Source organism: Anoplophora glabripennis, unplaced genomic scaffold (genome assembly GCF_000390285.2).
Source record: "Anoplophora glabripennis isolate ALB-LARVAE unplaced genomic scaffold, Agla_2.0 scaffold28, whole genome shotgun sequence".
NCBI lineage: Eukaryota > Metazoa > Arthropoda > Insecta > Coleoptera > Cerambycidae > Anoplophora > Anoplophora glabripennis.
In genome coordinates, this window is record NW_019416423.1 from 1,124,403 (window position 1) to 1,194,414 (window position 70,012).

Below are 70,012 nucleotides of genomic sequence, written 5' to 3' on the forward strand. Positions count from 1 at the left end.
GACGACTTTAGGGATTAGCAAAATCATTATAAGCGTGATTTTATTAAAAGATTCTAGTTTTTGCAATCTGTATTTTCCATTTTATATTAGGAAACAATAACGAATTAACAAATAATGAATAATAAAAAAACTAATTAAACTAAATACCATCTATTTGTATACTATACAGGTTGTTCCCTTTCTAAACGTACAAACAATTTATCAGTTGATATAGAGAGACGAGATTTACGACCTATGTTCCAAATCAAGTCATTTATTACTGTTAAAATTAGTGCTCTTTTGAAAATAGAACACCCTGTGTACATATAATACAGAAATTATTTGGACAATTTATGAGAGTGGGTATGTGAATACAAAATATCGTGAAGATCCATATTTTTGAAGAAAACACGTGTCATTAACTTGGAAGAGAGAAAAGAATCTTAGAGCAACAATCCCTTCGGCGTGGATTGAGTTCCTGGCCTTATTCCGTACAAAGACGTTTTAAAAAGACATAGTCGGGGGCAAATTATCTGGTTTATTTTCAGGAAGTCTAATTTGTCCGAAATAGTAAGTATAGGATTTTCTTTTGAAACCTGTCTGGCGAGTGTATTTCGCAAATAATATCTATTAATAAAACGAACGGAGTTATTAAGTCACTGGATTTCCGCGAATCTGACAATCTATCAAAAAAATTAGTCCACCGTTGATAAAGGAGGGCCCATTATTTTGCATAAAAACTCATTGTACCCGCCCGTATTGTAACTTAAAAGTAAAATTAATGAAAACCTCATTGTCGATTGTTAAACTTGCAACTGAATCGAAGCAATTTGAATAGAGTGGATGAACGTATTATGTTTTTTATATACCTAAGCTGTGAACTACCTATTCTACTTTTATGTGAACGTTCTATGAATTCGAAAACTTAGTAATAAAGTTAGGTATAAATATATTATTTGGTGTATAATGTAAGGCTGACTCTAAATTTAAGCTATTCATTCAATCGTCGCTCTCTGACAGATTTATTTAATATCACTTTATTTATTCACTAGGTTACTTAAAAATACCTTAAGTTACTCTACATTCACTATTGCTTCAAAATTCCTTAGCTTCGCATGCGGATCTGCTTGAATGGACGGTGCAACAGTTTTTTGTAACATCATTTTAACTATATTAGTATTTTATATTTACTAATGATGTATAAATGTTCTAAATTCAACCCGTCCAAAGGGTTATTTTGGTAAACATAAGAACAATCGATAGTTAGCTGGAGTATTTGATAATTTGCAATTCAATTATCTCATTAGTGTTGACTTCTATGTTAAAAAAAGATATATCGGGTTGCGTCAACGGCGTAGAAACGATGTGACATAATAGTAAGAGTAAATGATATATTACTGGACAGCTAATGTCCTGACCTGCCATATAAAATCACGCAAATGTCCCTTGTGTCATGTATAAATTTTCTATATCTGTAAAGTAAAGATAGATACCTCGGTTACGTGTGCTGATACTTGTCTTTACGTCTTCTATAAATAAAGGGCTGATATGTGCAAATTCGTAGTAATGTCAATGAATTCTCATAATGGAAATACAATAATATGAATTTTGTGCAATATTTAGATGCAGAACTTTGTATTTTATAATTGCGTCTTAAGGGAGCTACAGTCCTTTAAGGTGAGCTTCTGTAATTTTTTCTGTAAATATATGTTCGAAAACGTAACGAAATTTGGAACGATATTATGTTGCGAATTTAATAATTTCTTAATTTTAGTCAGCTGCTTCTCAAGATGGTGGGATTTTGAATAAATATTACTCAAATTCCAATTCTTTCAGCAGTTTGAGAAAAAATTAGAATCTTTAGACAATTTTTAAAAGGTTTGTTTACAGTTATACATCATTAGTAAAAAATACTTATTGCACCGTGTACCTAGCTGCATTTCATGCAAACAAAACCGCATCGCTCATCAAAATGGTTGGCCTTATCTACCATAAAAACTCTATATCACTCATTCGCGCTATAGCTATTAAAATTCCTACTTGAACTTTTTTGATTTTCTCATGCAAATGTATCCGGGTTTGGTCTTTTCCCATAACTTCACGATTTAAACAGAGGATGAAATATTATTTCCAATACAATAAGATCGAATGTATTCCGGAGGATTCGAACGATATCACACTGGCTGACATTTTATTCTATTGGTTTCTCCCCAGCTATCCGAATATATGAAACTGTCAAAATGATTGGGTGACCGGTTCTGGAACTTTATTAAAATCTCTCAGGTCCCCATTTTTAAGGATAGCGGGATTATATTATTTTTGGGGCTGCTGGCAAAATCATTTATGGAACATAAGAGGGGACCATCGCATAAACTTTATTTATGCAGGTTGATTTTTCTACAACCCCTTCCATAAGATTCGAGTGAGAGCTTAGCTGAAAAATTTCCGGAGCAAACGCGAAAATCAGGATTTCCTTCAAGGTTTTATACGCATTACAATTTTGTTCAGTAAAGTATGTGGATTCGTTTTTATTTCTAGAAAAATTTCATCGCATTTAATAAGTTTATTAAAGAACCCCGCACAGTCTTTATGAAAATGTGGGATCGGTCCTAAGTACTGTGGAGACTTTTGGTCAGCAACACAAAACCAACAACTTACCACAAGCCAATTTGACCGAGCCACAATAAGTTTAAACTCAGTAAAATTATTTTTTTCCTCTTTAAAGTAGATACAAGGTGAGCGGTAAACGCATGTTCACCCTGTATATACAGACACGTTTCTATTTAATGAATTTTGATTTATTTCATTTTGATTTAGTTTTGATTGATATGGATGGCTTGATGGTTCCTTCATGAAATTGCTGAAAGTGAATTTAAAGTGAATTAATCTAGTCTTAAAATTTAGTAAACTATTTTCTCATTTTTGATTTCCCGTGAACACGGTTTTCATATCTAAAATCAATAAATTATTATTCATATGTCAAAATGGAAATAATCATTTGTCTTCAGCTAGCTTTTGCTCGTAAAATTGTCTGTACTATTCAAGACAATTTTGAATTGTAATTTGATTTTGAGTTGAATTTTGTGTTTTAACTGTGTCGCCAGTGTCTGTCGTTTATCTTTGCTGTTGCTCCAATAGAGTATGCATGTCTTATAAATAATAATCTTTCAACATTTGGGAATTAAGTATACCTATGTGTAGATATATAAAACACGGTTTCAAATAATACATCATACAGTTAACACATACAACAAATGACTAGTCCACTATTGAGAAAACGGACTAAAAATGTGAAGTGTTCAGTAATTAAAAATATATTCGAGTGTACCGGGGTTTGTTTTTGTTGTTACAGCTAGTTATCTAAAGCAGTTCGTGTGAACTTATTTCTTTACCGATAGATTTTTGTACTTTTAGAAAGATATGTTAAGAATATTGTCTTTTGTTAATATTTTAATCGATGACTTAGCTTTCTTGTTTGTTTGCCGAGTACTTCTATTAAGGCAAATTTTTTAACTTAGCTGCAAATCAGTAAGCTACGTCTTTGGTCCCCTAAATTTTTATCAATAGTTCTGTTTTTTTTTTAAATTATTAATACAGTATATCTGTAAGTAACAGGACTTGGGAGACGTAGGGATGATTTTTTTTATAAATAAGTTTTATAAAATACGGAGAAAAATGCTACAATAAAAATTATTTTTTAAAGACGGCTTTGGAGTTTGTCTTTATATGTTGCTTAAATAATGAAATTTGAACAAAAACACAACTACGTAATAGTTGTAAAAATAATTCAATTTTATGCATCATAAAGTAAGTTTACGTATAAAGAGTGGGTATATCGTTACAAAAACGCGAAATTTTTTTTTTCTTTCTGATTTCACTTGTAGGTGTATACTTAATTTTACTTTTGCATGAACTGGAAAAAAACGTAACGTTACAGTATATGCATAGCACTGTATATATTTAAGGAATCAGTAAATAATTAGGAATTTGATTACGTATTTTCTTGTGCTTTATATACGTATTTTTCTCATTATACCTGCTTTTATTAAATGGACTTTTTCTTGAGGTTACAATTCAAGTAGATTATGTTTAAATAATAAACAGTATTAGAGCATTTATTTACATTGACTAATCTGTTTCATTTTATCATTAATTTTGATCAACTATTAGTCTGAGAATATTTTTATTTACAGTAACAATAGAAAAAATTGAATATTAAGAAATCAACTATAAATAAATAAAATTGTGTTGTTCACACATGCATTTTGCAGTGTTTTAATATAATCCAGAAAGCGAAAGTATTTATTTTTTATATCAAACCCCGTTGAATTAATTTTTTAAAATAGTCCACCTTTTAATCCGATTTCTCTCTTCCAACAAAAAATCATTAAATGCTATTTTGCCACAACATGAATAATATTCGTAACAAAATAATCGGTATGCAAAAATATATCTATTAATTTGCCTAAAGCAACATTTAATGATCTTTGTGTCTTTTCAAACGCAACGAAACAAGCAGAATTCGTTGTACACTGTTGATTAAAAAGAATAAATATGTAAATAAATTAATAAATAAGTAAATAAGTTAATAAGTTAATAAATAAATAAATAGAACCTACAATTGTTTTAATAAATAGACGATTCAATAAAACGTTTGGTAATAATAATTTCGAGCTAGGGCTACTAATTATCTCACTTGATTTTTAAGGTCATAACGAATAAGGATCTAATTATATAATAATTTCTATACGAATTGACATCTACAACTATGAATTCGTTGCTTCTCTTAAATTCTCAGTAATTTTCTTTATTTTACGTACGAGTATAAGCGTTTTTCAGTATTCTTATATTGCTTTTTATTGCCTAGCAGTAGGACTCTGGAGCCCTTTGCTGCCAATTTAAATAATAAATTTTGGAATATTGGAGTTATTTATATGTACAGGGGGGTATTAATTTAGCACATTTTAGATATACGGTTTTATCTCCTCTGTTAATCAGCATCAACATATTTAGTTAATACATATTATAAAAGAATTAGTATATAAATACTATAAAGGAATTTTACTTTACAAGAAAATTTCCCTTTTTTAAATAATTGGGTTTAATATATAATTTGGATTTCAGTTGTACGTACTTAGAGCGGGTATTTATAAATTCAATTTTTAATTTGTCGACAAAGTTGTTCAGTTCTAGATATTTTGTCAAAAATCTAATTCCATCGACAAAGTTCTGCAGATGATTCAGGATAAGAAAAAAAAATAACTTGATCTTTGAGAAATAATGTGGTTTGAATTTTTTTAGTTCATCTTATGTGTGTTACATTCAGCATTATTTTTTAGCAATAATGACGTACGAATTACGGTTTAAAATGATATACAGAGTGATAAATTTTGGAAAATACAATCCTTCTAGTTCTTATTGCATTATATTATTACTTTTGAGAAAAAAACTTTTCTGTTTTATCTCCTAACTTACATTTGTTCTGAATTTATTAAATTACCTAGTCGGTATGCAAGAATAACTAAAAAAATAACTAGTGTTGGCAGCATTGCGTTGCGCATAACCTCCTTTGTTGACAATTCCTTGAACAATAACGATGAATCATTCATTCGGTTATTTGCTGAACAGACGTCGTATATCTAATTATTGAGAGTTACTTACAAATTAATATTATTAATAATAAAACCTTTATTTGTAGGAATTTCTTCGTATAGTTAATAGAATATTCAGAGTAAGTTTTCGTTTTCTTTCAAATATATGTCTACTGCATTATTTATTAAAAATATTCTTTATAATTGTCGTCAGATAAATTTATGATACCTAACGGATCGTTTTTATAAACTCATTATAGACAGTACAAACACAATTATCAATGTAGAAAACAAATTTGTAAAAAATCTGCATTGTCGGTCACTGTAGGGACCACAACGGTCCGCTGGAAAAGTACACCAGATGTGCCGAACGAGACCCGCTCTAGGCATAATTCAAACGTAACCTCCATGTCGGCCGTTTCGTAATTTCTGCATGGAAAAATTATTGTTTGTTAATTTGAATTTTATGGAGCGAAATCCGAATGAAAACGTCCTGGAAACGTTTTGGGAAACTATTTAAATTTGTACAAAAGTCCGGTTTGCCGGAACCGTAAAGTATGGCGTCAACCTAAATGCGCCCGCTGTAATAACAGAGGAGATGTGTTTATATTTTATGTATCTAGGTTGGTGCTAATGCAATTCCGCGGAATTATGCATTTAAATGTGGCAGATAAAACATAAACATTTTCAAATGACGGCTTTCATAACATTATATTTATTTTAAAGGCTTGCGGGTAGCGCAGTGCGGAGCATTTGTTTTTTTATTTTTGCGACAAATGAGTTGCATACATGTTACCTTTTCACCACTTAAAATTCCGGAAAATACTTTGTTTTTCCCAGGAAACATTTCTAGTTTAATGATATTTATACCAGTATTTTTTTATTGTTAATAAAACAACGTTAGGATAATTATTTTTCTTCTCTAAATAAGTTCCTTATTAAGTAAGATCCGAAAACGTTACAGAGCACGCACCACATGTAAAAAGTTAGAGCACCAAGTGCTGAGAACGAAACATGTATGCAACATTTACATTAGCGTATGAATATGCTGGAAGGCCCTTCCACATGGTAAACCATGGTTCACTCAACGAAACTAGTAGAGTTTGTTGGTTATAAATATATATGTCACCCCACCTTAGCTAACTTGAGTTTATAACCAATCGTACAGTCTTTCCGATCTCAATTGAAGAACCAAGAGGTTGGCAGTATGTACCAGATTCGGTCGCTGACGCAGCAACTCGGCATTGAAATATTTGAAACACTCCCAAATTTATTTGGTTATAGTTATACAGTTTTGTTCGAACTAAACATGGAGGTGGTAGAAATATATTCGCTCGCAATCAGTAAAAGAATGCGCCCGGAGGCAAAGGGCGTATAACACAGCTGCACTGGGCGACTGGGCAATAAATTTCAGTTGTTGACAAATGGTTGACAAATTGCTTAGCAGTGCAGTGCAGCTATGCGGAATTTGGTGTGATTCAGGTAATTTTAATTTATTATATGCGCCTTCTATTAATCATTCGTATTACAATTAAGAAAGGGAGAAATAAGAGGGATATATTATAGGGGTATATTTTCACTTATCTAATATACCTTTAGCTTCAGAATATATCAATGAAGATTTAAATTCAATAACAATGGTCACACGAGCACATAATCTATTATTGAATGAAAATAAAACCGAAATGATAATGTTTGGAAATAAATCTGAAAGTATTATAAATGACCTCAATTTCAATATTATTTTGTGTAATAAATTATTAACGTTTGTAAAACAAGTTAAGAGTTTAGGCTTACGAATTGATGATAGACTGCGGTTTGATAATCATGAGACTTATTTAACAAAAAAGTCATACTGTATCCTAAAAATGCTTTATCTAAGTAAAGATGTGTTAGATACATCTATTAAAATTAAATTATGTGACTCCCTCATTCTCTCACATTTAGCATATTGTGATGTAGTATATTGGCCAGCTTTGTTATCAAGAGATAAAGCTACTCTTCAAATAATTCAAAATTGTTGTGTTCGATTCTCTTGCGGATTAAGAAAATATATATCATATATCTAGTTCTTTCTCTACAGTAAAATGGTTAACCTTGGATCAAAGATTTACCTCACATTTAGCAACTTTAGTTTACAAGATTAATACATTTAAAACTCCAAAATATTTATTTGATAAATTGAAAAAGGGTACCGACATTCATTCTCGTTCAACTCGACATTGTGGCTGATATGAAGTCCCTAAACATACTACTGCGCAATATGAACGCTCTTTTCTATACAATGCGGTCAAAATTTACAACTCCTTGCCTACTTACATAAAAAATGCGTCCTCCGTATTTTCTTTCAAAAAACAGATCAAAACCCTCTCATTTTCATCTCGTTCTATTACTTCTTAATTTATAATGTGTATTTGTCATATTACGTTCTATTATATTAATTCCACTTTTTGTATGATCTTTATGCACTATGTATGCAAGTGTTCGATTTGTGTACTCGCCTATATGGTTTATATAGACACTACATTTGTTCTTATTTGTTCATGGTTGGTTACGTGGAAGAGAGGGTAGCTGAACGGCGCCAACCACAATGCCTAATTGTTAATTTTATTTTTTTCTGTATTAAATAAAGACATTTATTATTATATTTTGTTTACTAATATTATTACAACATGGCAATTTGGAGGCCTTTTGAAATGAAACAAAATGAAATTTACCATCAATATAATAAAATTGTTTGAGGACATAAATAATTAAATTATGTTGTTGGCCAAATGAACATATAATAGAAATTTTCTACACATTATTATAATTTTTTACCTTTAGCAGAAAACTTTTTATGAAACTTTTATTGCTAGGCGTTTTTATACATGTTCAACTGACTTCGAAAAGACTATACCATCGAACGTTGCTTGAAGCATGGAGCGACGATCCAGCATGTTTGTGCTCTAAAACAGTGATGCCATATTTACTAATTTTTCCCTAGTGCTAGGGGTAGTTCAAATTTGCGGAATTAAAGAAATAAAGTATTTTATAAGACGTCACAAATTTTGTGCAAAATAAGGAATTACAGATTTTTCATAGATGCAAATATTGTAAATGGGTACAATAGATTTTGTTATTTTTTTTTAGTTCAACTATATATTTAATATTATAATTTACCTTAAATATGCTTACTTTATAGCGCTATGAAGCTGGTCATTTGAAAAGGTTACGCCTATTCTCCCACCTTCCAAAGTAGAGACAAACTTTATAAAAACTCCTAATATAACGTTATAACCTTGAGCATATCGAACACATACGAAAACAAAAAAAAAACAACGAAAAATTAATCAACAGTAATGGTCTGTGTTTCTGCGTGAACCGTCAGCCTTTTATAACCCTTCATCTTAGAATCCCACACCATGCAAGCCGACTCCTGGTGTTTGTTGAGGTACGACTTCAGCGCGAACGTTTTGTTACACTTCGGGCAGCTGAAGTTCTTGTCGCCCGAGTGGGTCTGCATGTGCGCCCTCAGATTAGACCTGTCCGCAAAGGCCTTACCGCAGTGAGCGCACCCGTAAGGCTTCTCACCCGTATGCGACCTAAGGTGGCCCTGGAGCAGCCACGGCCTTGAGAATTGCTTACCGCAGATACCGCAGCTATGCGCTAGCTTGTGGGTGAGCAGGTGCATCGCTAGGGCCGGCATGCTGACGTACGCTTTGCCGCAGGTCATGCACTTTTTCGCGGACTGGGAGTCAAGGCTGCGATGCGTTTGCTTGTGTCGGCTGAGGTTGCTTGATGTGGCGTACTGCTTGCCGCACTCTCCGCAAACGTACCGGCTCTTCGTGGACTCCGATTCGGTGGTGGTCTCGACGTCGACCTCCTCGTCGACGTCCTCCTCGACGACTTTGTAGAATTTCTGGAACAAGAGTGAACTGCCAGTCACATTTGCAGGAAAGTAAACTAAGTAAATGTTCTGACGTAGCGTATTTTAATGCTAGGGTTACACAGAGAGCGCTGCGTTCGCTTCGTCTGAAGGCAGTGAATCATGGCCTACTTAAAAATAAGCTGACCGCCCAGTTAAGGAAAATATGACGCAATATACTTAATGTGTGTAACTATTTGCTATGTAATTTGTGTGGGAAGTTTATTTATTTATTTATTTTTGTTTTGGAGATCAATATTACAGAACAGGGTGGTACCTATGTTCATTTCTGTGAGTTTTTTTTTAAGTTAATTTTATAGAACATGCTAAAACAATTTTCTAAAACAATATTTTTTTCAATTTTTTAAAATAATCGCCAGTTCTAAAAACATTTCTGTAACACTCGTTTATTTTTAAAGTATTATAGTAATGGGAATCAATATATATTTTATTATGATATGAAAACTATCGTGGTAGCTTTGAATCAAACCTCAGCCGTTCACACGGAATGCGCCAGCCAAATGTTTATTTGCCCTTGAGATAATGTAATTTAAGAGTGCCAAAATGTGGCCCGGTATGCCGAAACTAAGAGAGGGTGTTCTTTGTGACAGTGGTGCCTGGTCAGCGCCCGAATAAGGTCGATTATTAAATGTGTGTGCTAGCTTGAATACATTTGTTCAATGAATTGTGAATTTGTGAGTAATATGCCATACTCGTTTACGTTTTTGAGAACCCCAGGGCGCGCCACGTGTTTCCGGTCTTAATGGCTGTGGTTCCTTCGAAGTGTGCCTTGTAAGTTCTACGAGATCTTACCTGACACATACTGGGTGGTGTTGAGGTAGGTGGCATAATAATAGTATGACTCACACACCCGGTTGGCGTCCGTGGGAGCCTCGACTTATTTCAGGTGACACTAGCTAGTTGTTGAAGAAAGAATGATACATATTTGCTAATTAATATAAACGTATGGAAGGATATGCTAAAGTTAAGGGTAGTGTAACTTCCCGGTGAGTTACCTATTTTTTTGTTTTTTTATTGACAAAACAGTAACTTTGATAATTGTTTCATATGTCCTCTTGATTTCTGGCGAATGACCCGGCTGTTGTCGAGATAAACTGCTTTGTGATGACCCATATATAAAAGGTAACAATACCAACAATAACATTTATTTTACATTTCATTGAAATTTGACGTTGGATAGCCGAGTTTAAACATAAGCAATTTTTTTTTCATAGAGGTCCCCAAGAACACCTTAAACAATATTTTGTTTTTTGTCATATTTATTATGGTGGTTTTGAGAAAACGCAATGTTTTTATTTGGATACTTTTTAGAACGGTAATTTTTACATTTCTAAGAAAAACAATTATACACACATACATTTCTGTATTAGATTATTAGGGCACGCTTTAGGAAAATATGTAATTAAATTAATTATTAAAATATATTTATGAGTCATTGAATGTGACCAGTTACATAGTTAGTGTAGTCTTGCAACCACTGACAAGAACCGAAATGGACATCACGACAGGTTTAGTTGTTCTGATAGCCACAGAGCCTAGACCGAGAACAACAAGGGCAGGTCAAAGATCGCTAGTTAACGCTACGGGAATGCGATGTAAATCATACCACGTCATAACAACCCGATAAATCATCGTATTTTGAACATTAACTACTTTTTTATCGTGTTATTATTTTTACTACTGTCATTAAGTTTTTTCTACGACCCGTTTTATTGTTCGTCACCCGGTATTTCGTACCAAATTACTTTTACGACATAATTTGGTACGTAGATTAACACTCTTTATTTCTAATCGGTCTTCGTATTGATTGGCGTACACCTACCGAGCATGATTGATTACAGTTAATATCTAAGTGTTCGGGATAATCGCAGGAAGCCCAGGAGATGATTATCATAAAACATTTAATCTTAATCCTGATATAGATTATATCTCAATGGGATTATAATTTTCCTTTCGTTATTGATTCAACAGCCCAAATTGATATGAATTTTTCAGTAGATACATTAGTAATGGGGGTATATTTTTTCCTTAATCTGAGAATCGATTAAATGAAAAGCAAAGGTAATGTTACTAGAAGGTGGAGTGTTGCTTTTCGAAAATAAATTTTTTATGATCTAAATTTTACGTGTGTTTTGAAATTAGGGTGTAATGTTTTTCCATCGCGTTCTATAATGAAAAATAAGAGGAAAAGTTTATATGAGCTCAGATAAAACAATGGAACTTAAAACTGAATATTTCTGTTAAGTTTTGCTTCAAATGGTCAAAATATTAGTTTTACATTTTTAATCGGGGATATTCCAAACTGAAGTAGCTGCTAAATTTAATCTAGCTTGTTTGTACGAGGTCTTTTCCAATTTTCATTAAAACATTGAATTTTCAGGCAATTCATTAGTTTTCCTCAGTATAAGTAAATAAGACTGTCCGTGGATGAAAAGTGCTGTTATATTTCTAAGTTTTAAAAAGTGCCACTTTTAATCCTCAAAGGATTGAATTTACTTTTGATCCTTCCTACAAAGCGTAAAAAAATTGTGTAGGTACTTATTCATTGAAATATCACAATATTTTTTCTGAAAATATTTTGCGTTTGTCGATAAACCCATTTAAATCGGTACAAATTTTATTGCAGAGCAGATAATAAAGCAGCTCAATCGCGTTTTTGTAAGCGCGACTTTATTAAATCAAAATAACTTCGCAGCGGCGATATTCCCGTCGCGGGAGTAAATAAAATAAAAGCAAACAGCGGCGCGAAGTCCCACGTAAAAGGTAAATCAGCTGCTTTAAATTCAAGCTGCACAAACCTACTGGAGAACTTACCGTTTTAGATGTGGTAGTAATTTCGCTGCCGGAGGAATCAATATTGTTATCGCTCGTACAGCTATCATTGTTGTTTTTGGAAGTCTTGTTAGTTTTATTGGTCCTTTTATTCTTCCTCTTCCGCCTGTCGGGAATGTTGAGATGGGAAGATGCTATCACGGTTTCCAGTTTTTGCCCGGCGACATCAGAATTCGCCACTTCTTGTCCGCTCTGGCTGTCTGGTTCCGGAGACAGCGGCAAAATCAGGATGTCCTCGCTCTGCTCCGACAAAACCTGCAACAAAGATGCGTCCAAGGTTAATTGATAAACATATACGGGGCGTTTTCCTATACTACGCGCGTTCGCTTGCAGCTCTTACTTTTGGAGATAGAAAAAAGAAAATAAAAATCGCGGAATGTTGAATCAGATTAATTAGGGTGACTCGACCAGAGAATGAACAGTACCCAGTAACTTAACAGAAGAGGCATTTTATTTAAATATTAAGGTTACTTTAGGATTGCCGAAATTCGTATTTCCCTCAATTTTTCTTCGCAACTGCCCTTTAGAATGTTCATTCGCTGGAATATATTTCAGTATGCTTTAAACTGCTCAGTAGTTCATTGAGTGTAGACAAGTCAGAGTGTGTTGTTGTGGCGGCCATTTTAGCTAAGATCAGTCAAAGAACATAACAACTTTTAAAACTGTTTGTGTTGTGTAAAACGCGAAAAATAATAAATATTCTCTACTAAAGCTGTAGTTAATTTAATTATAAAGCAAATTTTAGAAAAAGTAATCCAATTGTCATACCCATTTTCATAACATACCACCTGTTTTATAACTAGCAATCAAACTTATGTCAAATCCAATAAATGAACAGGCCGTTCATTTACTGGGTTGGGCGCGATTATTAGAAATAAGCAAAAATGATTCTTAAGACCTGCTATATTAAAGTAAAATTTTTCAGGGTCACATAAGATTACTATGGCATGTAGAAATCCAGTAAATGAACACTAAGAACTAGCGTTCATTCACTGGCCATTTTACTGTTCATTTACTAGATTTATTATAAAATTATTAAAAGTAGTACCTACAAATGGTTATCTTTTTGTAAATTGTTCTTATTATTTTTTATATATAAATATATTAATAACAACAATATTAAGGTGGCCATATCCCTGGCCGAGAAATAGTCAAATTTGTGGCGTCCTTAGGTACTGAAATCTTGAAAAATAAAACGTGTGCAACAAAAGTAAGCACAAAAATAAAATCCTTGATGTTCAGTTTATTCATTGTGACTATTTAAATTTACTTAAATAAAATAATAACTTTAAAAAAGCGTTTGTAAATCATGCACTTACTGTTATCATAAACCTTACAATTTAAATATTATTTTCACATACTAATAAATAAAAGTAATGTAGGGCTAAGCAAGTATATGTTATAAGAATATTTACATGTAGAAAGTATTTGAAACACTAACAGTTAAATTTGATAACGAAGCATCCATTCAAAATAAATTGGACTGTGAGAAACTTCTCAATCTAATCCTAGAAAATGTTTTTAATATTATAGAATATATAAATACTACATTATGTAAAATACAAAATATGTTGAACAAGATAAACGATAAAAATAATAACAATAACGAGAAGGGTATCCATGTTGTCTCGAATATTTTAATAGAGACGAACCAAAATGATACAGAACCTGAGGATATTTGGTAAAAGCATTTACACTGGCCTAAACCAGAAGACTACAAAAAAAACAAGCTCCAGTCGTTCGCGTACACTAATGCCATATGCAATTACTTAAAATAAATGGATCGAGTTTCATAATGATCAACAGAGAGAAAAACACGAAAAGAGGACGATATAAGAGAGAGAAAATTAGAGAAAAAAGAAAAAAAAAACAAAATAAAAATAAGGACAAGAGGAAAGAGGGTCCAGAAAAGATCAAAAAACAAAGAAAAGGAGGAATGAGGAGACATTACACTCATTAGACAAAACTGAGAGTATTATTAAAAAGAGAAAATTGGAGATAGGTTGAGAAGAAAAAGACATAAAGCAGAAGGAAGAAGAAAATAAGAAAGGGCAAGAATCAAAGAAACATATAGAACTACGCGGAAAATAAGGAGTTTTCAGACGAAACATTCACTGTAGGTAACGTAACGTTATTGTGAAGTACTGGAATAGGAATTATCCAGGTATTGTAAAAAACGTTGAAGATGAAGACTACGAAATAAGTGTAATGGATAAAGTAAAGAAACATTGGAAGTGGCCAGATATTTCCGACCAAATTTGGTACATCAGAAGTCAAATTGTTAAGAACATTTCAGAACCCACCACGTGGTGGGTTCTGAATTTTAATTTTTAATAACTTTACTTACTGTAGGTAGTTTTGTAGGCGTTAGTTTCATGTTTTGTTACTTTTTGTAGAAAAATAAATAATATGTTCATTCACTGGTTTATCTTTGTTCATCAACTGGGTACGTATGTTCATTTACTGGTGATTTGGCATTTCTGTCAAAATTAATTAAAAAATAAATACAAGAATTAACTTTATATTGTTGTGTCTGGTTTTTTTTAAAATTTAAAATAACAGGGCTTACTAATCGTATTGAAATATTTGAATTTACTACTTATCTGTAATCTAAATTCAAAGTGATAATATGTCTTATTTGTTCATTCATTGGTCGATTGACCCTAAATCAATACTGCATATCTGTTAAAACAAACCGACCTCTTTTTTAACGGAACATCCTGTCTATACTCAAGTATTCAGGGTGTATGTTTATAGGTACGACAACCGATGAATGATTTAGCTATTTGGATTTATCTCACCAATGTTTTAAGTATTGGTGAGATATAACCTATAAAGCATATCTCATTGTTATATGTTGTCATTGTTGCTCTACTGACAAAAAATGACCTACTAATTTAAGTTAGTGTGTTTAATAATATATACAGGGTGTCAAATGAAAACGAAACAGAGCCATTTTCAAGAACTGCGTCAAGATTGTAGAAAGACGCTCAAACACGTCGATTTTAGATTAAAGGGGGACATTCTTTGCTTTGCTGTATTTTTGACTCCGCCACTTTCACCCCTAAGCAAGGGTAAGCATCACCCCAAAATATTTATATGGCATTGGGGATTGAGTAATATTTCTTTTGGAAGCTCTTACAATTCTCTTTGCAACAGATTTTAAATTTTATAATTCCGCCCAATACTATGGAAAAAATTTACATTTCAAAATTTAAATTATGTTTAGTTGCTTACTTACTACTTAGTTGATTAAATGTTCAAACTGATGACCGCCCGCTTCCATACAAAAATAAAGATTTTGTTCGAAACGTTCGCGCACATTCCGAAGCATTTCCGGAATGATTTGACGGCATTCGTCGACTATTCTTTGACGCAAATCTTCCAGCGACTGTGTTTTATAGATTTTTACTTTTAAATCAAGGGGCGATAAATCCGGTGATCGTGGAGGCCACTCAATGCTGCCTCTTCTCCCAATCCAATTCCGTTGAAAACGTTGGTCCAAATACTGACGGAAAATTAACGCATAATGCGGAGGAGCACCGTCCTGTTGAAAAATCAAATGATCTTCATCATACTCTGGAACATTTTCAATCCAGTCAATGCAGGGTCAATAGCGTCTTCCAGTAATTGCAAATACATTTGGCCAGTCAAATTACCAGGTAGAAAAAAGGACCCACCAGCCGGTCACCGAAAATTCCAGCCCATACATTTAATTTTTCCGGTTGCTGTGTATGCACCTCGTGAAAAACTCTTGGGTTTAAATAGGACCAATAGCGGCAATTCTGACGATTTACTGTCCCGTTCAAGAAAAAACTGCATTCATCAGAAAAACAGATGTTAAAAGGGAACTGTGGTTCGTTCCCTGCTCGCTCACTCATTATTTCGCAAAGTTGCAAACGGCGGTCATAATCATCCTCATGAAGTTCCTCCTGGACTAAATGTATTTTGTATGGATGGAATTTATTCTTCTTCAAAATGGTTTGTATGCTAGTTCGATTGATCCCAGACACAGATGCCAGCTGCCTCGTACTTAATGTAGGATCAAAATGAACTTGTCCCAAAACTGAAACTAAACTAGCTTCATTAACTATGGGTTTTTGAATTTCTCGTTTTTTATTGGCTGCGTTCCCTGCCTCTTGAAATTTTTTTACTAACTCTAGAACATACTTCCTCCTGACGTGTCGATCTTGATGTCGTTCATTAAATAGCTGAGATGTTCTATTCGCACATATATTGTTCATAAAGTAAAACAAAATGATATCTACCCTTTCCGCAATCGAATAAACCATAGTGTTTAATTTTCAAAAACACAATTAAATAAACTACCAACCAACGCTTCCAAATAATAACTAGAAAATAATTTGGAATCCACTAATTTTACGTTCATTGTGTGTATATAGCATTCATTTCTGTTTTTTACAATTGTGTTTTTTTTTACGTGAGTGATAACAAATCGCCAAAAGCCAATGTAACGCAAGAAACACTAAATTTATACCATTCGCGTAGTTAACTCGAATGACTGACATTTTTACCGTTACTAATTGTTTGTACATAAGTTTCAACTTTAAAATAAAAATTCTTAATAAGTATTGAGCGGAATTGTAAAATTTAAAGTCTGTTGTAAAGAGAATTGTAAGTTTTCAAAAGAAATATTACTCAACCCCCAATGCCATTTAAATATTTTGGGGTGATGCTTACCCTTTGTTGTGGGTGAAAGTGGCGGAGTCAAAAATACCAGCAAAAAATGTCCCCTTTAATCTAAAATCGACGGGTTTGAGCGTTTTTCTACAATCTTGACGCAGTTCCTGAAAATGGCTCTGTTTCGTTTTCATTTGGCCACCCTGTATATTAAATTGCATTAGTTTCTTCCAATTCTTGTTTCTGAGGAATAACACTACGAGCCGGGGGCAATGGGAAAGGGCTGTACCAAGTGGCTTGTGGTTCGACGAGTTAGGATTACCGAATCACGCGCCATGTAACCGAGCCTTTAGAATTAATATTCCAAAAACGTTCAACTCGTGTATGAAATGTATTTAGTGGAATGTTACGACACAAAGCAACAGCTAATTACTAACCTGCATCCCTGGTTGGCCGAGGCGCTCGACGGAACAAATCTGGAGGTTCTCGGCGTCGGAAGAACATTCCGAAGTCGGCGGCGTAGGAACGGCCGCGGGAACTTGGACTACGTAGACTATCGGCGGCGTGTAACAAGGTACCACTACGGGCGTGGAATTCGGCACCAACACCTGGGGATGCTGCCGGTGAGGGGTGGCGGTTTGGGGCGGTTCAGCGTGCCGGACGACAGGAATCTGGGACTTCCGGGAGTCGGGGGACAGCGGCCGGTAGCAGTGCGTGGGGCTGGGTGGATCTTCTTCGGTGGGGACGGTATGGTGGATCATGACCACGCTGGGTGCTGGTAGGGGCGGCAAGCTTTGCGAAAGGGAGAGCAGATCGTGCGCCGCTTCCGTTTCTTCGGCGCTCCGTGTGCGGAGAGCCGGGTTGCTGCCATCGCCGCCGGTTAGGTTTTCCTCGATTTTCACCTGGTCGATCGCGCCGTTTGGAATGAAGTCTTGGGAGTATTCTGAAACAACAGGAAATCTATAAGCGGGAGTATTTATTTTGTTACTTTGGGATATATTGAGCAGTTCTTTAAAATGCAGAAATTAGTTTATCTTGGCTGGATTTGGTGTTGATTTTTTTGTTACAATCCAGGATTTAAAGATGTTTGATATTTAATTTCAAAGTTTTAAGGATAATATTGGCTACTTCTACCACAATATCATTTTTTATTTGGTACTTGCTTTCGCTGGTGTTTTTAACCAACCAAGACACTTGTATCTTTGTTCATCTCAATGAAAGGTACATCTTTTTGCCTGGAGTAGGCAGCGTTAAAAAAATTACCAAATTTAAGATCTTTCCTGTGCCCCAGTGACAGATCTGTGAGCATTCCCTTTAAATTATAATACGTAAAACTTATTACTAATCGTCCCGGAATGGTGACTGATACATTAAAAGTTTTTAAAGTATATCCTATCCTTCCAGATTGCGACTCGGATTTTTGTTCGAAAATAAATTTGCATCTCTTTTTCATTACTCGACTGATTGAACGCTCGGAAATGTTTAATTCCGCAGATAGTCTTGATTGGGGATTTCTTAGAGATTTGCGAAAGGCCCGCCTTGAAGCGGCGGATGTTTTTATTGCTCCTTGCTTATTTTTCCATTCAATTTTCTCCCTTGCTCGCCCGCATTCCCGTAACTCTCGGGCACGTTGATAAATAATTTGTTGCGTAAAGAGACTCCTCCTGAAACGTTGTTAATACGAAAAACATATTTATTGAAAAATGCGCTATTATATATTTAATAATGTTTTTAAATATATGATGATAGAATGTTGTACTTTGTTGAAAAAAAATGTTTGAAACGCCCATTTCACGTACAATATCGCGGGTACTACGGCTCATGTTCTCATCAACAAGGTGTAAAGTGCCTTTCTTCCTATTTAAGACACGTTGCTGTTTCCTTGTCTTCCTTTAACAGAGTTTTGCACTGTTATGGGACTCAGTTGTTATCTTTGGAGGTAATGATTCTAGTGCAAGCCAGAAGTCATATTTAAATCATCTCCTCGTACATTAATACAATATTTGCTAATTCTTGGTTTTATTAAGGCATTTTGAAATAAAATAATGTGAACCAATTTGCAGTCGCTGCAAGATATATCCACGCCCATACCGTGCAAATAACCACAATGAACTTGACTTAGTAGACAGTTGATCGGATTTTAAATATGTACCTACTAAAGTTATTTAGTTATTTGTTAAGAATACTGAAAATTTATTTAATCAATTTTTTGTAAATTGTTTTGTTATTGAATTTATTAAAAATGTATTGCAATTTTGTTTTTATACTTTTTCACTTATGTTATAAGCGGACTAACTTCTATTTTTAAACTTCCGGTTGTTTTTAATAAAAACACCGGCCGTTCTAGTATTTTTATACCGTATGTGATATTTTGACGTCCGATAAAAAAGACTAATATTGTCTTATAGGAATTGTTCCAACTGAGACTAATTGATCCATTTCTCGACGGTAAACTGACATAACATCGTTAAAGTGACAGTAATCAGTTTATCCCTCGACAAAACCAATAATATCCAAGGCAAACATGTTCCTTAGAAACACACTACTAATTTTATTAAAGTTACTTTGCCCTACTGACGGGGGAATTTAATTATAAACTTAAGTGGGTATCGATGTTTTACTTATAAAATTTCCTTATTTTAATCAATTTTGGATGATGCATGAAGAGTAGTGATGTTGTTGACACCTTATTATTTTGCAATTTTTTTCTAAATATGGTGTTATGTATTAATTAAATGTTTACAATGAACTGTTATTTTAGTCATGAACGTGTAAAACCATAACATTGTCTATTCATATACGAGTAGTACTAGTACTAGTAGTTCATTCACATATTTAAATTACTAGATATGCACTGTGTAAAGGTACTACTTATTTAGATATTTTTTGAGTACTGTAGGAATAGTGTATGTGAATGTTAAATTAATAGGAAAAAAGACAGATGGACAGATATAATATATAAATATTTAGTTTTTGGGAGACTGTTTAGTTTTTGGGAGACTGTTTCTGGCAGACTGTTTTTGGGAGACTGTTTTTGAGAGACTATTTTTGGGAGACTGTTTTTGAGAGACTATTTTTGGGAGACTGGAAGACTGTTTTTGGGAGGCTGTATATAACATCTATTAAGCCCCAAAACGAGTGTCTTTTGTATGCAAACAAGTCTTTTTTAAAATTCAGGACGTAAAAGGCTTTATTTTTGAAAAATCGTCCTATTTTGAGGCACATTAAATAAGAAAAGATGCTCTAAAGCAGACAAAATATTATCATTGAATAAAATTATGATTTTGCTAAAAGTTGCTTAAAAAATCGCAGTAGGCCATGATTTTACCAACTGGATCATACTCTTGGTTAAAAAAGTACATCTAGAAGGCCAGCATATATCGAAAAAGCTTCATCAGGATCATGCTGTCCTGGTGATATGCAGAGGATTAAGACAGATTTTCATCATCAGATACAAAAAATTGTTTAAAGAATTTCGAGGATATGCTTGAAAATAATTTTAATTTTGAATCATTTTACGACAAAATTATATTTGAAAAACTCTTCTTAATTTAAATTTAATTGCAATTGTAATATGAATGATTAATAGAAGGTGCCTATAATAAATTAAAATTTCCTGAATCACACCAAATTCCGCATTGCTGCACTGCACTGCTAGGCCATTTGTTGACAACTGAATTTATGACCAGGTCGCCAAATGTGGCTGTGTTTGTGCCGCGTTTGCCTGCGCATTCATTCTGCAACTGGGCGACCAGACCTGTATATGGGTATGGCTAAACAAATATGGGAACAAGTTTTTCAAATATTTCAATGACGTGTTGCTGTGTCATCGACCGAGCCTGGTACATACTGCCAACCTCTTGGGTCTTCAATTGAGATCGGAAAGACTGTACCAGTTGATTATACTAAACTATAACTAAGTAAATTTTGTATTGCAAATAGAATTGAATATTTGTATGTACAAGGAACGATTTTTTAAACTCGAGTTTTAATATTAAAAAATTAGTAATTAACTTATTGGCAAATGTGCATAGTCCTAAACGCAACCCAACCGCGACTGGATCTTCCGTAACTGCAACATTAAATTGTTTCATTTTGAATAGCAACAAGGTACATATAACTTTCGTAATATGCCATAAATTGGGAATGATCCAATATTGCCGTGTAACAAGTGATCCAATTAAACTGGAAAATGATCATTTTGCAGGTACTACAAGTATCGAGTGCTACACATTCCAGGTAATTTTATTATATTTGTGCCAATTTATTCACCATTCAATTAATGTTTTCATCAAAAGGCCACCTGCACAATCCTCATTAGAAAATTTATTCCTATTGCTGTTGTTTAATTATCGTACAAATTCCCAACGAATTCCACACGTTCCATTTAAATCAGCCCTGCGGTTATTATATTAATTTTACGTAATCATAATGCGTAATACCGATAATAATATAATTAGTGATCGTTGTTATTCATGTGGTTATATTTAAATTTTAATTTTTGTTCAGATTTGGCAACTAAATCTTTTCACAGTGTTTCATTCTACAGGAAACTCCACGTAATTTGCGCACAGTCTCAGCTACACACTCTCCGAACCTTTAATGAATTTTCATAATCTTTGGTGCTTCCGCTTCCTTCGCTTCCCGCACTAAGCAAGCACTGAATTTGACTAATCACCGAGTTCGGCAGCTTATAGGCTTCAAGGCTTGAAACACGTTTCACTAATCAAATTGTCATAACTTGAAGGCGATGGAAAGACCAAATCAGAAAACTTCAGTCAAACAGTTTTGATTTCTGGAGACACATCTACGTATTATCGCATTTTCGAGGCTGCGTTTATTTTACGCTTAATCACCAGACTCGTATTTCGTTTCACAATTAGCCTCACCCGGCAAATTATGAGGACAGTTTAAGAATTTCAGAGCGGAGAGATTTATTACCATAGGTTAAATTGCCCAACTTTGCCGGACGTATTAATGTTATGATTTACTGGGGGCTATTTTTCTTGTTTTTGTCACGGAAGTTTTCGAACTAAACTCGTTAAGTTGCAAGGTTTATGCCGAAGTTTCAAGATTTGTTTTTAACTCTTTAGACATTCAAAGTTGTTCGGTATTTATTAGTGTACCATGACAGAGGGTTTTTTAAAGGAAATATCGCCGCACGCTCTGTTGCTTTTAAAAAATAAATTGCGAAATGCTCAATTCTTTAACTTTAAAGCACTTACAAATTAGACACTAGGTTAATTTAATATCCAAATTTACAAATAACAACTCCTTTTTTGGATAAATTGTGCGATTTTTGGGTCCGTTTTCACCTTAGATATAGATTTTACATGATACTGTGCCGTCGAGAATAAATTCTAACTGCGGCACTGTTTTCAGTTCATCAAAACACGTCGGAAATGATATGTCAGATCTTTGGGTTTGGACTTTCTCGTGTGCCTGATATTCTATTAATTAAAATGGCCACCCTTAAATATTGGGAGTCAAATTTTGACTAAGAGTGTGTTTTATCGATTATTGATAACAAAATGAGTAGCACTATAGGAGTTTACACCTTCGCATTCGAATTTCTTTTTGTGTAATTGTTTTTTGAAAATCGAGATTTTGAAAACTGAATTCAATTTTTATGTTTTATAATTATTGCTCAAAATTGACTTGATGCTACCCTTTCCGAGGGCTGATGTTCTGCCGTCCACCATTCCAACTCGACAAAGGCCGGAGTTAAGTTGTGACAAAAGGGCGGGCATATTTTTAAAGGACAGTTTGACATGGCAGCAAACCTGGAGGTATTGTTCGAGGATTACCATTGAGCTCGTTCAAACATCTTCTTCCCTAAGGTCACCAAGAAGGCATTAGTAATCCTAATTAAAGCCTAGCATCCTGTATAATCTGTAAATTCCCGTGAAACAACAGAGACCTAAGTCCTTACTTGTTGCTTTCAATATGGCCAACTGAGTCTAAGTTTCGTGGGGTCGAACAGAGGAGGCGGGGTAACAATGGAGCAACAGTCGAAGGCTTCAGCCGCAACAAGCTGCAAACTAGTTGTATAAGAATACATTGACATTATTTCGGAATTTCAATTCATTTCAGTTACCTCAGGATAGGTTACGGTATTTACAGAATGTTGTATTTCATGAGACCATTATATGTAACGAGCGTTCAAATAAAAACGTGGTCAAGTTGGTTCTGAAAATTTGGACGTAGGGCGTAGCGTATAGCAAATGAACTTAAACGTCATCTGTCAAAGCGCTATATCGCCGCTATCAATTTGAATATTTTCGTTTTAAAAAGCGTTTAAAATGGTGTTTTCTCAAGAACAAAAAGTGTTTATCATAGAGTCCTACTTTAGAAATGGACGCAAGATTGATGGAATATGGAAGTATTCTATTGAGGAATGTTTCATAGAATTTCAAAATCAATTTCCCGGCGTTGTTGAGTACAAAATTTTTCAAAGTGCAGTTCAGCGTTGTGTTAATGTTTTTCGTGAAACGGGCAGTGTAACAAGAAAAGAAGGAAGCGGCCGACCTAAAAAGCGGACTGAAGAATTAAAAGAAAATGTCCAACAAATAATGGAAAATGCGCCAAGAACTTCTGTACGTGTTTTATCACAAATGGTGGGAGTATCAGTCGGTACCTGCCACACAGTGTTAAAAAAAGATTTGCGTTTGTTCTCCTATCGTTTAACTTGTCAGCAAGAACTTCATGAAGTTGATTTTCCGCGACGGGCTGTATTTTGTGAATGGTTTTTAAACAACTACGGTGAACTTCATAATATCACCTTTTTTTCTGATGAAGCCTGGTTTCATTTAAGTGGTTACGTAAACTCACAGAATATGAGAATGTGGTCTTCTGAAAAACCAGATAACTTTTTTGTCGAGGGCCCTCTACACGCTCAAAAAATTGGAGTTTGGTGTGCTCTCAATCGAAGGAGGATTTATGGACCTATTTTTTTTAATGGTACTCTTACTGCGCAAAGGTATAGAGAAGAAATTATCGCTCCTTTTGTTAACCAGCTGGAAGAAAACGAAATTACAAACTTTTACTTTCAACAAGATGGCGCAAGGGCACATACGGCAGGCGAGACGATGAATATGTTGAGGGAAGTTTTCCAAAATCGACTAATAAGTCTCAATGCTGAACATGAATTTCCACCGAGGTCATGTGATATTACGCCGTGTGATTTCTTTTTGTGGCCTTACCTTAAAAACACTATTTTTGAACTGCCTATTCCTGATTTAAACCATCTGCAGGCTCGACTTATAGACAAGATTCGTGAAATTAACAATACCCCGAGCATCTTAGAAAATGTCTTTAATTCTTTGAGGAACAGGTGTGAAAAGTGCTTGGAACAAGGAGGGGGACACTTTCAGCAGCTGCTTTAATTTATTGTTATAACAAGGAGGGGGACACTTTCCGCAGCTCCTTTAATTGTTTGTTATTGTTATCACGATTATTCTTTAAAATAAAGTTATATAGTCATTAACGTTATTGAAACTGACAGCTGCTATACAGCTCGTTGAGAAATGAGGTTAAGTTGGTCGCTATAAGCTACTCCCTACGTCCAACTTCGACCACGTTTTTATTTGAACGCTCGTTATATAAAAAAAGGGGACTGTAAATTTTTTCAAAAAATTACATCCTTCTCTAGAAATATTCCAATTCGGGTCTAATATGTATTTCGGTATTGTAAGGAATTAATCTTATTTTCTTCTTAAGTACCTACACAGAGGTATAAATCTTCGAGCATGAGTGAAATTTTATACAAAATGTAATATAAATTTTAAATAAGGTCGACAAATATAATATTAAACTGGAATTAGTTACATTGGCAATACTGTCGTGTCTTATGAAGTTGCTAGGCCGGCAATGCCAAGAACGGCCAGTAGTAACGGTTACTGAAAATTTACACAACAGTGGATACTCGTTATAATACCAAAACGCAAATTTCACTCTATTTAGAATTAGAATTAGGTCAATAGAAATAGGTTCTACTCGTAATCTGTTAATTGACCAAATTACAAGTTTATTGAGCTTTTCCTGAAGACTGAGGCCCTGACTGATCGAAGAGATGTAAGTATAGATTTTAACAGCTTCAGCCCCTCACAATTTAGCATGCTGTCAAGGTCTTTAATGAATAGAAGAATGAGTAGCGGACCCAAGTCCGAACCCTAGGGAACTCCGAAAAAGTAAACATAAAAATAAGTAATTCGTCACTAAAGTCACTCAAGTTTTTGTAGTAAAATTGATTCTGGTTCAAAATTTTAGAAGTCACGTCGATTCATACTAACCACATCAAAATGGTTTTCCCACTTTAAAACTGAGCACATTTTAGTTCTCTTCCATAAAGATTATACATTTTCAGAGATGGATTAAATAAAAGTCATAGAGGGTATGACACAACGTAAGCACATAACGTGGCACAAGATCTGTATCTGCTTGTTTTTTAAATGTTAAATTGCCAATATTATTTCTGTTTTGAGTTTTGAGATGAAGATTTGATAAAACAAGAAGTACTATTATTACTTTTGATAACAGTGTTCTGCTTGAGAAGAAAAAAAAAGAGATTTGTGGTCATGAATAGAGAAACAGATTATTAAACGATATCTTTTTGCGAGTAACATGAATAATATGACGAGTGGATAATATCATTTCAAATATTTATAACCCTAAGATGAAAACAAGCCGTTTCGGTAGTATAATTAATTGGGTTAAGTAGCTCGACAAATTTAATTATTTGCGGACATATTTCAAAGGCGTATGGTGTGCTTTGGAGTTGGACAAGTATCGGTTTATCTGGTTATTCTAGTGAAAATTGTATTTAAATACAGTGATATAATTACAATAATTAAAGACAATAGATTAGGTTACGATTAATATTTGGTTAAATAAACGGAGAATTAAATTGTTATCTATAATTACGTATTTGTAACAATATATTTTGTATTTGTACAATATAGGTTATGGCAATCTATTCGTCCGATCAGTTCACCAATTCCTTAAATCAAGACCTAAAACATTGTCTCTAAAACTGATCTGTCTATATAGAAACCACTATGGCACATATTAGTAGTTTATTACTTTAATACAATTATATCTAAATTAAAATTTAAAGAAAATATAAACCAAGTCTGAGTAAAAAATTACTCAATAATAGTTAAATTTAAATCATATTAGAAAAAAAGTCAACTCTGAATTGGTTTCATATATTCAGAATAGAGCCCAAGCATCTCTAATGTTTATTATTTATTATTTTTAATATGAAATTAGTACCTTTTGATATATTTTGTAAATGCGGTACTCAAAATGTTTAATATTTGTTCTTATACAGCTTTACATGACAATTATAAAAACAAATATTTGCATATAAATGTTATATGTTTAAGTAAACAATTGTTACTATATTAGATTATATCTACAATACAAATCTTGTCATATTTGTTACATAACTAGGAGGGATTTCAGGCTTGCCAAATGGTTCCGAATAAATAACTTACTATTTTTCTATAATTCATCTGTAACATTCTCTGTCTGTCTAGAATCCGATTGAAACTACATACTATAATTGTTGTAGTGTTCGTTATGTGTAATTAATATTTTCAAATAAAAAAATCATTGCACTTAACTAAAAATCAGTACTAAAATAATTCATACAGTTTCGCAGAAACTAAGCGGCCCTACTGTCGTTTTTCCCACGAGTCATGCCATTTACAAAATCGCCAGAATTTCGTGTTCGTCATTGGAAACTTCTTGTTAAACAATGGATGTTTCGCCCACACTCGTTTTATCCGGATTACAGGAATACGATTTTAATGAAGCGTAAAAATATACCAACATCGTACGTCTATTTTTAAACGCGCGAGCTTTATACGAAGTAAATGATTAAATGCATTTATTTATAATTCTGTCAATTTTTTTTAATTAGCGCGAGGAGGAACGGCATTCAAAAAAAAACTCTGTGCAATGATTTCATTGCGCTTCTGATCATTCCGCCGTATTTAAATATATTTCGAACAGAGAATATGCTTCTAGATATATTTTAAATTAAACTGTTCATGGAAAACGGCAAATATAGTTGTGTACCGCCATTTTGGCACTAGTTATCATTTACTATGTCATATAGTAGTTTTTTTTCTAAAGGTTCTCTTGAATCGTACAACCAAGACTAAAACGCTTAATTGTTAAATATGGCGAAGGCGCCAGTGCCATCCCGTTTAATCCGCTCATCCGTTAACTGCGTGTAATTTTTATCACCTGCCACGCAGCTTCGTGAGGCCATCAAGTAACTGTTCCCCGAGGGATAGTTGCCACTATCGCGCCGCCGGCGAATCACGATCCTCGGAGGCGCAACAAGAAAGTAAATTGAACGGAAATTTCTCCGTGTCTTTAATCGACCGGGGCAAATGCCAACACACTTTCGTAAGACTAGCCAATTCTACGCTGCCGTGACGTCTCCACTTCCTTTTTCTTGTTCGCAGTACTTTTTCGATGGCCTATTCGGAATTAGTTGTCCGGAATTATTGCACATTTGGTTTGTTTATCAAAGCGGGAGCCGCGCCGCGCTGCGCCGAGCGTTGTAAATACACTGAGAAAATTATTATCTAATATCAAACAAACATGTAAAGTTCATGTAGAATAATGCATAACTTTATAACTTTACATTTAAGTTTGAAAGCAGTTAGTTTAAATAAACGAAAAGGAAACCTTACACATCTCAGGACATTTTAATATTAATGCTATAAATATTATTGCTATAGGTGTATTAAAATAAATGAGAACATGTTTATTTTAGTATTAATATGCCTTCATCAGTTGCTAGCAAATAGTCCAATCAATAGGTAGAAGAGCCTACAAAAAATACCACCTGAAAACAAAAAATATGGTGATATAGGAAAAAAAATTCTAAGAAAGATGGTGTATTTTTCCTGTGGCGCATAAATGGCGAAGTTAACCTAAAAAAATCATAAATGTCAAAAAAACGGTTTTTCGCTAATAAAAAATACAACTTGAACTCCAATCGAAAAAAGTTAAATGAGAAAGTTATAGCTATTAAAAAAACCTATCGATTCGTATTTTTAAATATGTCGATTGCTCGATTACTTTTCGAGATATATTGAAAAAATAGTCAAAAATCGACTTTCTTTATTTTTGCTGTATCTCTTGCAAATTAAGGTTTTGAAACTTGTTACTTGCTGTAAATGTAGCCCTCGGCAAGCAAAAAAGTATATTTTTCTTATATTAAAAAATATTAAAAATTTTTCGAGTTATATCGATTTTTCGAAAGAAAAGTCTATTCGAAAATCGGCTCTTCTTGCTCGACGAATAGTCGTGGAGAAACGAATCAGGGCTAATTTTTTTCCTTAAGGGTTGTACTTTCATGGTAAAAAAGAGTCATAACGATTTTATTTATTTCAAGTGTCCAAAGATGATATTGAAAAAAGTAAAAATTTTTTGGTCGAGTTTTTCTTGAATATCTTTTTCGATTTTCATTTATCGATAATGTCTATTACAGGAATCGATTATTGGCATTTTTACGCGAATTATCTTGACATTATCGAAAAATGAAAATCGAAAAATGTATTCAAGAAAAACCCGACCTAAAATTTTTTACTTTCTTCAGTCATATTTGGACACTTAAAATGAATAAAATCGTTATCACCCTTTTTTACCATGAAAGTACTTTGACGGTTTTTTCGATATATTTCGAAAAGTAATATAGCAATCTATTTATTTGAAAATACTAATCGATAAGTTTTTTCAATAGCTACAACTTTCTCATTTAACTTTTTTCGATTAGAGTTCAAGTGTTTGTTTTATTAGCGAAAAACTGTTTTTTTGAATTTTATGAATTTTTTAGGTTAACTTCGCCGTTTATGCGCCACAGGAAAAATACACTATCTTAGAATTTTTTTTTCTATATCACCATATTTTTTATTTCCAGGTGGTATTTTTTGTAAATTTAACATAAGGCCGTGACAGATTGATTGGATTAAAATTTATTGAATTGGGTAAAATGAAACGAACCACACTCGCTTGTCCATATCAATGAAATGTAACTAAACGAACAACAATTAATGTCATATAGTCGTTGTATTTACTGGAATGAAGTGTTTGTTATCGATTCTATTCTTATTACATTACAATAATTATAAATACTTAGGTATTCGTTATACTATATAAGTGCGTGGACTTATTCTGTTCGGAGGCAGAAAAATAAGAAAATTATTAAATGTAAAATTATTAAAATGGCGGCTCTGATAAAAGCATTTCTAAATAATATTTCCCTAGGTGCGTAAAATTAAAATAAAATGGGGACAGGTTAGCATTTTGAAAATTTTGCAGCAAATTCAATCTTCAAGTGTAAATATTAGTTTAGGATGAACAGAAATGATAATGCAAACTAATATTTCTCTCAGTGTAAGTAGGAGGGGAGGACCGCGCGCCTCTGGTGTTTATGAAACCGTTTATGTGCTGGATTTTTACGGTTGTACATCATGCGCCGAAAACAGAATCATATTTCGCGTGCGTGACGTTTTGGGTAACAAATACATGCCGCGAGTGGTTTAATGGCGTTGTCTTAATTTTCAACGAGGACATCTTTGTTATGTACCCTAGCATGGGTTGGAAAATAAATGACATTTTCTTTGAAATTATAAGAGGTAGAAATATTTGTTTCAAATTTGTCGCAGTGTAGGTAAAAAAATAAAAAATATATTAACTTACACTGGAAATAATGTCTTATAAAAAATATTTTCGTACAATTCCACAAAAAAATGTACTTCATCTAGGTGCAAAAAATTTCAGTGTATTTGTGTATTCTACGACACAAGTCGTATAAGAATTACAGAAACATTTTTTTGTATCTGTTATAACAACCGAGATGTAAAGACCAAATTCGAGAAATTGTATAATTGACCAGGATTTGCTTGCACCCGGCTTTAAAAGAGGACATATAATATCTACAGGGTGTTACAAGTTTGATTGCCTTAATTTTAATAGACGATAGAGTACATTAAAATAAATAAAAAAAATTGTATGACGAGTGTTCTAAACTCAACCATTTCCAAGAAAAAAAAAATCAATCTATTTGTATATCTTTATAAAAATGCAGTATGTTGACTGATTTGTTTGTACCCACTTCCACTTGTGCTTCATATGTTGGGTACAAATTTTAGCAAACAATCCACCTCTGTTTTTTCTCGTAAAAGCTTTTATTTCTGGAATTAGCATATGTTGCGAAATTCCGTAATCATTTGTACACACAAATTATTTTGCCAACCCTCTCCTCTTGTCTCGAGCGTTTAAATGTTAAATATTAAAGCGATCTACACACAAAGTGCTCCGAAATGTGCGAAAATCCACGGGGTTTATTTCTTCATTAGCCTCCGAATCGCTACTAAATTCTATTACTCCATTCTGTAGCATACTTTACGGCGGTGTAAAGTGCATTACCACATTACATAAAACTGTATTTGCATAAGCCCTTGGAAGTTGGGAGTTCAGTTTTCGGCGATAATAGCTGCCGGAGAAATATGGTGTATTAAAGGCGCTCTACGAAATCAGAAAGTTTGGTAAATCCTCTAAGAAATCCGTAATCGATATAGCGCCACTGTCGAACCATCTATCTGCGACACCTCTCAGAGGAGCAGTTGTTGCCGTAAGCTCAAAAATGGGGACGTGAGTTCGATACAAATGGAAGGCAATTCTCGGCGGATTGTTATTATATTCCCGCGCATAGGAACCCATATCCTGCGATATTTCACTACAGCCAAACATCTTCTACGTGGCCAATTATTTTTCCGTACACATTCAAATTAATAGTTAATTTAGTTTTAGTAAAAAAAATATTTGTTTTCAAACGAGTTGTATGCGTGATTGTGTGAATGTATCATAGTGGCTTTGGATTACCAAATTAGACAGGAATCAGTAGTGCTGTAGGTATGTTAGGAAAATATGTAGAATGTAACACTGCATGGGGTGTATAATCACAGTGTAACAAATGTCGCGATCGCTGGGCGCAGGTATGATCCGATCGGAGTGATTTTGGTGTCGTGTGCGTTGGATCTTTCTGTGTCGAATAGAAATGGTCTCCACATTGACTATTCTTATAAGACCCTGTAAAAACTAAGTTTATATATGCAATATATTGGGTTTTCAATTATAATTAACTACTACTGTTTCGATTAACTGACTGCTTCAACTGAACCGATTTCCCCTATTTCCTTCATCTATTGAAATATGTAGTTTTTTTTTTTAATTACAGTGTCTACGATTGCTACCCATTGCTGCATATTAGCGTATACTCTACATATTAAACTAATAAATCAAGCTTGGACATGTTCAATTTAAAACAGATATCGGAATCGGACAGAATAATCGGGTCACAGATCATATTTGTATCTCATGACTAAATTGGTTTTTGGAGTAAACAAAGCAAGATGAGTTTGTTTTACTTTCTTTGGGCATTGTATGTATATGAAAAGCTCTGTTCGAAAGGCACCAGTCGAGGCAACCGCACTGATATCAATCAAGTTTATTAATATATCTCTGTCTTAATATCGCTTTGTGTTTTATGCATGCAGTCGGCAATATTAGTCCCCCTTCTGCATGGAAGAAGTTACATGTACAGGAAAACAGATATATACCCTTGCAAAAACCAACATTTCAGGGAAAAAAGGAAACGTAGATAATTTGTAATAGTTTTGGATAATGCCATTACATGCATTTTTAGTGTTTAGTACAGGGTTTTCTACGTAAAAATAACATTTTTAAAAAAGTTAACCTGTAGTTAACAGAATATTTGTCTTAGATATAGGCCAAATTTGTAAAAAAACCGGAACTATCTATCTGCAATAATAATCGAGATGTGTCATCGAAAATTAGGTGCATTATATGTCTTTATAATCAGTCTAAAAATATTACAATGTTACATTTATTAGAGTGTCATTAAAACAATATGAAGTTTCGATGTTTGCAAAAAAATGTAAAAATAATAAAAATAATTTTGTTCAAAAATAAATATCAAGTATTATGAAATTGTGTTATATGATGATCCACATAAATATTTCATTTCAGGCTTGAAACAAACCTTATCCTAAAAGTTTAACGCAGTTGATTATAAAATAAACTTTTAATGAAATTAATAAAATTAATTTTAATGACTTTACTTCCAATTAGGGCCTTCTGGTCTGGAAGATGTTGTCAACTTGCTCACTGCTTGAACGGAATGATGAAACTTTATTGGATTTTTTAATACTGAAATTTTTTTAGTTTCAATATAATTATTGACAATCCTTGCGACGCTATATTTTGAATGCGGATACAATTTTCTAGCTAAATAACTCTGTATTATTTCTTGGATTTTTGTTAATCAACGAAATTTGAAAAGTGTACCTCGAAACTCTGTGTTAATAAGGTGAATAATCAGATCAACATTAACTACGTTATATTTCTCGAAATTTGTCTTATTGACAAGCGGTAATAGTTCCTTTCAAATGTAAATTCAGTGCCGTAGAAGTACTGCTGACAAAAAGATAACAAATTCCCGGATCTTCGTTTCTGAATGATCTCATTACCGTCATGTTCGTATCATGAAGAAGGTGAAACTCTGTACCAAATTTGAATAGATTTAATCAACTCGTTTGAAAGACATGAAACAAAATATTTTTGTGTCTCTTTGCTTAAAACGTCCTGTATATTTTGTGGCGATTAGACCACTGTATCTCTTTTCGCATAAATATTCGGCCTTCATGTTCCATTCGGCATAAACAGCAATTGAAGAAACTTGTTTGTTTCAGCATCTGTACAGGATCCAAAGTAAAGAAACACGGAATTATTAAATTTCCCAATATGATTCAGCTCGGTACTCAACATCATCTGAATAAAACCCTTAAACGGAACGAAGACTGCAAGACCTCAACTAAAATATAACATCAGGAGTTTTGAGTGGGTTTAGCAAATTAGATTACATTTTCCACAGGGAGGAAAGTAAGATTGTCGTTTGTGCCGTTCTTGTTATTGTGGAACTTGGATCCTGTCCGCTATTCTTTCGGTAATAAAGATAACGAGGTGCCTTCATTTTCCTTAGAAAGCTACTTGTTTAATATTGTTAAATTATAGTACCTACGGAGCTTAAAAGTTTCGGGGCATTATACACTTGGCCTCGTGGCCTTTAATATAACGCAAACTTAAAAAGAGAAGAATTATTAAGCTGCTTGTTTTTATTACAATGCCCTTTTAATACAGTACGATAATATTATGTGCATACAAAGCGGTTGGTTTAGGGAGGAAAATGTCATTTGCTGGAGCCGGGCATACTTTATCCCCGAAATTAGTTGCTAGTTACCAAATGGAGACAATTCACTGTATTATATATTTTTTTAACAATCGGATCGTCGTTTTATAGAATTGTTTTTGCAGAAATAAATTACTGATTACATAAAGGAAAATCAGAAAGTTTATACGATGCAGCAATCCGCCCTCAAATTGTTCAACCATTGACAACTATCACGAGAGCCTGCAAACCAAGCTAAGCAAGAGGAAATCTACTTGGTCTCAAGGAAAGTGGAGAAATACAGGATGACGAAAGAGATGCTGTTAAGCCAAATGCCATTCTTTATGTCCGTCACGGCCAAATCAACAAGATGGGTGAATCCTACATCCAACCACACGTCGATACCAGGAAGTAATAAGAAGAAAATAGATAGAATTTTTCAGAAACTCAGTTCCAGCTTCAAGCAAATTAAACTCTTGGGACCTAGTACACAAATTGACCACAAACTCAGTGTTTAAATACCATAGGGCCCAGGAAAATTCCTAAAGAGGAAATCATCAACGCCCTGGAGACCATCTGGTGACGTTTCCCCCAAGAATCCGAATCTATCCAGCAAAAATGACTAAGCATTCAATGAATTGAAGGCAAATGAAGATATTATCATACTCACGTCTGACAAAGGAAATGAAAATGCCATTTTGGATACAACAAAGTACATATTCAAGGTGGAGAACCTACTACAGGACACGGTTTTCAAAAAGTCTTCAATTTCGAGTGATACAAGAAGACCCCAATTCTTACTTTCCAAATCTCCACAAGCCAACCTCTTCTATCAACAGTGAGTGGACCACGTACTTGCTCGGTATATGTCACACCAAATTTCTAGTCGAAAACGCTGGAAACTTTATTGACAAGTTCATGAGAATTGAACTAGATCCAAATGATGTCCTAGTGCGTTTTGAAGTGACGACCCACCGCAAAAAACAAGGATGAGAATCAATAGACATGGCAAAGATGTATACTAAGTGAACCTTCTCCTTTAGGAAACAGTTTTATGGACAAACTTTGACAAATAACCACAAGAAATCCTTTGAGAAGAAAGCTCTGGAGTCAGCATCTTTAAAATCGAAGAGTTGGTTCAGATACGTTGACGATACATTCATTATCTGGCCCCAAGAGTATAATAACAGGAAGGAAGGATTTTCAAACCACATTAGTGGATCGTAGAGATGGAAGGAAAATGGTACTCTGCCATTTCTAGATGTCCCAGTTCAGAGAAAACCAACCTACACGAATTAGTACATCGAGAACGGATTAGCTACGAGCCAGAACATTTGCAATTAGTCGAGAAACTAGAACTGAACATGCGAAGACCTAACTAATATCTCAGTTATGGTGACAGAATTATAATTGCATTACAAGTATTTGACGTAACAGTACAGTGGATTGTTTGCAAAAACGTGAAATGTTGGTGATGGCGGCATATAAATTTAATGTTTAATAACTAGGTACAAAACTTGTTCCGTTCGATTCGTGCTGTTACAGGAGATAATAAATGGGCCCCAGAGAAGCGCCGGTAAAACTTTATTACTTATTGCAGTGATTGTCAGTTTATTGATTTTCCCGTCCAAATTAATAACTTTACTGGAATTGTACACAAATTTCAACAGGAGTACGACGGATCCAATTGCATAGAAAGCTCGTTCGATTAAAGGATTATACTTTCATTATTTCAGAATTTCAGTGTTTGTCCAGAGCCATGTGAGCTGACATGAATCAATATAAATCGGACGGGTTATTTTCAGTTAGAATTGTTATCGGTTTTAATATTTCAATTATACCTGCGACAAGGAGTGCGGGTATATAGGGTGTTTAAAATTCGTTGTAATAACTTGGCTTTTGTTTGGTTTTCTTTGAGGCCTTTGTGAATCTTTCTTGAGTAAAATTTGAAAAATATCATTTACTTAAGATCACATGAAATACAATGAGGAAAGTATCGAATTGAGGAAATTAAATTAATTAATTAATTTGATTGTATTTGGTAAATAAAAGATTTCTTTCTATGTTGACAGTTCCAAATTATTTGAACCCATCTAGGTTGTAGAATCACTGCTGTGTTTACTTTCAAAATTCATAGCTCTGAAAGTATATTTCTAGTTACTCCATAAACGTCCATAGCTAAATATACCGTAGAGATAAAGGCCGAAAGATTTTACGGGAATCATTGCGCCATAATTGTAAATAAGGAAATCACATTAGAAAACAACGGCGCACTAGGTTTTCCTGGTCTTTTATCTAGTGCATTTCGGGTCAGCGAATATCTAAAAGTATCTCATTAAAATGGGCAAGTCTAGCAAAATCACTGCATATTCGTTCAGCTGTAAGTAATAAATGGAAGAAACCTTTGCGATATCTAGTTTCCTACATTCTACTTGGATACACACGGTTTGGAATTATTTGGCAATTAAAATGTTTGCAGTATTTGATGGTCACAAAGACTAAAGTTGATCTGTTCTTGTTATATTTTTTCCATATTTTTTTGTATGTTTGTAAATGTAAACTTACAAGATGAGCAATTTAAGATCGATAGGTGTAAATTGATATAAATAAGTAGCAAAGCTGCCTATGTATACAGGGTGTAGCAAAAATGAACCAACAAACGTGGAGGGCATAAAAAACCCATAAAAATAATGTGGGAAGCCTTACAATTTTTCTCCTAAAAGGGGCGTTGAAGTTTTGAATGCAATTTAATTTTTCGAAATATTCTCAAAGGGACTTTTTGAAAATTTTGAAATTTTTTACACTTTTTATATCAAGTATAATGCATAATTGGAGGAAGAGAATAGTTATGTTACAAGAATATTTTTTTCTTCCAAACATAATAAGTAAACAAAAATTAAAAATATTTCTGATTTTTTTTTAAATTTCAACACTTGTCCTCAGCAAAGCAAAAAAATGTATTTGCCGCCACTCCATTATATCTGCATATTATATACTGCATGCAAATTTCAAGTTTATTAGTTCATTTTTGTTACAGTTCGAATTTACTTAATATTTTTCCTGTATTATAGTTTCAGACTGTAAAATAGGTCAGTTTCAAAAGATAATATCTAACCATTTGTGGTATATTTTTAGTTTTCCATGTTTTTATTATCATTTTATTCGATAGTCAAAAAGAATGTTTTTATTGTTTTAGATAGGACAAATAAAATAAACGTAAAAGTTGTTTTTACGTAAAACCAGTTTTACTGAAAATCAATGTAGGTATAGGTAAGTACCCAAGGCATAACAGGCATAAACAGCAGTAAAACTGAAAGTAAAAATTTTCAAGAGAAAATGTCTCTTCTATAATATAAAAAATATGTAGGTATAAAACGTATATTAAAATGATAATGAACCAGGTATGTATGAGAGGGAAAAAAACAATTTTAATTTAAAATTAGGATAAAATTCTTTGTTAAATGGATTTTAAATAGGTTTCCCTCCACTTCCATGCAATAATAAAATCTTTACTCCACTTTCGAGCGAACATTCCGAAGCTTTTCGGACGTTTTCTGAAGACATTCTTCAGCAAGATGGTGTTGCATCACCTTATACCGTAGCTGTGCGTGATTTTCTTAATCAGAACTTTCCAAATCACTGGATAGGACACAAAGGTTTAATTGAGTGGCCTCCCAGATCGCCATATCTAACACCCTTAGACTTTTTTCTATGAGGACACTTAAAATCGAAAATTTCGAACAAACCGAACTCGCTTGAGTAGCTTCGTCAGCATAACTGATCTAAATAATGGTGTATGAAATAAGACAAGTCAAAATTTGTCTTATATTCTCCATTTTCAAATCCCAATAAATATAGCGATAGACCACATTTATTTTAAAAATATGCAAGTGACTTTTCCAATCTCGTCATATTCGGTATCGATTTTGACCTCCGCTCTCAAACCCAATAAATTTAAATTAATTATCGGAGCCATTAGAATTAATTGGTTCACTAAAAGCTTTTGTAGTTTCGTCACCATCTAAACCCGACTAAGTCTTACGGGAATACTGTGCTGCCTGTTTGGAGCTAGTGTGTCTGTGTGTGTGTGCGTGTAGGTGCCTAGCACACGCCACTCGTTCATTAGGGGGTGTATGCACCCCAGTCGCTGAATATTTACCGAAACTTGGGGTGGTTGGGCGAAGTAAGGGCGATTTTGATGTTTGGATTTTAAAACGCCGAAATGTGTATGCTTGCGCCGAGCGTAGACGGAATTGTATGCAGGGAGAACTAATTTTTGTTATTCTAATATACGGGGTGTCACAAATTCAATCCAGAAATCTGTAGAGGAAGCAAAAATAACTATTTTTAAGGTACAGGGCGTTAGTTAAAAAAATATATTTTGAATAAATTTAGGTATTACATCAAAATTTCGTGTGCCAATACTTGATTAAAATGGAAATCGGCTTAAAAAATTGAATTCTGTACGGAAATATTGAATTTATAACTTGTTTTTACATTTTCTCTAGGTACTTAACTCCCTATTATATGGAGAAAAAAATCAGGTCCACAGCTTTTAAAGGGGCCACTTTAAATATTAGAAATTTCTAATCATGTGAAATTTCTCTGCCTGAAAACACACTAGTCTCCATGCATAACTTCACTGACTTAACTGTAACTGTTACTTTTTTTAAGTTTAACACGCTGCATCTTAAAAGCAAGAGCTTCAGGAGCCACTATGAAAAATATTCTTACATTAGGGCTAGGAAAACACTGCTTTTTATTTGACATATGATTAACATTGTTGGTTAAACCTAATAACAAATGCTTACAAAGTGATTTAGTGTCATTGGATAATTAGAGCAGGAGAAAAAGTAATCTAAAATATTAAAAATGAGATAGAATATGAGGGAAGGGAACATTTTTATATACATTATGCAGCAAATTTTACTTCATTAACAATGTGAATAATGTATGTAAATGTTTGTACTATTTCAGCATAAATTTTATAAAATCTCTTTGTGACATCCAATTGAATAAATATTCGGGTTCGCGATTTTCCATTGGACAACGCCTGCGTGATTTCTTTATTTATGATCAATTTATATGAAGTTTGTCATTTTGTTACATAATTTTGGACGTTAGCTCTGCAGTTTTTTTATCTGCTCTAAAACCTTGCGGTTATTTTGAATAAAATCCTAATAACATAAATATGAAACATTTTTACTTTTCAGTTTGTGATTCTATTTTATTGATATATCTAAATACAATATAATTCAGGTATAATATGGACATCTTCAGGAATCGATAGAACATGTTAAAATAATGTTCATTCACTTATTTCTTAAATCGCATCGTTTCGGAGATAGAAGGCGTTGAAGTAAGATTTTTTTTTGCTTTTCCTTAGCACTGAAAATACTTTTGAAATAATACTTTTAACGTTAAATGAAATTTACGCGGTTAGGCCAAATAACGAAAAAAAAAACAAGAGACGAAAAAGTTTCAAAATTAATGAGAAAAAAGTGACGTGCAGCTGTTTTATTGAAATTATTTAATTTTTTTGAAGTTTTGAAATGATGTAGGAGGAGGGTAGCACACAAAAGAGGGGTAGGTGATTCAAACTTAGGAAGCTTATGTAAGATCATAAGGAGTGTTTGTGTTTCGAATTCCACCTCAATCGGATGAGTAGTTCAAAAGTTATGAAGGAAAAGCGGGGAAAAAATTCTATTTCAACGCCCTCTCGAAAACGATGCGCTTTAGGAAATAAGTTTATATCATGAATTAACATTATTTTAACCTGTTCTATCGCTTCCTGAAGTTACCCAGATTAAACCTGAATCACCCTGTATAGTAAATTGACAACGCCCTTATACGTTTGTGTATAAATGTTTACAAATACATCTTTGTTTCCTAATCGTATCCTGATTTATTTTGTACTTTTCTAAAGTTACGTTTGACTTAGTAAACTTGTGCGTATTTACCTAAATATGCTAGATAAGTATTGTTTAGTATAACGATAAGAATATATTAATTTAACGTATTCTTGATAAGATAATATATTATTGAGGGAGGATATGGTAGTTATTTGGATTTGATCTTTTTACTTTTACATACTGTATATGATTCAAATGAAAAGTTATTGGAAAAGCGAATACATAATACAATTTTAATACATTATAATACACAGTGTTAATTAAGTTTGTACAATAAATTCAACAGACGATTATTTGAGTGATTTTAAGACAAAAAGTTCATATAAACATTGGTCCGCAGATGCTACGTTTTGAAGTTACAGGGTGTTAAACTTTTGTAAAAAAATTGCTATTTCATAAATATCTTAAATACCCTTTACCCAATTTTGTTGTAATTTGGCAGTGTTATTTGTACTTTATGTTATTTAGATGTTACATGTTATTAATAAAAAATTATAAAAAAATGATAATTTCCAAAAATTAATTAAGATACGAAAAACATTCAAATGACAAAAAAGTTGTCTTTTTAGTTGCTTAATTCAAAAAATATATAGAAATTACAAAAAAGTCAGTGGCGTACATTTATTTTTCAAAAATATTCGTACCGCTCTTTGTAACACTACAAATAACACTGCCAAATTACAACAAAATTAGGTTAAGTGTGTTTAAGATATTTACGAAATAGCATTTTTTTTACAAACCCTGTATCTTCAAAACGAAGCATCTGCGCAACAATGTTTATATGAACTTTTTGTCTTAAAATCACGCAAATAATCGTCTGTTGAACTTGTTGTACATACTTAATTAACACCTTGTATATATTTTATTATTTTGTACAATGTACAACCTCTTTTATTTGAAAATTTATAAGAAAATGGCATTCCCGCATGTTCTTAAACATTTTTCTGCATTTTCTGTGCCTTCATTAACACTCTATTTTTTACTATAGGAACTAGAAATTTTCAAAAGTACCTTAGTTAATAGGTTAACGCAGGAAAACAAAATCTGGACGAGACTGATATATAAAAATAGTATATCAAACATAAGAAATATGTAAACATAGTCTAATATTGTTATTAGTACGAATATTTTAAAAAATGAACAGCAAATTTTCGGTTAGCGTTGGTTTTCTTAGTGATCACATTAAACAGTAAACATAACCGCACTCTGTTTATTACAACTTCACTTGCAGCTTTGCTAAACAAGTTCCTAAAGTATATATTATTTTTTATTTGTTCTTACTGTAAAAGTGGTAAACCATGTTTCTGTATTTTTTTCTTTGTTATTGTTATTAATGTCGTCCAGTTAGTTTTTCTACGTATTATTCTATTAATTAAAATTATTTTCTTTATGTTCTTTTGTAAAAAGTTTACAATCGTTATTGTGCAATTGACTTGAAAATCTAATTATCTAATTTCAATATCTACCAACATTTTACAAAATTATTAACAAACTATGCATAAATATTTTTAAAAAGTCACAGGCGTAGAAGTTACTCTTCACGAAAGGGACTGATCCCCCACTTCTACGACAATGAAAACTAAAATGCGATCTGCATTACTATTATGTAATTAATTATTCATTATATAAAATTTTGTGAAGTTATCGTTACAGATTCCTGAAATATTAAGAGAAAAAAAAAAAAAATGATTTTGGTCAAAAAATTTGAAGATCGAATATGTCCAAAACCATGGATATCTGTTTACTTAAAGGTTTTTCCTAATCTTTATTTGAGGAATGTCCCCTTAAAGGTTGTGCACCTCTTAGTGGGACACCCTGTATCTTCAGGAGCATATATTTTTGTTGAAAGACCAACCGGTCGCACTTACTTGTACGGTTAGTGAGTGGGGTGTAGCAGAGGGGAGCCACGCAGCCTTCGGTGGGGCTCTCTGGCGCTCCTGAAGAAGAATTATTTTGGTCCCAACAGTCCCTCACTATGGACTGATACTTGTTGCTCTGTTTTTTTACCATGTAACAGCGTGGCATGGCGGATCGATCCCGGCCCTGCAGGGACTACCTACAGTGCAACGCGAAACTGGTCGAATTTAAGATAACTTATTAATGAGCGTTCGCGAACGATTCATTCGCAGGTGGTTGTGGAAAAACAAGCGACCGATCTTGGTGAAATAGGTGGGCCGAGCAACAAGTTGGAGAGTGTCACGATGCCGGTTAAGCCACAGGTAAACAACCTGCAGGACTTACGAGGCCCCGACAGGCCCAAGACGCGGGAAAACACTGAAAAAATAGTTTAAAACACCCCCGGGTGGCGAATCTGCGACGCCCGGAACATGCAGGCGGCCGGTTGAATGGCGGACTAGGTGAAACGAGGGTTCATGGACGGTTTGTTTCAGTATTGGTTCAGTTTAGAAATATCACCGGTGTTTCGGAGCACACGCATTTTTTGTAGGACCGGGCCAGTGGAATACATCACTGAGGAACACTGTCACTTTGCACCCCGCACTATATTTGTAAGTATTAAACTCACCACTCCCTGGTTGAAAATGCGTCGTGACGCCGAGGACGTAACAGCGGGGTGGGTGTAGGGCGCGTGCGCCATTTTCCTACAGGAAGATCGATCGGCACCGACACCTGTTACCGAATACATCCATTCGCTGTCTCTTTCTGGGGCCGTCTTCCTGCTCGGGATGCATCTCGACGCAATTGCATAGCAATGTCAGCAGCAGGGTTACTTAGGATTTACACTGAATTTCAATCTGCTTAGGTAAAGGGCTGGTGACAGCCCGATTGCGAACATATACGGGTACGTCGTCCGTTACCAAGGAAACTCATATTTTTGGACCACTGCCTTTCCGCTATAGTCGGTATAGTTGGTAAAATTGGCACAGAAACTTTAGACAGGTGGTAAATAATAGAAGAGAAACAGAGAAAATTCGGAGAGAACGATACGACACCAGAATGGTTGCTTCTTTTGTTGAAATAACATGCAATGGAGCTGATTTGTTTAACTTGTTGAAGTACTAGGTACTTGCTTAAAAAACCTGGAGTTGAAGTGTCATTGTAAAGAATCCTGTTGGCTGTTTCATTTTTGTTACTTAAACTGTCAACAACATAACTTTCTGCAGTTGTGACTGATTTACACCCACCATGTCTCTTGATTGCTAATACACAACTCCTGTATTAGCCAGTAATGTTGCCGATGTTCTTCGGAATGAATGTATGTTTCAGGATGTTCTAGTTTCAAAAACTGTGCAATCCCATTAGGAAACATAGAAAGGGTACGCTTGCCGACTGGTTGGTTGTAACATCTACCTGCTTGATAGCGCATAAAAAAGCTTGAAATTTCAGTTTTAATTTTCAATCTAATCTTTATATATTTCTTGAGAATTTCTAGTTGAGAAACAGAACCCAGTCGAGAAGTAGTTGTAAACGTACGTGACATACCATTTTTAGAATCTGGAATTATAACTACGATAATGTAATTGAAATTTTTGAAATTGACTTCAGTATTTTTGTTCTGGCACCATTCTTTGAAATTTTTATTTGCTCGTCCATAGCGCATTTTTGACTTCTCATGCAATAAAAATTCGCAGGCAGCATTTGCTTCACTTTCTATTTGAATATCAGTCACTAAGAAATAATGATTCAAAACAGCAAAATTGCAACTTTTATGTAGCTTTGTTTACAAACACTTTAGAAACGACAAAATCGAAACAACCAAGGTGACTTTGCAAGATTTCGAATAATGTCAAAATAAATTGATTAAGAAATATCAAAAAATAAAACCTAATCTTGATTTCATGAACCATAAAGTACTGTGAGAGCAGTGTAACCTGAGGGGTTATTTCTTTAATTATCTACCTTTAATTAATTATCTATTTAATTCTCGAAAAAGTTACTATTTAATTCTCGAAAGAGTTACTACTTAATCCTCGAAAGAGTTACTACTTAATTCTCGAAAGAGTTACTACTTAATTCTCGAAAGGGAGTTTATTTAGTTATCGTTATACTTTAATTAACACGTGGGAACTTAGAAATGTTGTATGTTCAGAGAATCAATTCCAAGCACTTACCCTTTCATTGCTTACGTGAAATGTAATCCAGTGGCTGGCTATACAGGGTGGCACTGAAGTTGGAGAAACAAAAGGAAACACAAAACTTCCAGGGAAGGGTTTTATTAACAATAAACAAAACAAACAAACAAAATAAAAACACAACGGCTCAACGACATTATTAATTAATTGATTCAATCGCGACAGCGTACCGAGATTCAGGGAATGCGCGCTCTATACAAAATTTGGAAAAACTATCAAAATTAATTAATTAGCCCGAGACTTTAAAGTTAATAATTAGTCTGCTCAATGGGAAACCTAAGAACGAACTGACTTTTTCGAGATCTTTCCTAAATTCCACAATTCGCTTTGACCACGCCCATTTCGTGGGTCCAGAAGTTTCTGTTCTTGTCTTATTGGCGGGGACCTGAATATCGGTATGCTTTAATAATTATCTAATTGACTGAATTTACATTTATAACAATAATTATATAACTTACTAGTAACCCTAGCCTTCCCTTATGATTCCGCGTAGCAATTACGGGACGGATTAGTCGATCTCATTTAATCTACTCTTATAGCTAGGAAAAATCCGTCAAAAAAATCCAGCTGCTTAGGTATACTCTCTTTTCGAATTACTATCAATTTTACAATATAACTTAATTCTAATTTGGAATCTCCACGCTCTTCTTGTGGTTTCGCGCTTTATTAAATACCGATTTTTTTCTCATCTTAACACATGACCCCGACAGTTTAAGTAAACTCGTTAAAAATATTGGCAAATTTCTCCGAAGGACGATCTTGGCGACCTACTTGAAACCCATTAACCCTCTGATAATTTGTGACGACTGAAATATCTTACTTTCCGTTCCGGGAACTAATAAATAAATGACCGCGCGTCCCGGCTTTTGTTACAGCAGATAAAATGTTATACCTACACCACGCAGCAGTTAAGTATAATTTACCAGTCTCAGATTCTAATGACAGCCCTCGCTCCGCTCGGGCGCAAAATCGTCTTCGACTAATAAATAATACTTACCTCCTTTATGGTGTAAATAACTATTTATTGAAAATACTTATGTACTTATTTATTATTTTTTTAAAAGCAGATCATACCGACAACATACGTTTGATAGTTCATGTTTGTTTCAAACTATTATTTTACTACTCGCCTGGAGATTACTTTGTGAAACGGCGAATAAAAATAAAAGCAATAGGCACGCAACCCCAGCGAGGATAGAAACAACGTGTCGAGTATCGAGTTGCAGAGGAAGGAGTGAAAGAAAAACTGAAGTTTCATTCAACTTTTAATACTTCATAAAGTTAGACAGCAATCCAGTTAATGAAGGGATTTGCTTGTAATGATGATGGATTGTTCAAAAATTAATAAATGTTTAGCGCACCCAGTAGACGGAAGCGCACTTTAAGCGGTAAATCTAGTTACGCTTTGTGTACCGTTCTGGTATCTATCCTCTCAGTTTGTTTTATGGCGGAAAGTAAAGAAGAATAGCGCGGAACGTACTCTTTTATGTTCCGTAGCTTTAAAATAAAAGCAACGGCTGAAAGTATCTTTAGATGCATTCATTAACGGAGAAGGGGTCATATATTACACATTATAGGCATCCATGTATAATTTTCAGCAGGTTACAATTTAGTTCATTATTACACTCATTGAAAAAGTAAAAGGACCCCGCACTGTCTTTATGAAAATGCGGTCTCGGTCAAAAGTAACACAAAACCAACAACTTACCACAATTTCAGATAATTTGACCGAGTCCACATTTTCAAAAAAACACTGCGGGGTCCTTTGCAATAAATCAGTGCTTTTGGTTTATGATAATATATATCTATTTCGAAATTAATACATTTTATCCATACACTATGTATCCAAAAGGAAATTAAAAAGCAACTGTTGTGCATCGATCTAGATTTAGAAGAACAAGCTTGGAATACGCTCCCTAATTAAATAACTCTACAAAATAGATAACGAAAGGCAACTAGCGGCGAGCGAGCGGGATAGCAGCGAATTGCTAAATTGCATAAATAATTTATCACCTTGTTCGTAAAACATGGCGAGAATTGATTTATTGTTGTACGGAAGTGAGTAAACGAATTAGGTTCGATGACCACGAATCCTGCAGGAGATGTTAGATGTTATGCTAATTCAATAACGTTAATATGGGACACGGGTAAGGTGGAAATTGAATTATCTCACAGCAGCTACCCCGTAAAGACTGTTCTAGGTCGGCGCGCCGATATTGCCAGACGAGCTCTCCTGAATTCCCCGAAGAATATTTACGATACGGCAACACACTTTTCGATAATGTAACGTGTTACGTACGGCGTTTCTGATTCCCTTCAAGTAGATGGATGTCGTTCGACGCGCCGTCAATCTGACGAGATTCTTATAAATCTTAAGAAACACCCTACATTTTTGCAACGCTCTTAAATATTAATAAATAAATAAATGTACTAAAATGATTTGCTCAACTACAGGATGCAGAAATAAGTACTTTCTGTAAGGCGTGTAACAGGATAAAAAGATAATTTCACTCATGTTTTCAACACACTTAAATTTCACCCATGTTTTCGAAGTCGCCTGTTAGTCCAGTCGGTATCTGTTACGGGATGGATGTTTTATATAGTAACGCTAATTTTTGTCGGAAATAGTTGTAAATATTATGTAAAACGATAATTGTTATATGCGCCCGCTGAAAAAGTTGTGCATAATTGTTAGCGCAAAAAAAAATAAAAAAAAAATTTAAAAAGCGCATTTTCTCCCTTCTTTCATATATAACTTGGGGAATATTGTCACTAGATAAAATAGTCAATGGAAAAAAAGTTTTGTTATGAGATTCTCTTCAAAATAAAGGTGGTTCGAAATTTTTATGTGCATTATTGTTAGGGACCCATTGAAGAGGGAGGAATGGAAATCATTTTTTTGCAATATCTCTCAATCGCGTTTTGATAAATGAATGAAATTTGGTATACACAGCTAAATTTTGATGAACAATTTGATGGACTAATCCATTTATTTCCACAAGGTCCGTTGGGGTGGGTACGGGGGGGCCCTTGGTACTTTGCTTGTGTAACTTTTTCATCTTTTACTTTTTAACAAATTGGACAATAAATTCCGTTTTCCCGAACTGTTTTACGTTAAAAAGGTACTCTTGTTTCAAATCGTTATCTTTAACGGTTTCTGAGAAAATCGCTCTTGAATTAATCCCACTTTGGTCAATTTCAAAAAAATAATAATAATAATTTTCCTTTCCTCTCTTTTCCATTTAAAGGATTAATTTTTATTTAATTTAATTTTTTATTATTATTTTTTTATTAAAATTAGATTAAATTTAAACAAAAAAATTATTTTGTTTAAATTACTTTTACCCTTTGGAGTCTCAACTATCAATTCCCATTGAAAAATTTTCGATTTTATCCATTTTAGCAACAATTACAATTTTTTCAAAATTTCTTCGTTGAAGTGAGTTTACGGCAAAACAACGTACTGTACAATAACAATCAAAAGTGATTTTGATAGTATGAAGCAAAGACTTTATAACTATGAAAATTTGTTTAAATCGGAAATGATAACGAACGTAATCGCTATTATTTTGCTGTAATCGTTTTACAGCAGTAGTTTGTGTTCGTAATTGTCCGTAATCTTCAATTAATATAGTTCTTGAGACTGTTTTCTTCTACTTCTTCTTATAAATGGTTTTTCTTTATTGAATACATTTGTTTCTTTCTGGAAATCAAATTATCTTCCTTTTAAATTAAAAATTTTATTTTCAAAACTTTAGCTGTCATATCCCCAATTTATTAGTTACCTCACTCTTTTTCTTTTCATGCCCCACAATTTTTTTTTAAATCACTTTCTAATCCTAGTAATCCAAATTTTTATTACCAATCACATTCTCAATTTCGAATATACTTTATTACATTATATTTCTTTAAATTTTGTTTGAAATTCATTTTTTACGAAAATTTTAAATTTATCGTATACTAATTTTTATTTAGGTATTTTATCTTTTATTTCTCAATTTCAATCATCTACTGTACTCTTATTGGTCACACATATTCAACTTGTAATTTATTTCTTTAAAATCAATTTTACCAAATTTGTTTTCCCAAATTTGCCTTTCTCTTTGATATTTTAAAATCTTTGCCCCAACTCATTCTATTACAATATACAGGGTGTCCCGTTCATGTGTCAATAAAACTTGTGTGCAAGTTCCTCATGGAAAAATAATAGGGGTAGTTGATGTAATGTTTTCTTCTTAGACGCCATGCTTTCGAGATACAGTGTGTTGAAGTTGTTACTTTCCAAATGGTTTTCCTTAATTATCTTTAAATCGGCTAAAGATAAAAATGTCAAAATTTGTACACGAGTGAACATCACCTGTGCGTTAAGAATAATGTGCAAACGGTTTCTTTCTGAAAAGCACTGTCGCCGGTACCATTTTCGAGAAAAATTAAGTTTTTTTGAAACATGAACGGGACACCCTGTGTATTTACAAATAATATAAATTCTAAGAAAAACTATAGATTACAGCAAATATTTCACATAGTTTGACGAAAGTATATACATTTAAATAGAATAAAATAACATTTACGGCAAATAATTCCATTTAAAACTATCCGCTCATTTGATCCAGAAACTTTTTTTTCAGTGTAGCTTCTTAAACTTTTAATGAGCTTCCCTTGCAGACATATTCAATTATCTTTAATTTAAACCAAAAATCAACGCACAATCTCTATTTGCATATCTGCGTTTCAGGCTAGATAAGTAATCATTCGAGTGATTGTTGATAGCGTTAAATGTGGGAATATGACACTTCGTGGGAGTTGGCGAGGGCGTAAGTCACATCCCTTAGGAAGGTGGTAACCAGGTACAAGGTACAGGGTCTACCGACCGTGTGATACCGTATCACTTACTCATATCTAGCTTAATTTCCCTCCAGGCACGCTGTCACTCCAACCACTGCCCTAAACACACTTTAATTCCATTTTAGAGCAACGTGGGAAATGTTCCGTCCTAGTTCCGAATCAAACTGTGGATGTTGTTATTCGGTTCAGCGTTAAATATTCCAACATGCTGCTGCGGAATAGTTTTATTTCGAAGTTGGGCTATTTGTCATTCCTGATGCGAAAAGTTGCAAAGGCTGCTCTCCTCGCATGCATATGACGGCTTTTACCGCGTACGGGGGCCGACTTACCAGACTGGACATGTTAATGAAATAAACTTTAACTAGCTACAAGGTCACCTTCTGTTATGGACCATCAAAATATAGCAAAAATAGTTATTTTCAACTGTATGTAAAAAAATCGATGTTACACACGTTACAATAATTGCTCAAATTAACTGCTATTTTCCTGAAGGCACAGCATAGCTTTACGACTTATTCCATGGGAAACACGAAGAATTTCAAATTCATTGTTCCTTAGCATATTAGAGGTCAAATTTATTTTTTCTAACAATTCTTCTCTGGTACCTATTTCGGTGTTATAAACGATACTATTTAAATGTCCCCATAAGTAATAATCTTGAGGATTAAGGTCAGGTGAACGAGGTGGCCAGGCAATGGAACCGCTTTGAAAATATTCGTTTCTGGAAAATATTCGTTCAACCAGTTTTTCACATTCCTACTATTATGAGCTGGAGCTCCATCGTTCTGAAAGTACATTTTTCCATTAATATTCAGAGGAACATCTTCCAATAAATTAAATTTTGTAAAAAAATGTAAATAAACTTCACCGTTTAGCCGATTTGGAATTTGAACAGGATTAATTTGTTACCGATAATCCCCGCCCATAGATTAACTGAAAATCTGTGTTGCAAATTATTACGCCGAACTACCTTCGGATTGTCATTAGCCCAATAGTGGGTATTGTGAAAATTAAGAGCTCCATTTCTGGTGAAAGTCGCCTCATCGGTCCAGAGAATTAATGGAAGCAAGTTTTCATTATTAATGATCCACTGAGAAAATTCGATCCTACACATAAAGTCTTAATTTCTTAAGTCTTGTACTCTCTGATAATGATAAGGGCATTGGATAGTGATCATTCGTGAAAGCTAAAATGAGAGCTTTGGATTAGTTTTAGTACGTTTCTTACATTTCTCATTATGTACTGTTGTTCGTGGAATATTAGTAGCTCTTGACACTAGGTGGATGCTGATATTAGGGTGATCATCAAATTGAGTTAAGGCATTTTCAAAATTATAATTATTTGGTGGCCTTCCTTAACCGCGCAGTTTTTTAAAATATCCCTTTTCCGTTAATCGTCTATGGACCGTAGAAAATATTCTACGTCTAGGTTGCCTCCAATTCGGGTATCGCCTTTGTGCCGCTAGTGCTCTCCCATTACAAAATCCATACACAAAATGAATGTCTGCTAGCTCGCGATTATTAAAATTTTGCATTATTCAATTTTTTCTTTCGATTAATATCAATACAGCACCGTAAAGTGAAAGCAAAAATTTGAGTTGAATAATCAGTCAAATTAATTCAAGTAAACAAACGTTTGTTTTCATGGCCTACACCTATTCATGTAATCCTTTTCCATTCTTGAGGTTATGTAATAAAACTTTAAAATCGATGTTTCTCGAAAACAAAGCATTTTATCGAAGTAAATCAAGAGTACATTTTTTGTGTGAAAAACTCATATCTATCATAGTTTGATGTTTAAATTTGAAAATATTGACATGCATAAAATTGGGGGCGCATTTTACCCGTGAGCCCCCCTGCCTGAGACACTTCTGACTAAAATTTTTAAACAGTTTTCATGTGGTTCGTTAGAACATTTAATGAACGTCCAACATACCAAAATTCCTAATAATACGTTAAGTGGTTTTGGAAATATTTTGAAAAATATGATCTCCTGAAGCCCCTTTTAGGGGGGCGTAGCTCCTTTAGGAAGCATTTTTCGACCCTTGTTTATAGGAAAAAATAATCTTATTTTTGATCGTAGAATCTACTGCTAAAGTATTGCACACTAATTATGGGACACCCTGCATACTCAGCATAGTCAAGTCACTCAATTGATAGAGTTAGCAGTAACTCGGAATTGAGTAAAACTGTAATAGTTTCACTCAGTTGTACTCATACTAATAGAGTGAAAAATTCACTCAATCGGGTGTATATAGAAATTGATACATTATGGATGAAATTTGAGTGAAATTTTTTCACAGTGCAACAATGGTAATTACTTGCCGTCGAGACGGGGGTTCTAATTCCTCAAAACCTCCCTCTTTGCTATTCCTTTTGACACTATGATAGATAAAATTAAAATATAGGGTGTAATATGTTCCCATTTCGCAAAAGTTTCCTTTGTTGAGATAAATATGAAGTACAATTTAGTTCTTACATCGATCAAAAACAGCCTCTCATAATTTTTCGTCCAATTTTTGGTGACAAAATGTGCTGATAAAATGTTGCAGGTGGATTTCGGGACACCCTGTATAGACGCATTCATACCAAATGAAAGTATTATAACAGATACTATTACAATATTTTATGTGGTATTTGTGCAGCTTTAGCAGTTTTCAGGCACTTCTAAATTTGAAATGTTTAAAAATGCAGTCCGGAACAAAGGAGCTCGGTACTTTACAAACTGCTGCAACTGAAATCGTGAGATAAACGCTGAAAATTGTATATGATACGGCTAGAGATCTAGATGTAGCACGTGAGTGGCTGAATAAAACTTTATTTTGCATATTCTAGCCACAATGCGTAATGGAAACATGGTCGAAATGAAACGTATGGGTAAAATGAAACATTGACGTTTATATCAATACCATAAGCTTCAGATAAGTGGAAAGCATCACACAACATATATTTTATGACGAGTTTTAAACCTCTCCAAAGTCTATTTAATACGAGAATGAGACTCGATTGATTTTCTAAGTCTTTCTAAGTACGAAAGTAGAACTGGGGGAAGAATTAAAATTACAATATCTCAAACAGCGTCAAAAATGTGGCCACAGGACGTATATGTTGGCTATTACTCGATTAGCACACTAGCACTATTTTTGCATGGTAGTTTGCATACCGCAGCGCAGGTAACTAGCGAAATATTTTCAGGCGTCGCACAACGAGCAAATAAAGCGGCACCATGTAAAATTTGCGCTGTATTTTTCACAACCGAGAAATTAAAACGTATTTTCAGCGAAATTAGCGTTTCCTTAAAATCTTCTCCCGCAGAATAAGGCCAAGTTGACGGTATGGCTTTTACGCCCTATCATTATTCATGTCATCATCTATCAAAAAACATCGAACAGCCGTCGATTACTTCGTGGCAGAGCTATTAGGCCTAAAATATGGCAGGGGCGGGACCGCACTTTTTCATTTTCTTAATAATCTTTTACTACCCGACAAATTTGAATTTTATAGCACGGGCAACCGCACGAAAATTCTCTAATTACTAATTTGCGACGCGAACTTTGCCTTTCGCTAAGGGGCCGATTTATTAATGATTCCGTGATGTACAGTGCGAAATACTTGACAGAAAACGCAGGTTTCTAATATAAAATTGTAAATTTTTTATTGATCCATAAAGTAAGTATTTTTTAAATATTGCTCAACAGTGAAAACGCGTTGTTTTTTCGTCTAGCGCTCCATTTTGAATGATCTTGATCTGTCAGCTGTCATGTTGTATTTTTTTTTAGACTCCCAATATATTTAATACCTGAGATTATTGCTCTATGGCAATGGCAGTGTATTCATGTAGCGGTGACTTAGGGAATTAGTTACATTTGGATCATTTCTCTCAAATTTACCATATTTACCCCCACCCACTCCGGCACAACAAAAAGTAATTATTCAGAGGAAATGAATGTTTTATGAGTTCGCCAATAAAAGAAAACTTACGGAGGGAAAGTTATGAAAATGAAAGGGTATTTCTGTGAACATATCTCGGAGCCATTTTTCATTCTTTCTTTGACAGCTTGGCGGCTATTACTTGATGGATTTCCAATCACCTCGATTCCGAATCACTTTTCTTTAGCTGCCTGCGCCCTCGACGTAATGACAGTGCTACAAACATGGAAAACTTGAAAAGTTGAATATTTTCAAGTCCGCTCTCTCGATGGAATCGTTTATTCGCATCACGTCTCCAAGAATAAGAGTAATTCTTGGATTCCCAACATCGCAAACTTCGCATAATACAGTCTCGCCTACCGTAATGTAACTTCAATGAATGCTCATAATTGCAGACTACGTTTGTCGCTTCGCGTAGCTCCCTTTCAATGCCGACTGGATGTTTTCAGTGAAATTTCCAGAGGGTCATTTTTGTAGATCAGTTTCTGTGACAGAATTCGACCGGGATTACGGCGAAAACTTGCTGACAAAATGTTGTGCGCAAACTTTTAACTAGAAAAGTGTGTATGATGACCCACATTCCGATAACGCCAGAAAGACGTATTCCCTGTTCCCAGTAGTATATAAAAGGTACCAGATGACAACAAAATGAATTGGAAAGGAAGCAGAAACTTTTAAAATTAACTTCTGGACCAAATTATTTCTTTTCCGTACAAAATCCTTAAAAACATATTACTAGAAACTTTTTTCATTATAATCTCTTTAAATTCCTCAAATTCAACTGATTTTGTTAAAATTCTCAGTTCCTGAAACCGATTTATTTTTAAAAATGTTTCTGGCCTTGGATTTTCCATAAAAAATGGTTGCGTTTTTCGAGGTTTCAGAAGTCTGTTTGTTTTTACCACTCCGTATACCGTGCCCCCTGTGTGCGGTGGTCTATCCGCCAAGTTGTCAAATAGAGACAGCTGCATTTGCCGTCCTAATCATCACGTAATACAAGCTTATACTCATATGTCAATAACGGCTGGCACAACAGCTTGATTTATGGTACATGCGAATTATTAAATAATATTGAATGCGAATTGGCTGCCAGTGGATACTGAGTTGATGTAAAATACAGTACCAATCTATATTCCTCCTTCAACAGTTATTCGCAGCATTGCAAATTGACAGACATTTTAATTTCTAATAATACAGGCACACACAAAAAAAGAAAAGTGGTCTGTTCCAAAGACTAGACCTGTGTATCCTGATGTATTTTGACGAATATAGAATTGCTCCATCACCCTCCATTTTTTTAAATCGGGAAAAGCTCCCCTTGAATACAGAAAATACCGAAAATCTCGCTTTGGGAGGGATCAGAATTAGAATAATTGTATTTTGATTTATATGTACATATTTTCAATTTTGTTACTTAAACTGTCAGCAACATATCTTTCTGCAATTATAGCTAACTTCCACCCACCATTCTCTTGATTGCTAATACATCAACTCCTGTATTAGCCAGTAACGTTGCCGATGTTCTTCGGAGTGAATGGCCTGTATATGTTTAAGATGTTCTAGTTTCAAAAACTGTGTAATCCTATTAGGAATTATAAAAAGTGTACTCTTGCCGACTGGTTGGTTGTAACATCTACCTGCTTGATAGCGCATAAAAAAGCATGAAATTTCAGTTTTAATTTCCAATCTAATCTTGATATATTCCTTGAAAATTTCTAGGTGAGAAACAGAACCCAGACGAGAAGTAATTGTAAACGTACGTGACATACCATTTTTAGAATCTGGAATTGTGACTACAATAAAGTCATTGAAATTTTTGAAATTGACGTTGTCCAAAGTAAGTTTGCATAACTCATCAGAACGGCGTGCTCCTGCAATGCCTAAGACCATCACTACCTTCATTAGCAAATATCTCTTATCGGGTGCCTGAACGAGAAAATCGTTGACTTGTTCTCTTGTAAAAACGTTTGACGTATTATGTGTATAGCCGTCATTCTTACGTTTCAAAAATGCTCTTAGCTTGGGGTATTTTGATATATCCACGTTCTACTCTATGAAAATAGTTGACTTAATTGAGATATTCGGCGATAAACTTTCAAACCTTTGAACGAAATTTCGTTTTCCACCTTATTCTTTCTGAAGCCCATTTTTGTCTGTACCTGTGCAGTAATTTCTATTCTCTTTTTACAACTGTTCCAAATCCTATACACCCTTGAGTAGAATTTTCCGTATTTAATGGTAGTTTTTCGGCGATTTAAAAAAAGTTGGTAGGTGGAGCAATTCTGATTCAGATTCGCATTCAGCAATTCAAAACACATATAAATATGGTTCTGTAGTCATTTTCAGTCGGTTTCCACAATTGTACCTAATTCTTATCCCTCCCAAAGCGAGATTGTCCGTATTTTCTGTATTTAAGGGCGGTTTTACCCGATTATAAAAATATAAAGAGTGATGAAGCAACCCAGATTCGAATTCGGCGTGTCAATATAAATAAAGCTGTACTATAGGTCTATTCTTTGGAAAACTGCTTACTTGGCATTTTATAATTATTTTTTGGTTATCTTGGAATAGAGTTCGTGACGTAAAACACAGTAATAATCGCCACTAGCATCTACCTTGACTGTTTTTTTACTCTTTTCCGTCGATGTGTCACACGAATAATCTTTTTCCTTTGCACTTGCAGGTTTTGACACTTTCATATCTCTACAATGTTTCTATCTCTTCCCTATTGTATTTTTATTTAATATCCTGTGTTGAATTTAATATAACTGCACTTTGTTTAACTCGTTTATCAAAATTTGCGGATCGGGAATTAGAGAACCCTGAAATAATCCACTTAGTTTGATCTGTATTCTTTCGATTATGAAAGTTTGATACTTCAACTTCGTTTTAAGTAAATATGAGGTGCCTAGTTTTGAATTTGCTGTCAACAAAAATATATAGTTGCTGACATTTCAGCGGTCGAGTCAATCACATGATAAAAGTAATATGTCATCATATCTCAATAATTTACGAATGTGATGCAGAGTTGTTGAGGTGTGCATGTACATATTATTTTTATTGCGGCACCTCTCATTTCTTTTGGCTTAGATGTTGCACTCAAAATTTTCTAAAAACGGCGTAAAGAAAGGTACGAGTAGAGTAACAATATTCTATATTCTTTCTTTTCAGATATTTTGCTACACTGTAATTAAAAAAATGAAATAAATTTGTAAATGCACCACTTTGTCACAAGACAGTCAGGCATTGTTTTTAAGAGTTTTTCTTTCTCTTGCTTTTATTTTTTATCTGATTTATCTTATCTGATTCTTCCGGCACAAGGATCTATTTAATGCATTTTTAAACACACTTCCTTATACCTCGTATTCACTGTTTCAGTTACACTCTTGGAAATTTTGTTACGATTTTTTATTAATATAGCAGCTTCGCATTCTGCACATCTCCTCCGTTTTAATCTTATCGGTGTGTGGGGGTTGCAAGTACTGTGGTAAGTAAAAGGTCCGGGCGTCGCGGCGCAATCCCGTTAATGTCCCCTTTCAGGCGTCACTATCCGCAGATAACGGTTATCTTCAACCTTCCGTCGTCGACCTCGCACACATCAAGCGATCGAGTGCCTTCGATAACAGTACGGCGGAAAATATGCAACGACGCCCGATTCCACACCACTCTCCCCTAAAAAAGCGTCTGTTTGATTTAGGACTGAGTATCATCTCGTATTTTTGTGAGCAATAGCTTGTTATTCACTCCACTAGAGGACGATACTGTCTAAATTTAGATCCCTTAACTCTTTCTAGTTTTTTTTACAGCACTACTGACAGCCCTATGTTCATTGCTGAAGGGGACCATAGGTTTTATTTCGGTTGTTCAGAATAGACATAACTGTTTTTAATTTAACACTGGACTTCGAGGGCTTTGAAGTTAATTTTTATATATATTATATAAACTTGAAACAGGAATACTCGTCTTCATTTTAAACATTTATTCATTTGTAGGTGATACATAAAATTTTTCTGTTGAAAGAATGATAAACAGTGTATCTCGATTTTTATGTAAGCTTTGTTCTAGCAGTAGGAAACATTGGCTGCATTTTTAAGGTTATATATACATTTTTTTTATCTTTCTGTCCCATCTGAATTATGAGGTTATGCATAATATATCCACAATATAGAATTTCATCGCATATTCTCCGCACACTTCCGATAAGCTAGTGACTAGCTGCTAGTCCACAGTGCCGATTCCAATCCTGGTGTAAGGATAGTCCTTCTACATGATATCTGCAATATGAGATGGCTTTGCATACGAATTAACCTAACATAGTCATAGAGCATGCAGATTTAACATCGTAGCCTTCAATTATCTACTGTTCTTCGAGAATATTCTGAATTTAACAATGAAACTTCCACAAAGGATGATCTGGTCTAAATAATTAATTATTTAAAATAATAATGAAAGATAGATTAAAGCAGGTACTGGAAATGAACAGAATAAATAGAAATATTGGCATGCCTAGCAAATAGTATCTCTTGTATCTTTAAAAATAAATAATAATAATGATGCAGATGGTAATGATAATGGTAAAAAATGAATCATAAATACCTAATACTGGCGAAATCAAATGTCCATAATGTGGTAAACAATGTAATGTGGTATGGATATAATATTTTCCAGACGACTTGATTCTTAATTTAGTTTAATATTGGAAACTTATAAGTTTTAATGTTATTTGGGGTTTTATCATAACGTTTTAGGATTCGATAACCAAAAGGACAAGCATAAAAGTGGTTTTTAAATTAAAATACTACATTTTGAAATTGAGAAGTGTAAATCGTAGAGAATAAAGGATTAGAAATGGATCCCTGTGGAACTCCAGAAAACAAACCACATAATAATTAGAACGTTGTAATCAAAAATAGTTTTAAACTGAAATATGTTGAAAAGTCCTGAATCAAACAGTGACATATTATATAATATTTTTGAAAAGAGAAAAATTTAACGAAGCTGAGTATGCACTAATATATAGGGTGTTCCATTTAAAAAAAACTGGTTTTCTTTAATTTAGTGATTTCCATTATTCAATTGTTTTTTCTAATAGTGTATTATAAAAATTCATAAAAAACCTAAAATATTTGTATTAAAAACCTTTTTGTAATTTCAATAATAAAATAAAGTTGTTATAGTGATTAACCCTGTACATACTTTATAAAAAGTTCATATTCATGTGAATCATGCATAAATTTTTTATAAGAATTTCATGTAGAATGTTACATTTTTAAGTATCCATATCTATTCTTGAACTAATGTAATGCTATGCTGAAAGGGACATAACGTAATTTAGAAATCGACTTTTGCTTTAATAATAATCCATTTTAAATATTTTAAAATCTATGTTGATTATATAAAATTACAGAGTAATTGGGTACTATGAAACTTTTTAACCAATGAGAGTTTTTTAATATTCGGTCGTAATAGACTGCAACAATTTAACAGAATATTCACCGTCGTCACTAAATTTTTAAATAGTTTGGAATTACATATCCATGTTTTAAATATTGCAACGGGAGCCGTCAGTCCGACACAGGAGTCCAATCGATCGCTATTCACGTGCGTCATCCGACCTAACCTATATTCCGTAGGATTCAACAAGTATATAATTTATTGCAACATTACGTTGGGCGACACCTCTGGTTTTGCGCTTTATATTTTAATCCACAGAGGCCGGTACACAATGCGCTGTTAACCTATTATGTTCCTTTTTTTTTAACTGAATTCTACCCCCTGTTGCTGCATCTGTTTGTCAGGTAGAGACGGGTTTGCGGCAACAGTCTCATCTGCTGGAATCATTGTTTGATCTACCTTTTCGTAGACACGTGCCGCTGCTGATTTGAGGGACGTATTTAATTGTGGCCTACCCAGAGCCAAAGGATGCATTGTTGAAAGAGAATGCGTGGTTGAAATTTGTCTGGCGGTAACACAAAAAGGGAGGAACGAGACATGTTTTTCATAAATGGAGACATAAGTTATGATACACATATTATACAAAAATATTATAATAAGAAATATACGTATAAAATTAAAAGTCCTCACCACAATGACGTTAGAAATTCTTTGCTTGTAGGTGCGTTACACTTGTCTATAATATGCTACAGTTCCCCCTCTACGCGAGGCGGTTAATATAACGTAATTTATGAGGGAACTGAGGCCCGCTCAAATCTGCTTATAGTTTCAGTTCGCGGTTAATGGACGTGTCGCATAGTACGCGAGTAGTATCTGATGTCAGTGTGAGGGATAGTGAAAAGGTTTTAAGGATAAGACAAGGCAGGTATTAATTACAACTTCCTTACAACAAAACAAAGTAAGACTAAATTTAACGTGATTTAATAGATACTTATATATTATTATATTATATCATCAAATACCTACATAGGTAGTAAATAATTAATCTATCTCACAATATCGTTTTATTTCTTGAAACACCTTTTTCAAGACGTAATGGCGTAAACTACTGTTATAAACAAATTAAAATCACTAGTCATAGAATTTTTCAATTAAGAAACGAAGAAAAATTTAAAAATATTTTTAAATGTGCGAAAAATATTACAGGACTACCAAGTAAACGGGGCAGAAGTTGCGACGAATTAGAAATATTTTCGAAATATATTTTCCTTTAATTAAGTAGGTACCTACTCGTTTTGGGAATCTACATGATTTTTCTTGCTTTAATAGATTCCTCAAAATTTTCCGAATGTGCAAACAAATTTCCCGAAAAATCGTTTGAATGTTTATTATAAATGTATCCAAACGTTTTTGAAATAAATAGGTTGAAAAACAAACTTAATAATAGTTTTAACAATTCCTGCAATCAGTATCTCGGTAGAAAGAAACTTTTTGTGTCTTAATAGCTCATTAAAACTTAGATACCTATTTAAGAAATACGATGCCAAAAGAGCGCTTAAACAACTTATCAATGGTGATAGAAAAAGAACTATGGCAAAGTCTTAGTGTCCATCCTCAATTTTATGAAGACATTAGGTATAAATAAATTTGCAAATTTAAAAGACGGACGAATAAACCTGATTTATAAAAACATTCACTACGGGTTTATAATATTTTGTTAATAGTGGAGGCAAATGAAAAGCTGGTGGCGTTGTTTTATATGTAAATACTCGTAGATAAGTTGGCAGACTTTATGAAAACTTGTTTTTATATTTTTTCATATTTTTTTACTATTCATAAACTAAGTAGAAACAATTTTGTTAATTATTTATTAGGTAAATATATTACTTTGTTTTTTTCTTCCGTTACTTAATCTTATTGTAAATACAATTTTTAATGTTCTAATATAATTCTATAATTTTTTAATTTACGGTGATAGTAGGGCTATTGGCGAAGATCTCCCTAATAAAAAGTGACGTGGAAATTTATTCTTATTTATTATTTGAGAGCGGATTAATAAAATATCCAAATAGTTGCGTATTATTTTTTATAAAATCGGAATGAAAATTCTGCTCGTGAACATTTCGCGACATCATGCAGTATGGAGTGCTCGCCTGATGATTTATAGATTTTGATGAAACTTAGTGGTAAGACGTTTTAAGGGATGCTGAATGAGAATACCTATTCTGTTTTTGGGGAAAAAAATCGCTAATGCCATTCAACTGTTTTGATGTCAAGAAAACGCGTCCTAGTTGGCCGTGAATTGCATTAATAAAAACAGTAGCATTACAGTTAAATAGTTTTTTATCCTACATTCTAAAAAAAAAAAATTGAAATCGGTTAAAAAATAAAGAAGCTACAGGTTTGTACCACATTTAAGCGCGACACCCTGTATAGGCTAGAGTACAATAAAAAAAATAATCAGGACACAAGTAACAATAAAAATATAATTTTCTAAATACGCGTACAGTTTCTTGAGTGCAGCAAGCTGCAATCGACTGCAACTCCGCCAAAATCGTGAAGATAAGGCCTCGCTAGACACGCGCCGCCACCGCTGCCGGGGCGCAGTTTTATGCAAATCCGATGCATACACACACTCGCACACAAGAATAATGACACACACGCGAAACGCTGTGGTTCCGTGGCAGCGTGTGTCTTCCTCGCAAACCGCATAAATTAAGGTGCACTTAATGCGGGGAACGCCTACAACGTAGGATGTGTGCTAGAAGCGTGCAGACATCGCCGTGCACGGATTGGGGTCGCCCGCACGGTTTATTTCGGGGGTCAGGTTTCAAGTGGAGCCACCAACCCCTCGTGGATGACTCATTTAAAGGAAGTTGTTAACTTTCTGGAGACTGTTAACTATTTAGGAATTACATTATTCAGGGCGTAACAAGGGTCGTTGCGACAAACTTTGTCAAAACAAACAAAAAAAAATCAGGGGTGGTTTTCCCCTAATGCCGTTCCTATGGATTCTACGATTATTTTTTATAGTTTTTGTTACCCCAAAAAAATTATTGTTGTGTAGGTATTGTTTTTTCTATACTTCAGTTTTCGATAAAACTCTCGTCTCTAGAGCCTCTGGAGGAAGGCAAATAGGGTTGTTGGACGTCTCCCCCATAGCACCATTATGGGTGTATTTCTCCATTTTGGCTGGTTGTTCTGTTTAGAGGTTTAGTCCATGTTCTGATTCTCATTCCTGAGCAGTCTTTGCAATTTTTCGATTTTCTTCAGCATTTCTGTATGTCTTTCTCTCTTGAAACCTCTTTGGAACAGCTTTTTAAGTTTGGCTTTGTCCCTTAGAATCGTCGCCACTGGCACAGAGTCCCAAGCGGATTGGACGCTAGATGATTGGTCTAGATCATGAATGGTGGGGTGCGTTCGCAACAAATTTTTAACAATGTTCTGAATTGAAAAAAGTTTACTGTTGCAAATGTTTACAATATATTGATTTAGGTATCACAAATACCGGGATGGAATTCGATCATCGAATCGGAAAAAAATTATATTTTCCTCTAAATAAGAAAAGACGGCTTGAAGGCATCGAAAGGTAACTAATATGCTTGATTTCAGATCGTGTACTGACACTTACTAGACTTCTACTTTGATTTTTAAACTATAAGATCTCAGAGTCGACGTTCGATCACACTTTGGGGGTGGCTCTGCGAATTCTAGGCAACAGCCGTTTGGTTTGGAACCTGACATCTGGCCTCTCCGGATTTGGACAATTCATGGCTGTTGACTTCCCTGCCATGGAATTTGGCTGTTATTTGATATGTTCGTAAGGCAACTAGATCTCGAGGCTTTGCTCGAATTTTATAGCATTCCTGATATTTTCGCGGATAAATAGGAAACTGGAGTGAAATTTTGTCAAGGGTCGGTCTACAAAAAACGTCGGGCTCTTCAGGGTTGAGTTCGAAACATAGCTAAAAATTTCGATTTTGTGCTTCACAGGGATCGGTGGCTAGATGCCCTCGAACATCGGTAACTACTTTTTAGTGCCGATGAGTGCTTTTGCCTAGGAGGTGAACCCCTTCTAGAGGATGAAAAATAAAGTATTGAAAATAATCGATAAAGCAATCAATTTTAAGCGAAAAGAGTCTTATGAACATTTTTCGATAAGTCAATAGTTCCTGAGTTATTTGTGATTGAAAATATAAATTTTTATTAAAAAAAGACGTTTTTCGGTAGTTTTTCTCGAATAACTCGAAAAATAGACATTCTATGAAAAAAAGATAAGGACATCAAGAAGAAAATCAAGCTTATAGAAAAAGAAAAATATTGTTTTTTTTTTTCATTTATGTAGGTGCAATAGGTGCTGAGATACGGCTGGTAGAAGATAATTTCATGTCCGCCAGAAACTAAATTGGAAGCATTTAACGTAAAATAACTAAAAAAATTCTATTTTTCAAGAAAAATGCACAGAATATTTTTTAAAGTGATTTTAAATCTTTTAAATGAACTTGACTCTGTCATTAACATAAAAATTAACAGAGTTATGATCAAAATAAAACTGTTAATCGCTTTTTCGAAAAAAAAAAAAAAATTAATAATGAAGAATTTTTCACGAGATTTAAAATTGAGGGTAATTCTTCTACAATTTACATTTTTTATGTGCTAACAATATATTATACAAGTCTAATCGGTTTAGAACGCATATTTTTGAAAATATTACGTTTTGATTGAAAAAAATTTTTGTTTAATTCCTAAAAAAATAACATATTTTTTAAACATAAAAAATATGCAAGAGTACAAAAGTTTAGATTTTTTTTCACATAATATTTTGGTTTCTCTTTTATTTGTGTATAGGATAAAAATTAATAGAGATGTTGCTAGAAGTTTGCAGTTGAGAGCGAAGGTCATGTTTGTCAAACCCTTTAACCTAAAAAATCTCAAAAATAACGCGTTAAAAATATTCAATTTTACAGTACTTTTAGCTGTCGAAATTTTCCGTATAATCGTGTTTGTAGCATATCAATATTTTGGTTATCAACAACTTTGGAGCATTCACATATAATAATATATATGTATTTGAAAATTTGAAATTATGACTTTCTGCATGAAAAAAATATTAAGAAATAATTATTTTGAATATTGTATAAGTAGTAAAAATGGTTGTTCTTTCTACCTTCCTATTGTAACGCATATTTTATCTCCATTGTATCAAAAACTTGTTTTTTTGTTCGTAAGTGCCTTATACCCAACAAACAATGGAATATAAAATCATTTAAAGTAGTTCCCAAAGTACCGTTAGACAGTAGGAGAAACTTTTATTGCGTAATGAATTTTGCTTCGTTAAATCAACGCTTGATAAAGTGTGTCCTGTTTTTCACCAGAATCTAGCCGGTACCGCTTGCAGAATGAGAATTCAGACCCGTTTGGTCTTAAATAGGACGGTTCATGTAAAACTTGCAATGCACCCTTCTAAACCCGTTCCAACTAGCAGTAAACTAATTTACAAAATGGTCGTAACACATTTGGTTTGCTAATACCGACAAAATACCCTTAACTGGACTCCCGTTGTCGTTTTAAATATGTGGTAAACTTTATCGAGGAATAAGGTTTTAATTAAGGGATAGTTATAAACTTCTAAACGTATGCTATTTTAGGGTTGGGGATTTGCATTTTTGAAGCTTGGGAAATAGATACCTAATTTTAGTTTCCAACGAGGTATTTGAGTGTTTGGATTTATTTATCTGTAGCATTGTCTAGTTTTGGTTTATTTTTTCACTTGAATACACAGCCACATAAAAAAAAGAGTTGTCTGTACTTTTCATGCGACATATGTTATCCGTAGTATTTTTGCCTCCTGATCACGATTCCGGTGTCGGAATTGAGCTATCACATCACAGGAATTTCCTAACCTCAAAAAACAGGTAAAAAATAGCAAAAATTCATGAAAAAGTGCTAGGAAAAATACAAATTTTTTTATATTCAAATGTTCATTTATATGGTTAAGACCTCAAAAAAAACGGGTTAAGGTCAGTCATCACAAATTTTCAAAAAACTACAGATTCGTGGTATACGGGGGTTTTCGGAGTCGCTGATTACGAACTCGAGGTCAGAATTGCGAAATTCATTTTGTAAAACATGATTGGGTACTCAGGTTATAAAGTAAACAAAAATATTACAATTTTCGAAAAATCTTCAACCGTGATTTATTTATTCCTCTTTTGAATTTCTAAAAAATTTAATTCTACCATTCTGTAGCTACATTGGCATTTTTAAAAATTCTACAAACAAAGAGTTATTGAACTAACAAAAGTGACCGGTATATTTTAACGTACGGCTTGTTTGTATTTATTATTGTTAACCGTGACACGACGGAAATATTCAAATAATTCCGCCAGCATGTTCCCGCTGTAGGCTAACTTCATTTGGAACCCTACCAAGTAATTTGTTCCACTAAAAATTTGCATGATTAGCTCTCCGCACAATGTGTACTTTTGCAATTCCGTTCAATAAAATGCAGTATTTACTTTGTTGCATGAATTTGTTCTATAAATTAAACACCGCAATGAAATTCATGTGTACTATCCGTACGGAAAACGTCCCCGACCGACTGACTGTTTCATTTAAATGTGATATCTGGTCGCATGGACGAAAATTATCATTAGTTCCCTTCACCGGCACTCATACATAAAAAAGCCGTTTCTCCGGAGGGTCCCAGAATTGGGGTACTAAAGAGACACGCGTTTCGATTCTGGTAAACACCTAATCGGGCCTCGCCAATTTATTTAATAGACAGTCCTTCGGCTGTAAAGCTGGAAAGGGTCAATCGAACGTACTTTATGTCAAAGCAAAGAAGATAATATTAGGAATATAAAAATATGCCTCAAAAAGGCGTGGTTGCTACTACAATTGTATTGTATTGTGAATGAAAAACAGTATATGAGAAAACCATTCATAGAAATAAATAAAATTACAACTAGATTCCAATTCATTTGAAGGTTGCCTGAAATGAACAGGAATGCTGTGGATAGCGTTCTTATGTTGTGAATATAGAAAATTCTAGAAATATTTGAAAGGGTATTACTGGTCTGAAAAAGTCACAACTATCTATTGATGGCAACTACCCTGAGCTAAAAGCTGTTTAAGGGGTAACGCCACTCTAGAATATTGAAAAAAATCGAGTTTTGAATAAATGGTTTATTATGTGAAGAATATGGGAAAAAAGTTTTAGGTGGGGGAGGTAGAGCGGAACCACTCGCAGAGTGTTACTAGAGTGCTTATTGTTAACTCGTGATAGTTGTAGAGGTCAGATTGAGTCTCGGATAAAGTCGAAAAGAAGAGGATGAAGAAAATGTCAATACAGAAGGCCAATTATATGGTGCATGCAGTAGCTGTCAATTTGCTAAGGAGTTTCTAGAATACCCTACCAAGGATACATCCAAAAAACACCTGGCTATGTCTAGGACAAATCTGGTGACCTGGTGACAGGTATTCAAACTGAACACTGTTGGCGAAGGAAGCACTTTCACAACATGAGGAAGTGTGCAACACCTCTTTGTAGGGGTTGTGAACAGGAAGACGAGACAGGTATTACATGTGCTATGTGAATTCACTACTGTCTCGTTAACAAAAGAATCCATGTTGGGAGAGCGTTGGTCTTCTATGGCAGATATTAGAGAGATCCCCCTGAGCAGCATCACTGTATTTTTTTCTTTAATAGGTTTGTTAACGGTTCAGATGGATTGATTTCCTAATGGGAGGAAGTACAAGGGGCCCAATGGGGCTTAAGTTCTGTAGCTTCTAAGCTATCCTCCTAATTCCAAATGGTGCTGATTGAAGGTACACTTATAACGAATTTTTTATACTGAATGGTCACTTTTTGGAGAAATAACTTTTTTTAACTGGCCGGATACATAATACAAGTTTTCAACTGATCGATTTGAAATTTTGTAGAGAGCTTCACAATAACATTACTCAGGGAACATCGTAGGGGTTTTTCGATTGATTCATAATTTTCAGTGTTATTAACATTTCTTTTGATTGTTCACTAAATCAACAATTATTATTAATATTTCTTAATTTCTCTACGATGTTCCCTAGCTTTTAGTATATAATATCAAAAAATGTATTTTTGTTCCGAGAGCATCAGTTTCTTAATCATACAGCCCCCTGGAAAAAAGATGACATTGCTTGCTTTTTTGTTGTTGACACTATATTTTATATCCTTGAAAATTTCCAAAAATCACCTTTTATCCAACCTCTAGACAGAACGTACTAGTTAGAAATATCTGTTCCGTAGGTGGATCTTTCTTTTACAGAAACTTCACAGAAATATTTGACAACATTGACGGCGTCATCTTATTCCACTTGTAACGCCTGGTGAGCTTTGGATCCTGTACTCTATGACAAAATCCATATCTTCTGAATAAATAATAAACTAATTGGCTTTTTATCACCGCTGAGAAGGGTCGATATCAGATGTGGAATATAAAACTCATATTTTTATCTACTGGAGCACATATATTCTCAACTTTCCGGAATGTGATTCGGAAATTTGAATCTTAACATATTTTTTAACACATTTCTCTGGAAATACAAAAAAAAAACAGTAATGTAGTTCGGAACACAAGGGAACACAAGGGAACGCTGCCAGTTCATTGACACCCCGCATCAGGTTATAGGTAGGGATTCGGTCAGGACTTTTTGTAATTCGATCAGGAATACAATAAAACGACCTGACGTTTTCTATTACTTCCAGTAGAGCCATCGGATATCAGCGCCAGATATGGACACACATCCGACCTCCAACTGTCACAACAAGAAACATGCACTGGTCTTCCGCAGGGGGAGGAAACTTTTATCTAGTTGCTTTCCTTATGCTGGTATTAGTTTGCTGTTTGTATCAGAAAGTACGTATTTGATATATGGCAGAAGGAAAACATACTTATTTTATGTACGGATGTTAGTCTTGCTTTAAAATGCAATATTTTTATTGGAAAACTTTGTTAGATACTGTATTGGATAATTCTTCACTGTTTTCAGATACTTTTGTTTGATAATAAATTAGTTTTGACATAAACTTAATTAGAATTATTGGTTAGAGTTTAACCAATAACGTTACATTAGCAGCTTTCTTATTTAATAATTTTTTTTAAATAAAAAGAATTATTTCAATGCAATGCATTGAAGACTTTAGATTTAATTTAATATCGAAAGAACTAATAACTAAATTGTTTACCCTCTGTTTCTCATGTTCAAAATACATATTAATTCTAAGGATTAGAATTTTAAGTCACAGTTGAGATTCGATTAAGAGTGAACTTCTATTTATATGGGTAGCTAATCAATTCATAATCTCTACTTGAAGGTGAGTGTTTTGAATACCGATTGATACTTGTTGCTACTTGTCTGTGAATCATCTGACTATTGAATCAAGTCTTAATCATCTAAGGGCAATCATTTGAATATTAGTTAAAGTTTGGTAGTTGCGTATAGCGCAGTATGTAGGTTATCATTTGATGACTTAGTTAAATGTTAACTGGTTAAAGGCCAATACCGAGGTGTCTATTAAAGACTTACAAAACATTGGCCCAAAAGTTTACTAATCCAATAATGATTGGGCAATAATTGCTGAAATACATCCATATTTATAATCATTCTCTAGTTATCCGATTAGTCTTAACTGGTACTCAAAATATTGGTCCTTAATTGACTAGGACTTCAATTTAATGAGTATTAAAATTGAAATGGAACATGAACAGAAATGTTAGTAGTTGTTTATAAGCAATGTCGTTTGCCTTCTATTTCTCTTCAGCGATATTTGAATTAAGAGTCCTAGCACCTTGAGAACCAGTTAATACTCGATTCAAATAGGGAACAGGTAGTAAAGTAAGGTAACTTGTCTGAGACATAATATGTAAATTTACAGTTTATCCATATGATTAGTTAACCAAGTCTTCTCTGGTTAGCTAAGCACAGTTAAGCCTTGGTATAGTCTGACGCAGCAACTCGGCAGTTGAAGAATGACCGTGCGTGCAAACGCGGAACAAACACAGCCGCACCGGGTGACGTGGCCATAAATTCAGTTGTCAACAAATGGCCTAGCAGTGTAGTGCAGCAATGCGGAATTAGGTGTGATTTCTACACATTATATACAAATTATTATAATTTTTTAGCTTTAGCAGAAAACTTTTTTAGGGCCGCCTATGAAACTCATTAAATTTTATTGCTAGGCGTTTTTATACATGTTCAACTGACTTCGGAAAGACTATAATAACCGAACCAAAGTGAGGATTTAAGTTGGTTTAGGTTTAACTTCCAGCGAGCTGTTTATTCATCGTTCATCGACGAAAATATGATATTTCGCGAGGCACCGGCGTTGACTCAACACCCGGCGGCCCCTTCTTCGCCACCTCCGCCGCGTCGTACGCACTTTTTGCAGCGCGAAAGCGGAAGCCGTAACCCGAGTCGGGGAAGTGGGTTTCCTCGGACCAGCTGCGACGCTATCAGGTGGTCGCCGGCCAGGTAGAGCACGTGGCCCCCCTAAGACCCCTCCCCGCTGTCGGTAATGATACTCTGGCACGCGTCCTAATGGCCGGCCACGTGTTGGATCCGAGGGAGAAGCTCACCCCGTACGGAGAGCGACGCTGTACGCGGCGGCGGCCCACAATTGGCCCTAGCCCGGTCAAAACGGGTCGCAGCGAGGGAATGTCGTTGCGAGAATGTCGCGTTAAAAGTTATCCCCACCCAGTGTCCAACACGCCTCTAAAAACATGCAGTATTACTTTGATTAACTGTCTTGATAATGTCTTGACATTTCTTAGTACAGAAAATTTAAAACAATCTTCAATTTTAGCATAAAGACCATATTTCAATTTTATACTTGAACGGTAATATTGAATGAGCCACCAAAATATCAAATCCCGTCTTCTATATTGGTCCCTCTCTCAGTAGTTCTCGCTAATGTCGCCTCGACCCAGAGGAATTGGGTTATTGCGTTCACTTTACATATTTCAACGAAGTAAACAATGATCAAGCGAGTAACTGCAAAACTATTGGTCGAAATGGATCACGTGTATGATGTTGGACATTGTTTACTTTGTTGGAATATGCAAATTAAACGTTCTGTGACTGTCTTTTACCAAAGGTTGTTTTAGCTAAGATCTTTTCCAGCAACAATTTATGACATATCTTTTTTATGGTTAAGTTATTATAATGTTAAATACATAAAAAACTGTCCTTGTTGAAATCAGTGAAACTTTACCGTTTTTGAAAAAAGTTTATTGATCGTCCTAAAGTCAGGCAGTAGCTTCTTTAATATACAGGGTGTCCACAAACAAATGGATCGTACTGTAAGGCTTCCTTAGTTGAAAATAAACCGATTTAGATCAAGTTATTTATTGTCTTTTTTTCTAAAAAAACGGTTTTTTCATTTATTTTACAAATGGTCTTTTTGGTAAAATGAAATTTTACATTGATATACACTGTAAAAACCTAACTTCAAAAATCTTGTATCATAAAATGTCGCTGTAAAAAGTATAGTTAGCGACTTTTAGCAGTTGATCGAAAAATACTGTACCAAATTTCTTTATAGTACATTGTTTTTTGGAAAATATATGGCTAAAGTTTGATTAAAAAAATATCTTTCACGCTTTGCATCTCCAAAACAATTCTTTGAATTTATATAACTTTCTTCCAAAACACCCCTATCCTGGGGACAGGTTTTTTCGGCACTTGATACAAAAAAGTCGAGTACAGGTAGATGAGGTACAAATTAACCGTTTTCGAGATATTTAATTTTTTTCAAAAAAATGGAGAGAAACAGTGACTAGCTTCAAACCAAGTGTATTTTATAGTAAGACAGATAAATCAACAATATTTATAGGGGGGATAGCTGGACCCCTAAGCTTCCCATCCATACTTTCAAAGTGGCTTAATAGCATACAGGGTGCTAGAAATTTAAAGCCGAGTTAAGTTAACTTCAAACCTTCATAAGTCGTTTTTTTTTATGGAACACCCTGTATGTTTTTCTATATTCTGATACACAATTTTATTCTCTTTCGAACGGTATCAGGGTTCCCTATACCTATCTCTTCTAGTTTTTAAGTTATCTACTATTTTTTGTGTAATCACCCAAAATCATGTAATTTCTTGCGAGGATAGCTGTGGAATTTTTAGTAAAACTTCAAAACAAACAACTAAACTGTGAATTTGTTGATAGTATCTTGCAGTGACAGTTTAATTTAGTGTTTATAAGAAATGGAAAACAATACATACTCAAATGCTGATATTTTAAATTTATTATTACCGGAAGTGGTACGTAAACCCGGTATCCTAAATTTTCAAAATTCAAATCGAAGTAGTCTCTGAATTAATTCTAATGGGCCGTCACCTTGAGACACCCTGTATATAAATATTCCAAAGTAATCATCTAGAAAATAATCACTTAATATCGATAACCAATTTCCATAAATGCGATAAGACTATGGTGGCATTAAACAACAAAAATTATAATTTTGCATTTATCAGCCATACAATTTTCTTGCATCAAAAAAATACTTGAATATTTTCCTTCTAGCGTTGCTGGAGTAGCAAAATTGTCAGTGA

The 70,012-nt window shown here is 34.0% G+C and overlaps 1 protein-coding gene across 1 annotated transcript; it reads right to left on the reverse strand.

Moving 5' to 3' along the window:
• Window positions 1-8,898: 8,898 nt before the first annotated feature.
• LOC108909827 (transcriptional repressor scratch 1) lies at window positions 8,899-41,181 on the reverse strand. Its single transcript, XM_018714255.1, has 5 exons — window positions 41,025-41,181; window positions 17,654-17,914; window positions 17,439-17,563; window positions 12,313-12,585; window positions 8,899-9,471 (listed from the first exon to the last, which is right to left on the reverse strand). Exons 1-5 carry the CDS (start codon window positions 41,179-41,181, stop codon window positions 8,899-8,901), a joined length of 1,389 nt encoding a protein of 462 aa, XP_018569771.1.
• Between the last annotated feature and the right edge of the window lie 28,831 nt (window positions 41,182-70,012).

What these genes read in the sequence shown, in the direction of transcription:
- LOC108909827 (XM_018714255.1), bottom strand. Translation starts at nt 41,181, where the DNA reads ATGCCACGCTGTTACATGGTAAAAAAACAGAGCAACAAGTATCAGTCC. An exon ending in GCCGCTGTCCCCCGACTCCC is followed by an intron (nt 17,564 to 17,653) that starts GGAAGTCCCAGA and finishes TGGTGCCGAATT; the next exon opens with CCACGCCCGTAGTGGTACCT. An exon ending in AGAACCTCCAGATTTGTTCC is followed by an intron (nt 12,586 to 17,438) that starts GTCGAGCGCCTC and finishes TCTTTGTTGCAG; the next exon opens with GTTTTGTCGGAGCAGAGCGA.